This window comes from Zingiber officinale, chromosome 1A, assembly GCF_018446385.1.
Source record: "Zingiber officinale cultivar Zhangliang chromosome 1A, Zo_v1.1, whole genome shotgun sequence".
Classification (NCBI taxonomy): domain Eukaryota; kingdom Viridiplantae; phylum Streptophyta; class Magnoliopsida; order Zingiberales; family Zingiberaceae; genus Zingiber; species Zingiber officinale.
The window spans coordinates 175,109,779-175,181,867 of NC_055987.1; the positions used below are offsets into that span (position 1 = coordinate 175,109,779).

General features: G+C 35.1%; 1 protein-coding gene across 4 annotated transcripts; it reads left to right on the plus strand.

Moving 5' to 3' along the window:
• Positions 1-20,595: 20,595 nt before the first annotated feature.
• Positions 20,596-58,631, plus strand: LOC122038468. 4 transcript variants are annotated; one of them, XM_042598240.1, is made up of 10 exons: positions 20,597-21,063; positions 21,515-21,650; positions 21,761-21,843; positions 25,714-25,776; positions 26,541-26,609; positions 26,919-27,036; positions 53,540-53,631; positions 54,738-54,799; positions 54,904-54,997; positions 58,182-58,631. In XM_042598240.1, exons 4-10 carry the CDS (start codon positions 25,723-25,725, stop codon positions 58,230-58,232), a joined length of 540 nt encoding a protein of 179 aa, XP_042454174.1. In that variant the 5' UTR covers positions 20,597-21,063; positions 21,515-21,650; positions 21,761-21,843; positions 25,714-25,722; the 3' UTR covers positions 58,233-58,631. The 4 variants fall into 4 exon arrangements, with proteins under 4 accessions (XP_042454170.1, XP_042454172.1, XP_042454174.1 ...); XM_042598239.1 differs by having other exon boundaries at positions 20,598-21,063; positions 25,677-25,776; XM_042598236.1 differs by having other exon boundaries at positions 20,596-21,063; positions 21,515-21,843; positions 25,677-25,776.
• The last annotated feature ends 13,458 nt before the right edge of the window (positions 58,632-72,089 follow it).

Here is a 72,089-nt window from a genome sequence, read left to right on the forward strand (position 1 = left end):
ATTGATGGTGAAGAGTAGCATGAAGCTGATATTCCAAGTTGACAAGGAGTTGCTTACAAAGTAAATTGACATTATAGGTAAGAGATATTTTGGGAAAAGATTGTATGAAAAAAATATATAATGTAACCTATGTAAAGAATGATATTTCTGTGAGTAATAGAATATTGTTGGTGAAGAGTAATTGAATAATAAACTTAAATCTAAGATGTGATCTAGTCAAAATCAAGATATTACAGTCGACTGTAGTGAAAATAATACTTGACTAATGGAGTAATCGATTGATAAATCTGAAGTAGCTGGCTAATGGATCCAATTACTTTAAAATTGTGATTTAGTCAAATTTATGGGACTTAGACTAAAATAAATTTGTATAAAAAGTTTTGTAATGGATTATAACAAATTGACTTATGTATAGGTAATTGATTGATGTTGTCAACTGATGTAAAAATAGGAATTTGTTGAGGAGAAGAAATTTAGATAGAGCTTCGACCATGATTAAATTCTTGCTATCCATAGTGGAGCAGTCGACTGATCATCAAATAGTTAACTGGAGGACATTAAATAGTCAATGGATCACCGGATTTAAGTCGCAAACAAAAATCCTATAATAGAGTTTCATGGAGGTTTCAGTGTATATTTTTGAAAACTTTTAGAGATATGTTCAAGAGTGTTCTATGACAAGTTTTGTTGTATTATAGAGCTTTCGAAGAGCAAAACCAAAACCAACAAAAATGATCTAGCATACACATATTTCATGTAATTTTGTTTATTGTAATAGTTCATATTTTTCTTATATCTGTTTTAAGAATAAGGATATTGTAAGAAGTTTCTTTGTTTCAAAAAGAATTTGAAGAGGAGAAGGTTAGTTGTTGAAGATGACTCACATTTGAGCCGACACGGGACACGACCATGCTAAGAAGAACAACCAAGCCATGTTAGGTTCTGAGACCTCTATTAGATGGTGGTGTTCATAGGGCATGGGGTAGGTCGTACCACAAAGCACGACTGTGTTCCTAAACATAACCAGATTGTACCTTTGTTCGAGGGTTCCAACATGCTGTCAACACAAACATGCTGAGAAGCACAACCATGCTTCATTTTGGAGGCGTCGATTAATTCTGGATTTTTTAAATAATATGTGATATTTTGGTCTAAAATATCATATATTCTAGGGTTGTATAAATAGGAACCTTGTAACCCTAAAACAATGTTTTTTAGTGAAGTTTTGTTGGTCGTTTCATGGAGTAGGCATATTGCCAAACCACCTTAAATTCTATGTTCTCTCTTCTCTTGATTTTTCTTGTTTTCTTTTTGATTTCTTCACAATTGTTGTAGCACGATCACAACAACTAGTATGTTGAGAGTGCAGGTTCACCATGTATGGGATCTTGTCTGTGAAATTTGATATGGTAAAGTTCAATGGAACTAGAAATTTTAGATTATGGCAAAGGAGGGTTAAAGATTTGTTGGTACAATAAGGCATGGTAAAGGTATTAGGTGAAAAGAAACTAGATGGTATGGAGATGATAGATTGGGAGGAACTACAAGCAAAGACTATGTCAAGAATCAAGTTTTGTTTAATGGATAACATGATATATCATGTTATCGACGAGGAATCGTCGATGGTAGTTTGGTAGAAATTGGAAAGTTGATACATGTCCAAATCATCAACAAATAAGATCTATCTTAAGCAAAAATTGTTTGAGCTTAAGATGTCAGAGGACACAGATCTGAGCTAGCATATCAATATATTTAATCAGATTGTAAGTGATTTGAAACAGATTGTTATGCAGATTAAAAATGAAGATAAGGCACTGATGTTGTCAAATTCTCTACCATCATCTTCTACATACGAGAATTTAGTTACAACTCTAATATGGAGAAAGGAAACTCTTAAGGTAGAGGAAGTCACAAGTATTCTGTTGGTTTTTCATCAGTGAAAGAAAGCTAGTGATGATAATTTGCAAGTTGGAGGGCTTATGGTGAGAGGTAACTAGGAATGTGGTAGGAGCAAGACTCGATATGAGTCGGGCAACAATAATACAACCCAATCTAAATTGAGAAAGAAGAAGGAGATCGTGCGCTATAAGTACAGAGTAAAGGGTCACATCAAGAGAAATTGTCTAGAGAAAAAAACTAATACAAATTGTAAAGATGGTTCATCGAACTCTACAAAATATAGTGGAACAAGAAAATTCAGAGAACGATGATTGTGATATGCCTTCTATGTTTAGTTTAGAGAAATTGATAGATTGTTAGATCTTGAATTCAGAATGTTCTTATCACATGACGCTTAACAAGGATTGGTTCAACTTCTATAGATTGATTAATTATAATTTTGTTCTGATGGGTAATAATGCATCTTGCGGATAGGGGTGGCAATTTTTGACCCGACACGAAAACACGACCCGAACCGAACACGAAAAAATCAGGTTAGGGTTGGGTAGTTTCGGGTTCGGGTCGAAATCGGGTCGACCCATTTGACCCAATTGATAAACAGGTCGGGTTCGGGTCAACCTGAAATGACCCAATTACAACCCGCGAACCCGTTTATAAATAATTATAAATTTAAACTAAAATTACCAATTTAAAAAAGTTAAAAACCCTAAACATAGAGATATGTTATGCTATTGATTGCAATGTTGCTGTAGCTTATCATTTATGATATGAATTTTCAATTTGTGTAGATAAATGTTATTTTTAATTTTTAATTAAATATACAAATTTTATTTAATGAATTCAAGTCATATTCGGGTCAAACGGGTCAAACAGGTTAAACGGGTCAAACGGGTCGAACGGGTCAAACGGGTTAAACGGGTCAAACGGGTTAAACGGGTTAAACGGGTCAAACGGGTTGGGTTCGGGTCGGGTTCGGGTCAAGTGCAAATAAACAGATCAGGTTCAGGTTGAATATTTTGACCCGAATTAATAATCAGGTCGGGTTCAGGTTGTCATTTGCCAACCCGCCAACCTGCCAACCCGAACCTGTCAACCCGAACCCGAATCGAATTGCCACCCCTACTTGCGGAGTCATTAGAATAATAGATGTCAGAATTAAGATGCTTGATAGTGTGGTTAGAACATTGTATAATGTTAGACATATATTATATTTGAGGAAGAATTGATTTCATTAATTAGGAACACTGGATGATAGTAGTTATTATTACAAATCTACAAGTAGAGTAATTAAAGTCACTAAAGGTGCTCCAATGGTGATGAAATGATAGAAACTAGCAGGGAGCATCTATAAATTGCTAAGTACCATAGTTCTAGGTGGAGCTACTGCTATAGAATCTGAATCAGATAACATAATCTTATGACATATGCGACTGGGTCATATGAGTAAGCATGAGTTGTTGAAACTTCATAAAAGAGTTTATTGATGAAGGGCGTCAAAACATGCAAACTCAACTTCTATAAGTATTGTGTTTTGGGAAAACAAAGTAAAGTATAATTTAAGATAGTCATACCCAAGACGGAGGAAATTTTGGACTATGTTCATACAAATCTCTTGGGACCAATTAGTGCAACATCACGTTGAGAGGTGTATTTTGATTAATCAATCACCGATGACAACACTAGATGGCAAAGTTTTAGAGGAGGTGTGGACAATAAATTTGATTAATTACTCTAGTCTCAGGGTGTTTGGATGCCTAGCATACATATATATTTCTAGTGAAGACAGATCAAGGATGGATGCGAAGTCTAAATAGTATATTTTTCTAGGTTATTCGAAAGGGGCGAACGCTTTCAAGCTTTGGGATGCAAATCAAATAAGATGGTGATCAATATAGATGTAATGTTTGATAAAAAAAGCCATGTTACAATATACTCAAGAGGAAAAGAAATAATCATCAAAAATTACAACAAGAATAAGGAAGTTGTGCAGGTGAAGCTAGAAACTTATAATTTTGATGATACTAGCTCAAAGCATATAGAACAAGACTATAGCCACAGAAACGATAAGATATACTATTAAATCACCTACTAGGTATGATTTGAAGGACTTGATTTCTTATGCAATTATTATTAGTAGCAGAGATATTATAACTTTTTGAGAGGTAATACACAGCTCAAAGAATGACAAATGAATGGTGTTATAGCATAGGAGATATAGTCTTTACATAACAATCAAATATGGGATATGGTAAACTTCCTGAATGGAAAAGGAGTATAGGATGCAAATGAGTATATAAGAAGAAAGAAGTCAAGAAAGTGAAAAAGGAAAAATTCAAGGCTTAACTGATAGCAAAGGGTTACTCACAAAGGAAGAGGATGGACTATAATGAGATATTTTTTTCCTATAGTCAAATATACATCTATCAAGGTATTGAGATCTTGGTAACACATCATGATTTGCAGTTAGAGAAAATTTATATGAAAACATCTTTTCTTTATAGTAATTTGGAAGGACAAATTTATATGTCACAACCAGAAGGATTTAGTCAGTCCAAATAGAAGTACTTAGTCTGTAAACTAAAAAGTTACTTTATGAGTTAAAGCAATCTCCAAGATAGTGGTATAAATGTTTTGACTCCTATATGGTTTAAGATGGGTAAAAAAGATGTGACTATAACTGCTACTTTTATGTGAAAGGCCTTGACGATGATCCACTCATCTTCTCACTAGTAGAATTTTAGCTTTTTACTTCGGCACTCTTTACTTCGGCGATTATGAATTATGAAGTAATATATAACAATCAACTTCGTTAATAATACTAGCGAAGTAAAATATTATTTTTTACTACAGAATTTTAAAAATAAGTGCTTCACTATTAATTTTAATAATATTTTACTTCGGTATATTATTTTTGATAAAGTAAAAAAGTTTCAAATATATATATATAATTTTTGTTGTGAAGTAAAAAAAATAAACCGGATAGGAATTAATTAGACTTCTAATTCCTATCTCAATTCTAATTTTTACTAAGTCTTAGATTCTAATTAGAATCCTGTTAATAAAAAGCCACTGCACGCCAAAAAGTAATTCCAAGCCCTAGCCCTAGAAATTACTCGTGCGTGCCGTCTCCTGCCTTCTACCGCCCCTCGCCGTTTTCCCATTAGAGCTTGCATCTTCTTCCTCCGCATCTCCAACCACAGCTCCGTTTTTTCATCTCTAGCTTGTGTCTACATCCTCCGCGTCTCAAGCCTTGCATCTCCGTTCTCGAATCTGCATCGCCAGCCTGCGTCTCCAGCTTTGGGCTCCTACATCTCCGTTCTTGGATCTGCATCGCCAGCTTTACGTCTCCAGCGTGCGTCTCCGTCCGCCATTTGTGCATCTTCAGGCTTGCATTATATAGGGTTAGTCTTCTACCGCCCTCTCTTGGATCTAGTTTGATGCTTATAGAAATCTGCTTTCTAAGGTATTACTTTGACTGATTTCTAGTTATCGTCTTCTATTCTCAAGAAATCAGTGATCGTTGAAATTTTGAGGGATTATTTAGGAATTTGATTGTTGATATATCTATTCAAGTATCGTTGAAATTTTGAGGGATTATTTAGAAATTCTATTCCTCGTGTCATCTGTCATGGTTTGGTAGCCTTTAGCTGTTGTTGTTTTTACTCAAAACATGTCATTATAGCTTATTCAATTATTCTACATGTTATGATACTTCTTTTATGTAATTGTGTTTTTTAATTTCAATTTTTGGGTAATTTTTTTTATATAATTCGACATGTGTAGGGATTTATAGCCTCAGCTTCAAGTTGGCATCCCTCATGTGTTTGTCACTAGATCCATCCCGAAGAGACTTCTAAAGGATGATACAAGAAAAGAGCTTACGTGAAGATAGTTATATGTGAGATAAAAATTGGGAGAAAATAAACTCAGTTGAGGGTTGGATATATAATTCTCAACTTAGGTGGACAGAGCTATACGATAAGTCGATATGCCAATCAATTAAAATAATCCATGACTGAGGGTTGAGCTAATTTGGCAGTCAACTCAAACTGAGTTGTATACAAATAAATTGGTGCTATTTAGGAGACCAATCAACTAGATAGTCGAGTACTCCAATCAATTGCTGCCTATAAACAATCGGTCGAGAATCCCTTCCAAGAAATTTGTTCCAAGTCATGAATAAAAGCTTTGTGAGGGTTCTCGAACATATATAAAAATTTATGTGTTTTGCTTGTCTTAGGATTACTTTTGCTATATTAATCTTGTGAAGAGTTGCTAAGAATTATACACGTCCAGAGGAAGATGAAGATAATGTGATATGTGCTCCTTCATATTTTAGGTTAAACTGAGCTCTCAACTCATGCTTTTGACATAATATCAAAATCAGATAATTGTGAGGTCAACTATTATAACCACTCTATCCTATAATTTTTTTAAGAAAAATAATGATAATAATAATAATAATTAGTACCTAACTTGTGATTGTGATTGTGATTCTGATCTAGTTTTGATGTTAATTATAATCAGTAATTAGCATCAACCTAATGGCAATGTCATGGTTGAGGTGGGCAGTGGGGTTTTGTGACTCAAAAGCCTCTAGAGTTGCTTTAGTTGTTATGGAATGTGTATTTGGGTTCAAATAAGGTGATTATAAACCTACTCGACTAGCCTAGTACACAATAATTTAAATTGGGGCAATTAATATATATAGTTTGCCTGGTTAAATTTAAATTTTGCATAATGTATTAATTCATGAAATAGAACTAGTGTAAAAGTCTCTTTTGTTGGGATAAATCAAACAATATGTCATCAAGGGATGTTAGAATCTGTTATTCATATCGAATTACTGAGAATTTAAAATGGAGAAACATATCTAAATCTATGGAATGGAGATTCACAAGTTAGATCCTCGGGAGCTATAGATCATCACCTTTTGTTTCAAAATGAGAGAGAAAGGAAAATTATCTTTGTGTCCTAGAATCATAATAATGAACTAATTAGGTCAGGTCAAGATCCTACAGTTCACACCATAATCTTGACTTTCTTAATAATGAACTAAATTGAGGATAAACATAGAGTCCTTCATAAGTGCTAGATGAAAGATAAACCTTCTTGGCATAAAGTTATTTGCAAATTTATGCTAATTGATAAATTTTGCAGTAAATCAATTTCAGTAAAACTAGACAGTGATTTTTTTTTAAAAAAAATGATTCCTTTTGTTGATTACAATTTTGTTCAAATATTAGGTAGTCAATGGCAAAGAGATATGCTTGTTGAAGTTCCTAATATCTTAATTTCATATCATGACAATTCACTTCTATGTCTTCTCATAAGTTTATTATTAGCTTGTATAGGATATTGTTTGTTTTTACTGCATTTGCTGCCAGGTTCTGTCACATGATTCATGGTTTTCTTCCACTAAATATCTACCTTCAATATGCATGGCTTTTCCTATTTATATATATGTCTGTAAATTTTCATTCATTATTGTGTATTGTAATTAACACATGCATGTTATATATATGTACGTAAATTTTCATTCATTATTGTGTATGGGAATTAACACATGCATGTTCTCATTTTGATTGGGCTTCATTTTTGATTTTCTGTGATAATGTAGTTCATTAAAATTCTATAAATTTTTTATTTCATCTTCTTTGAAAGAGTTAGTAAGTTGTATAGTAAAGTAACATCATATACATTCTTGTGAATAATACTTTTGATTTGATTTGATTTGATTGGATGATATGCTTACCTTTATTTTTTTGCGAAAATAAATAATATTGTTCTACCATCAGATAAATACATGATTTAAGCATATTATTGAATTGATTATGTTTTATGATCTCCTAAGTGTTAGATTCTATAGTTTATGCAGTATTTTTTTAGTATAAAAAATTATAAAACTATTGCTTTTTTACTATAATATTTTTTTAGGTTTTGTTCAAGTTCACATTGAAGAAAGATAAAGTCCTTGAAGTAGTTTGAAGAAGACCTTCATTACAATTTTTTGGAATTTTTCTTGTATTGAAATGGATAAATCTTGGATTCAATCGGATAGAAGGTCCAAACAATATGAAGAGAGTGTTGAACAGTTCATTAGCTATTGTTTACAGAATCCTCAGATTGATCCCAATTTAATTCATTGTCCTTGTTGCAATTCATTGTCCTCAGATTGATCCCAGACAAATTTTGATTTACATGGGGTATGTTATGTCTAACTTACAATGTTTGTTTGCATTTTAATATTTTATTTGGAACTTGCCCACACTTTGAAACATTTCTAACCAAGTTATATAATCTTTGAGTGCAGTTACCTCTATAAATATTTGAGTGATGAAGACAGGGTTGATTATGTTTCATTTGTGGATCCCGGCAACATACCTACATGCCCACTTGGTAAAGATGGTCGTGACATATCACAACATATTGCCGATCAGTTGAAAGCAGTGTGTAGAGACAGCATCTGCCTCATCCCATACAACACTGGGTAATATTTTAATTATTTATCGATTCTTATTACATATTAGTCAATGTTATATTTTTATTTTTTGCAGGTACCATTGGATCTTGACTATTGTCAATGAAGATAAAAATATGATATATTTATTGGACTCTATGTCTAATAGAAATCGAGACGATGCATGGAAAACTATGGTGGCCAAGTAAGTAGTAGATTGTGTTGATTTTGAATGCATTCACTTATAAATATGAAAAATATAACTTTTTTACTTTTTAAAATGTAGTGGGGTCAAGATGTATAATGCCTCAAAGGGTATTGCTAAAGCACCAGGTTTTAAGTAATTGACGGTACGTATTATACATATATATTAACACATGAATGGATAGTTCTTATTATTTGGATTGTAATTGTTGCATTACTTTTTTGATTACATTATAGGGTAATCTAAAACAAAGTGGTTCTGTTGAATGTGGATATTGTGTGATGAGGTACATGAAAGATATAGTTGAATGTGAAAATTCACAGTTGGAAAAGATGGTGAGTTTCTTCTTTATGATATATAATATATGAATGTAATGATTTTATAAATCTAATGCATTTTTGTATTTTTTTACATAATAGTTTGCAGGAACAATCAAGAATCAATATTACAACCAATCTCAATATGATGAAGTCAGAAGTGAATGGAGCGAATTCATCTACTCCTATCTAGATGCCTAAATAGGTCGTGTAGGTTAGGATAAATATTTTATTTTACATTATGGATTTTTGGACATACATACCTGTGGATATACTTTTGGTTTGTGGGTGTATTTTTTAGTTATGTTTGTGGAGTAATGGATATATATATACTTGTGGATTGATGGATAAATTTCTAGATTGTTATGGTATTTGTCATTTTGTTATATATATATATTGTTTAATTTTGATGAAGTGAAAAATATATTTTTACTTCGTCACATTAAAATTGTGTCGAAGTCAAAGGTAACATTTACTTCACCACAGTTTAATAATTGCGAAGTCGTATCTTATCAATTACTTCAGTATAATATAAAACAATGAAGTCTTGACAATCAATTACTTTGTTAATAAATATAAACTATGAAGTAACATAATACCAACTACTTCGATTAATAAAAAATATGGTGAAGTTATAGATTATATTTACTTCGCCAATCAGTATAAATCATGACATTATATATCATCTATTACTTCAGCACATTACACAACCGATGAAGTAACATATATTATTTTACTTCGGCAATCCATTTAAATCATGCAGTTGTATATCACTTTTTACTTCAGCACTTTATAAAACGAACGAAGTAAAAGATGTGTTTTTACTTCAGCATTGGTCCAACTTTGAACCGATTTGGCCTCCTTGAACCGGTCAAAGACTTCGCTTTTTTCTTGGATACGACTTCGGTAATAGGATGAAGTAAAATATTACCCTATTACTTCACGTGCGTCTACTTCGGTAATTATCTATCTATGACTTCGGTGAATAAACGAAGTAAAAAGCCAAAATTCTACTAGTGTCTTGTTGCTATATGTGGATGATATATTGATTGCTGTGAAGAGTATGAAAGAAGTCAATAAGTTAAAGAAACTTTTGAGTAAGAAATTTGACATAAAAAATATGAATGAGACCAAGAGGATTCTTGGTATGGAAATACACAATGACAGAGTCTCTGGGATATATATTATGACTATCTTAATACAATTACATTAAGAAGGTATTGGACGGATTTAACATTGGTAATACGAAGTCTATGAGTACACCTCTGACGCATAACTTCAAAGTGTCCATTGCATAATGCTCAAAGATGGATGAGGAGATCCAAAACATGTCAAAAGTTCCTTATGTCGATGTAGTTGTGTAGCGTCTAGGACCCATTTTTTTAAGGAGATTTTTATTTTATTATTATTAATTCAAATTTAATTCAAATTGGTTTAAATAGGTAGTTTTACTTGAATTTAATTAATTCTAAATTTATATAAAATTTCATGATTTAAGTAGGTATCAAATTTATATGACTTGAATAAGTATAAGGTTTATTTTTTCTGTATAAGTATATAAAAAAAATTATATAGATAAAAAAATTTATATACCAAAGGGATATAAATTTTTACATAGCAAAAAAAAAAAAAGGAAAGAGGACTTAGTCAAAAAATTTTAATTTGGAAAGAGAAAGGTGAATAAAATTTATATAAATTTTTATGGAACCGTTCAAAGGGTGAGAGGGATTTATATATAACTTAGAAAGAAAAAAAACCCTTGCTCCTATTTTTGGTTTTGTTCGGCCATCCTCACCCTCCAAGCTCCTAGCCTCCACCTACTTTCCTTATGCTCCACATGATTTGTATAGATAGTAAGTTCCATATTCTATAGCTTCTCCCTATGTTCCTTTCGGTTTTGAAAAGATGGCGCTATGGTTTAATTTCCTTTCTCATCTCTACTTGAAAACTAACAAGCTTTGATGCTCTAGTGATGCTTGGAATTGGTGTAAGTTTTGGATCCTTTAAGAGGGAGTTTAAATTTTATTTTTAGGAGTTAGTTATTCATCATGATGTTGCCCTATAAGTTTTGCTTTTAAATCACTATTTTTAGGAGTTTATTCATCATAATGTTGCCCTATAATTGCTTCATGTTCTTCTATTTATTTACCCTTAGAAACTAGAAAACTATGCATGCTCAAATTATGTTATAGACCTTGTAAGTTTTGGATATGATAGGAGTAGTTTAAATTCTCTTTTAAGGACTTATTCATCATGAGGTTGCCCTACAATGGTTTCATGTTCTTTTATTTGGTTTCCATTAGAAATTAGTGAATTATGCATGCTCAAATTGCGTTATAGACCTTGTAAGTTTCGGATATGATAGGAGTAGTTTTAAATTCTATTTTAAGGGTTTGTTTATCATGATGCTACTCTATAATTGCTTCATGTTCTTCTCATATCATGTTTTATTTTAATTCCTCAAATTCATGTATGTTTAGATACCTTAGATGAGTTCCGATTTTGAGTTTGGTTGAGTTATGTTACCACTTGCTCTCATCATGATGACCATATATGCTATATGCTATATGTAATTTTGGCATTTGCCTTGTATACTTGTGTTTACTCTTGCTTCACATCATGATAGTTTAGTAGTGATAGGTATGTGATGCGGTGATGATGAAGGGCCCCACCCCGCTGCCACAGTGGATGTCAAAGTCAAGGCGGAGATGACATCGGTCGGTCGGGCGAGGCATGCCCTAGGGGTGTAATCGAGCCGAGCCGAACCGAACTCTTGAATGTTTGAGCTTGACTCGTTTATAATTGAGCCGAGCTCGAGCTTTATTTAACGAATATATTCATGGCTCACGAGCTTATTCGAGCTTTTATCGAGCCTAAACGAGCTTAATAAATATAAATCATAAATTTAAATATTCATTAAAAACTAAATTATATATTTAGAGAAAATTATAATAATATTATTAAAATTTATAATTTTATTCTAATAAATAAATTTAATATATTTGTCTATATTTTTCATAAGTAGAGTGTAAAATCTATAAATTCAATATCAAAACTATTATTTTTTTATTTAAAAGTTGCTTAATGAGCTTAATGAACGTATTCACGAGCTAACGAGCCGAATATTACGAAGCTTGAGCTTGGTTTGTTTATCTTAACGAGACTCATTAAACGAGCTCAAACGAGCTTTTATCGAATTGAGCTTCGAATAGCTCGCGAGCGGCCATGCCCCGACCGGGGAGAAGGCTCCGACCCGTTGTCGCCTTCGATGCTGGGAGCAATCAAACAATCGACGCTCAAGGAAGATAATGTGTAGAAGCCGAGTCGAGCGGCTACCCTGCTCAGCCAAATAACAGAGATATGTGAAGAGTTCAACTTCGGCCGAACGGCTACCCCGCTCGACCTGGCAACAAGTTTCGACCAAGCGGTTACCTCGCTGGGTCTGGCACAAGCTTCGACCAAGCGACTTCCCCCCCGCTTGGCCTAACATCAGGCTTCAACAATAGCAGAGTGAATCTTCGGTCGAGACGACACACACCAAGGAACACCAAGGTTTTGCCGACCAGATGGGGCACCAGGGCAGCGAGATTCCGGTCGAGCGGCCAACCCGCTCGGCCTAGAAATACACTCCTGATATCCAATGATATCCTTTTGGGAGTTGGTACTGCCGACACCGGGAATGGGCTGTCAGAAGATCGTACGGTGGAAGCTTTTACTGTCACTTCAGAGATATGCTCGGCCCGTTAAGGTACTGTGTCAAGGACACTTTACTTACAAGTATTTTCAAGGATAGCTTTAGAAGCGTGCTCACCTTGGGAAGCGTGCGCGCACGCTACCAGAGCTCTATTTAAAGGAGGTCTAAGTATCAACGAAGGTATGCAATATTCACTGTTTGTACTACAGTTCTTATTGCTCCGCTTCTTTCCTCATCGCTGGTGACTGACTTAAGCATCGGAGGGCCAACGCCGGGGACCCCTTCCCTAACTCGGCATTGACGTAGTCTGTGTTGCAAGTCCACGCGGAGTCCACAGGAGGTCAGCGTGGAGTCCACAGGAGGTCAACGTGAGTGTCATATTCCCAACTTTCTGTCTCTTCGACTTTTGGACAGGATTAATATGATATGAATTTGCATGCTTATGTTTAGGTTTACGATTATACCATGTTTATGTTGCTAAGCATGCATATGCTAAGATGATGCACAAGTCTATGCTTAAGCTTACGATATGAAATTACATGCTTACATTTATGTTTACAATTATGCCATGTTTATGTTTATGCATGCTCACACTATGTTCATGCATAGGATTATGTTTAAATCTATACTTAAGCTTATGTTATGAATTTACATGCTTGTGTTTAAGTTTATGTTCATGCCCTTTTTATGTTTGATTATGATATCTTAATGCGATAAATGTAAATTACAGAGTTTTAGGTTTAGGTATAAGTTTATGTCCCTTCCTACATCTTATCATGATAACATTTATGGTTTACATGTTAAGTTATTAGTTCCTTAGGATTTAACATGCTATGAAGATAATTATATTTGATGAACCTTATATGTATATATTAGTTTTTGGATCTTTAGTGTTTAACTTGCTAGGAAAATAATCATGTTTGATAACCTTGCAAGTATATATAAAGTTCGGTTCTTTATATTCAACATATTATAACGGTGATGATGTTTGATAACCATATAGTATAGGTAAGTTTCAGATTCATGGGTTTGATATGCTATACCTTAATCATGCTATTGTTAACTTTATACTGCATGATAGTTTTGAATTTAAGGTTTGGATGCTATGAATTAAATAATGGATGTTGATAACCTTGTGGTTCATGCTAGATTCAGATACTAGCGTTAGCATGCTATGACATTAATCATGCTTTTGACAATAATCATGACAGTTTAAGATTTTAGGTTTTAATATGCCATGACAATAATCATGCTTAACAACTTTATAACACATGGTAGCTACGGATTTGAGGATTTAACATGTTATGCACTCAACCATTTCTTGGATTTGATAAGCTATAACCCTAATCATGCTTTTGATAATGAAAATTACTTAATGAGAATATCGTGAGGGGAAATATCCCAGAGGGAACCCGTTTGTGGGAAAAGGTCGCAGAGGGAACCCAATATCGGATAAGTTGATTGTAACAAAGTAATAAGGATAATGATAAAGATTTAATGAGGATGTCGTGAGGGAAAAAGCCCCAGAGGAAGTTCGTTTACGGGAAAAGGCCTTAGAGGGAATCCAATATTGGGTAAGTTTACTGTAACAAAGTAATAAGGGTAATGATAAAGATTTAATAAGGATATTGTGAAGAAAAAAGCCCCAGAGGGAGCTTGTTTATGGAAAAAGACCACAGAAGGAACACAATATTGAGTAAGTTGAAAGTGACAAAATGATAATGATTTGATGGGAATACCATAAGAGAAAAGACCCTAGAGGGATTCCATTTACAAGACAAGGCCCCAGAGGGAGCCCAATATCAATTTTCCATATTAGGCCATGGTCTAGTGATGAAAGTTGTTGACGCCCCGCTACCAGATACCATAATTTTATAGTTGAGATTGATCAATCGACTATATGATGATAGATAGTCACTGTCAACGATCCAACCTTGCTCAAAAAGATTTTACGATATATGATCCATTTCAGAAACATGGCTGTGATAACCATATAAATACGTAACTTGGTATTCATGAATCGGACGGGGGTTATGACCAGTGTCCTTAGCCCGGGAGCTCACTAACCCTACGTAGTTATGTTTATTTTCATGCTTAGCTTATTTACACACTGATGCTTATGATTAAGTCTATTTTTATGTGTATGTTTATGTCATGCAAGTATGCTTATGCCTATGTTTATGTACGTGCTCGTGATTAAGTCTATTCTCAATTGGGATGAATGAGACAAGAGGCATTGACTAGTGAGCCAACTCGGGATAATGACAGTACAACCCGAAGACCTTCCAATTTAATTCTGTATTATTTTATGTTTTAAGAACCATTTATGTAACTTTGTTAAATTGATAACCCACTATGGAAGTATGTTCAAGTGACATCTGCAGTTATATTTATACGAATTATTATGAAAGAAAACGTAAATAAAAAAACTAGGGATGTTTCAAGTTAATTGTCTAATATATGTCATGGTTTGTACAAAACCTAATTTAGCGCATGCTATCAGTATTATGAGTAAGTCTCTTTTAAATCCTAGTCAATAATATTGGAATGCAGTCAAGTGGATTTTCATATACTTAAGAAATATTGTAGATTATGACATTGTGTTCAACAAATAATAGATTGATCCTTTATTTACAGGATATGTGGATGTAGACTATATAGGGGATTTGGATGACTGAATGTCTACTATAAGGCATATTATGTTCACTATACCAGAAGGACCTATTTGTTGAAAGTCCTTGGTACAAACTATACTTGCATTGCCTACTACTAAGTCATAGTACATGGCAATAGCTAAAGAAGTCAAGATGAGTCGTGACTTAGTCAGAGAACTAGGTATTCAATAAAATGGAGTCAAGTTAAATTATGATTACTAGAGTGTTATCTATTTGGCAAAGAATCACGGGTATCATGTAGGGACCGAGCATATTAATGTGAGGTTCACAAGATCAAAGATTGATATCTTTCAAAAAAAAAATACTACTTGAAATGGTTCACAATTGTAAAAACATTGTAGATATGTTGACGAAGCCAGTTATTATAGAGAAGTTCAAGAATTGCTTAAACTTCATCCATTTCTCTAGTTACTAGAGGGGTACAATGATGTATGTGTTTTTACGTGACTTTTAGTATTATTTCACATACATTCTGTGGTATTTCATATGCATATTTTATATTTTTACATTTTCTTTTTGTTTGTTTTATTATTTTAATTTAGAGATCTGTTCTTTGTATATTTTTATTGATACAACACAAATTCAGAGCAAAAATATAATTAAAAACCTTGGAAGATGGACAATAAGCAAGGAGCGTGCTTTAACCATGTCGCATGACACATGCATGTTCTTTCGACCAAAGTTGAATGAAGAATGAAGCAAGAATTGGGAATCCAACACTTAACACCAGTTGGCCATGCCCCAAGCACGACTGTACCCCATCTAGCCACAACCAGGACTCACTAGCTATGACCGTGCCTCTCAAGCATGACTGTGCTTTTCTCCATAGAGCTGGACAACATAACATGTCATGGGCGTGCCTCCCAGGCACGATCGTGTTTTTCTCCATAGAGGTGGATGCATGCAAGTCATGCCTCCTAGCATAATCGTGTCTTTTGTCATTGCACTATACACGCCATGGTCATACATCCTAAGTATGTTCGCGATTTTCACTTTAGAGCCAAATAGTTGGACGTGTCGCGGTCATGCCTAGAAGGTACACCTATGCTTTTCTCCACAGAGCATGGCACAAATAGGTTGTGGCTCCCATGCACGACCATGTTAATTTATCCAGAGGCGACCCAAACAACATACTAAACTTTGAATGAACATAACTTTTAACTCGGGTTGAACCACGAGGCTTATAACCTATTGAATTGAAGACAATTTCAAGATTTACAAGTTTGGTTCATGGTAAATCTCATAAAAACCTAATTTAAGGATCTAAAACTTCATTTTGGTGGTGCCCCAATGATTTAGGAAGGGTTTAACAGATTTGGAAGGCTTGGGGCATCTATAAAAGAACCAATGGAACTCATATAGGGAATCTGGGATTAGGGGCTTCATCCTCTTCCCTAGAGGAGGGTTTTTCCCATGATAAGGAACCCTAGAGTCACCGTCGAGCAATCTGCCTATTGATTAGAGTTTGAAGTCCTTTCCTAAGATTGACAACCATCTCAATAAGCCTTCTCTTCTCCCCTTTCTTGATTTTGGAGTTGTAGACTGCTTTCTTTCATATCTTTCAGTTGTAACTCTATTTCTATGGAGTAGTTCTCAAGATTCTAAGATTAGGGAGTAATATGATAAATTGTTAATATTTGATTCATGTATTTATTTATCTTTTTCTATTGCATGACATGTTTATTCCATAGTCCGTCTTTATTGTGCATATACAGCCCCTAGGGCGTAGCGCGGATGGTGGACGCATGACATCTCTAACATAATGGTTAGGGGTCGATTCTTAGGAACTGATAACCTAGGGTTTACCTCACCATGCACTTATGGTCTGTGTACCTGCATTTATGTCCCTCCATATCCGTGGGACCGACACTAGGGGGCTGCTAAGGTAACATATCTACCTTTTTTTTTATTGTTCATACACATTTATGACACTAATATGCACCTTCGTATCTCATGAAATGCTGAAAAAGATCGAAGGTGAACCCAAATCTCCAACTCATTAATTATCGAGATGTGGGGGAGTCGATCATGAAAGTAGGGCGGAACATCACTAGGGGATGGTGCCCCAACAGGAGCACCATTGGTTATCACAGAGCTTAATCCCAATTTTGTTTCATGAAGTAAATAAGGGAAACTAGGGGACTATGGGGTCATCATGATAGGATCTCCTTGAGAATGCGGCCATACTAACAATGTTGCCTTGAAATTAGGCGTCATATTTGAGTAGGCATACCCATATAATTCCAAAAATCTATATCAATATTTTAGGATAGGACTACCTACATGACAACAAACATAAAGATAGGAAAGTAAACATTACATACGATGCCAATGATTATTGTGGTGAAACTGAAATCCAAGGATCACTTCCCAATTTTGGATCTCTCCCTTAACTTCTTCCTTTCATTGCCATAGATACTCTCTCTCTCTCTCTCTCTCTCACTCACTCACTCTTACAACTTGTGATTCTCTAGATAACTTGTTTCACAAATCAGATTTGTACTTGATCTACAGCCCTCATAGGATTGATACTTTTTATTACTTGATGATAATTGTGCACTTGAGGTTACCACATATCATGCAACCTGAACTCGGCATTTTAGGTGGATGTCTTTGAAGATGCTCATGTTTCTCTTAAGGGTGGATATTCGTCATGAGCCTCCAAGTTTTCTTGTGTAGGATCGATTTCGTCGCTAGAAGGAGATGAATAACAATAACAAATCTTTGTCTTTATCTTTATATTAGAGTTAGTTAGAAATGCAATGGAATAAGAAATAAATAGAAAGACAGGGAATACCATAATTTACTTAGTTCACATCCCCTAGGATGTTACGTCTAAGGCTATGTTTTAATTTGAGTACTAAGGTTTTTCTCTTTTCCGGAAACCTTTTAGAGATGGAGAAACCTCTTACAAGTTTGTAAGGCAATTACAAATACAATTAAAAAATAGATGATAAAATAACAAGCAAATAATTAAAAATAAACTCACGATGATCAATCTGAAGCCCTAAGTGTCGCACTACTCCTCCTGGCACTTCTTAGACTATATGAGCAAGACTTGAGCACTTTTTCAAAGCATAAAATGAAGGATCTTATTTTCAATTGTTCTATGAAGAGGCTGTCTTGACTCCCCTTTTATACATCTCGATCGACACTTCTCTAGTCAACTAGACCTCCCTATGGTCGATTAGACCACAGCTAACTCAACTGTAGATTCGATCCTCTTCGAGCTAAGTCTTGACATCTAGGTCAATCGGAACACCATCTGATTGCTTGGATCTCGGTCAAAACTTATCCATGGACCCACTCTTGTGAACTCAATCAAGTTGATTTCCGGTTGATCGAACTTTTCAGTCAACCGAACTACCTTTCGATCAACTGAACCATGAGTCTAGTGACTTGGACAAGTTCTCAATTGGTCTCACTCGAGCCTTTGCCTAGCTGATGTTTCCTGTAAAATAAACAAGCAAAATATGCAAAACCTAGTACTTGTATCTTATTTATATGCAAAATATGTAAAATAAACTAAGTCTTCTACCACCTAACTCTGCTATGACTTTCATTGTATAGTGACCAAAACTAGATTTTCTACTGTCTAACTCAAGTAGGACTTCTACTACCTGATCCCTAACTAAGACTTTCACTGTCTGATTTCCAATAATGTTTTCCATTTGCCCCAAGTTCCATTAGGACTTTTGTTGCATAGTTTCACTAGGATTTTCCACCAACCTACCAAGTATTTTATTTTATTTTGACTTTTCACTCACTTCTAAATTTAAAATAACATTGACTTTACTTGAATTCTACACTCAACTCGATGATGAAGCTTGATTAAATTATTTAGTCACCCTTTATCAAACTCTCTTAAATATATTATTTAAATAAACACTCAAAATCCTGAAAGTCGATTACACTAACATCTTGGCCATTGAGTACAAACCAAACCAAGTTGACTCTATTAAGTCAACCATTATGAGGTCTGAGGTTCGAATTTTGGCAAAGCTGAGATAAATGCATCCCTTATGTGCTAGTCACTATTCCAAAGACTAGTAGCCGTCCGTGATTTACCTCCTCCGTGTTGGTCTGGGAACGAATTGACGGGGGACGCTAGGGACGAACGTATTCACCTTTTACCATCATTTATATAAACTATTACTTTGTTTTATATATATATAAACTATGCCAAATCCTTACACATTTGAGTTTTGACATGTAAGCTGAAAACATAGGTTAATCATAACTTATATATTTTTTTAAACACATCAAAATAATATAATTGAACCCGACCATTTAAGAGCATTGTTTTAATTCCAACCAAGGAGGTTCCTATTACAACGCCTCACCTCAATATAGAGGAAGACCTAATAACAGCTTTAAAAACTTATATATCTTTACTAGAAGCATTGATTAATAAAATTAAGAAGGTAAACATATTATGGCCATGTTTTTTAATATGATTAATATTATATTTACTCCTATGCTAACAATCAAATACATACTTCAATTGGGATGATCTAAGAATACTGATCATTTGAATAGTTATTTATGGATATTTTTTATTTATTTTGATGATCGATAAAATTTTTTATAGGATCGAATCGATTGTCTTAGGATTAATTGGTTCAAAAGAACGAAAGACTCGGTATCAATTAAAAAAATACATACTTCAATCAATTGTCCAAGGGCAATAGTGTAATTATAAGTTCTTTCAACGAATAATAAAGGGATACAGGATTGGAGTTTTAGTCGCACCGCAATGTAGAAGATTTTTTTCTTCAATGAAAGTCACCCTTAAATTATCTATCTATCTATCTAATAATAATAATAATAATAACAATAATAAACGTTAAATAATGATTAATTCAATTAGTGAGAGAGAGAGGGTTTCACCTATTATTGAAACTTAGTAATTTAAAGCTAATTATCTCTATCTAATTTAAAACTATAAAATTTAAAAAAAGAACATCCGCATCAGATACCCTATTAAAAAATTTTACCTTAAATTTTAGATAGGGTAACTAAAAAATCTTTGCATCAGCTACCCTATCCATTCCCTAAATTATTTCTAAATTTAGGGAATAAATTCCATTCCCTAAACATTATAGAGGAGAGAGAAGAAATAGGGAAGCTGTTATATGATGTTTTCAAAAGTGAATATCCAAATTTAATAAAATAATTTTTTTATCTTAAATTATGTATTTTGGATAAGAAAAGTGGATGCTCTAAATCATGAGTTGTTTGTATTTATTTATTTATTTTTTAATTGAAATCAAATATAAAAAAAAATAAATTCATTCGTCCAAACTACGATTTGCTCAGGTAACGCGTTTGAGTTGTTGATCGGATGACCGAGCAAGAGAGTGAAAAGGTCGAAATCCAGGGCTCAATTTAATTATTTTTTCCCCAAAAGTGTGGGTGCAGTGCGACGCGTGATAAAGTATAGTAGAGTAAACTAGAAGATTCAAAATCGTGCGAGCGCAGTGCGATCGATCGAGAGGGTGATAGAGCTCGAATGGCACGCGATTAGTGAAGGAAGGAGAGAAGTGAAGAGGCTCCTCCTCATTGATTACTATGCACGCATCCAATTCCATGTCCGCTTCAAGACGTCCACTGCCGCTTACTGACCTCTAAGCGTCCCCTTCCGCCTTTTGTTGTGGTCTCTCGCTTGCCATATATTGGAAACCGGATACCTTTGGTTCTTTCCTCCTCTTGCGTTCTCATTGGAGCAAGGGGGAGCACCGCGGAGCTCAAAGCTGAAGGGGCTTGAATCTTTACTCTCCCCTGTTCCAGTTGTGGAGAGTGGAGCGTGATAGGTATGCTCTCCGTCTTTCTGTGTTTTAGGTTTTTATCGGCAGAAAGTTTTTATTTCTGCTCAATAATGTTTGTAAATGCAGGATTTGGATTTGATTGTTTTCTTTGGGTTTCCTTGAATCGGAAAGATCGCTTTTTTAAACACGTTTTCTTTGGGTTTCCTTGGGTTCGAGTGATTGAGTATGAGATTCGTCATATTCTTTTGGTGTTGCCGTTTTGATTCTGTTTTCTAGATTTAAATGTTGATTGAGCTGTTCAGCCATTGTTAACAGATAGATGAATCTTGTATATGAACCGTTTATGAGATTGTGAACTTTTGATGCTTCTGGTCTAAAGTCCGATGCTTCGTGCTCTGGCCTTCAACTTATTTGTTGTTTAGGGATAAGAAGATGTTTAGATTTTGGTGCTCAGCGTATTTATACTAGTCTCTTTCTGATGGATTGCTGTTTCCAGATTTTTTGTGTGATGAGGATGGAAGCGGATCACAGCATAAATTTTCCTTAAGGAGTTTTCCCGCAATCATTTTGCAATCATCACGGAGTTTCCTTTTAACCAGGGGCTATAAACAGCGGTGACGTGGACGTTTCAGGTGCAGTTAATGGAACAACAGGATTGATGACGACAGGGAACTCTAGCATGTTGAACATTATTTCTTCCTTAATGTCGACAAGTAATTCTCCTGGAACTGTCCTTGATCAGATGCAGGGTCTTCAGCTTCGTTCAACATTTTCTGTGAGTTGGTCCTATGAGGAGCTGGAAGTGTTGAAGCAAGGCCTCGTTAGGTGAGGAATAACTTGAGCTTTTCTCTGTATATGCTATTTGAAATTGTCTTGATTGTGTGATTTGAATGTGTAAGGATATAAATATGTTGGTTGACCCTTTCCCTAACTGTCTGAGCTTTAGGTATAATTGGTTGATCAACTTAAACATGGTTTCAAAGAATGAGGTAAGCCAATCAACTTTAACATGGAATTAAAGCAAGGGATTATGTTTTTAATTTTGCCCGTGATAATAATATTATCTCATCAATTTATTGTTGTGTCTGCGCCAGTCATGCATTCTCACCCACACTTAGAGGGGAGTATTAAGCATATAAATATAACGACTGATCCCTTCTTAGCATCCTGAGCTTTTATGATAAATAGTTAGTTAATAAACTTTATTCCTTCTACTTGAAGAAAAGGTGTATCCATGAATTGATACCACGTATGATATTTAATTGCACACATGGTTTCAAAAATTAGTCAATCTCAATCCAAATTGGCTGAGTCATATTTGATTCTTGATTTACCAGCCATATTGTAGCAAACTGAAGAATCAACATAAAATAAAGGGCTGAATTAACTAAATGCGTGGAGAAGAGAACAACTGAAATCAGATAAATTGGAATGAAATACAGCATGAGAAATATGAAACATTCGAGATCTTGTCCAACTCCATTCTAGAAGGTAGAAATCATGTAATAATAAGAACTATGAGAGTAGGGAAAAAAGGAGAAAGAAAGCTGAAATGAGAAGAAAGAGGTGTATCAGGAAGATTAAATCTCCTAGAATAAGAGGAGCTTGTCTTGGTTTCTAGAAGAAGGAACAATAAGAAAAAGGAGCAACAAGGAAGTGGTGGAAGGGTATTTGATGGGTAGCAAAGCTGTCTTCAAGTTACAATAGAGCTTTTGTGATTGTCATGATGTGGTGGGGCTATGTGTGGGAAATGCATGAAGTGATTTGAGTGAAAAGGTTGCAAATTAATTTTTTGAAGTATATAAAATAAAAGTTCAATAGTATTTATTGGTTTTTATATAGTTTATTATGACATTATTTATTAATAAACTATAAATTCGTTTCCATTATTAACATTAGTCGCTATAGTAAAATTTAATTAAATGTCCATAGAAACTAAACTTATTATTAGCAAGGGAAGAGGTATTTTCATCAACATTTTAATGAAGGTTTAGGCGAACAACTTAATTTAGGTAATTTAAGTAAGTCAAATGAATATTGAAATTTAAATTTTTATCATAGAATTCAAACTTCAAAAGTAGAACAAGATTTAAATGGGATATAAAATGAAAAAGTAGTTAGATCAAATGATATTCCAATAGAGGTATGAAAGTGTCTAGGGAAACAATGTATTGAATGACTTACTAAGTTATTCAACCTGATATTGAAAACGAAAAAAATGTTTGATAAGTGGAGGATAAGTAATCTAGTTCCTTTATATAATAACAAAGGAGACACACAAAATTATGTAAACTATAGAGGTAAACTAATGAGTTATACTATGATACTTTGGGAGAGAATAATAGAAAAAAACTAAAGAAGGAGATCACGGTGATTGTAAATCAATTTGGATTTATACTTGGAAGGTCGGCAATAGAAGCTATTTATCTTCTCAAGCAACTAATTGAAAAGGATCAGGAATAGAAACAAGACTTACACATTGTATTCGGCAATCTAAAAAAAACTTATAATAGAGTCCCAAAGGAAATTATATGGAGAATTATAAAAAAGAGATATATTACCATAGCATATATTGAACTAAGGATATATATGAGGATGTAGTGACAAGAATGAAGACTTTCAGCGGATCAACCAAAGCGTTTCTCATAAGGATAGGGTTATATCAAGGATTAGCTTTAAGTCCTTATCTTTTTATACTAATCATGAACGAACTAACACATCATACAATATTATGGTGCATGTTTTTTTGCAGATGATATTGTTTTGTTAGATGAGACATATGAAAAAATAAATGCTAAACTTGATTCTTGACCAAAAATGTTAGAAGTAAAAAGTTTTAGGCTTAGTAGAGTAAAGACAGAATATATGAAATTTAAGTTTAACAATATTAAACGTAATGAGACAGTTGTTACGATAGGAACTGACGAGTTGTAAGTAGGATCATTTTTGTAAAAAAGATGGGGAAATTGAGAGAGATTACTTATATATAATATAAATAAGATGGTTGAAATGGAGGAGAGTGTTAGGTATTCTTTATGATCGTAAAGTACCTAAGACTTAAAGGAAAGTTTTACAAAGCGACGGTTAGACCTGATATATTATATAGAGTTGAATGTTAGTGGGCTATGACTCGAGCACATGAGTAGAAGATAAAAGTTACGGAGATGAGGATATTAAAGTGGATGTGCGGATATATAATGATGGACAAGATAAGAAATGAAAATATTAGAGAGAAAGTCGCGTTGTACCTATTGAGGAAAAACTTCGAGAAACATGTTTAAGATGGTACGGACATATACTTAGATGATCAATACATACTCCAATTAGGCGTTGTAAAACTATAACAAATGTACACATCAAACGAGGAGGACCAAAAAAAGACTTGATTAACAACAATAAAGCAAGATAAAATTTATTTAAATATAAATAATAATATAGTAGGGTATAGATACCAATGACGTAGAAGGATCCATATACCTGACCCACCTAGCAGGATAAGACTTAGTTGTTGTTGTGTTGTCAATAGTAACTAAACATATTTCTAGTAAATTAGTAACTATAGAAGTTAGTATATTCCATGTTGATTAGTCTCATATGGACACTGACCATTATATCTATATGTTATAGGGGTGTTTTCTCATGTGGGTAGTTATTGTGTGATGGAATTGACTTTATCTTAAGTAAACATGTTATTTGATCTAAATCCATATCCTTGAGTCATGATGTGCATGAGAGAGCATGGTGAAGTTAAGGATGATTTCTGTCCATTAGTTCAACATAAACAAACGTGATGGTGTTCTTCTATCGAGTTACCAATTATTTTAGGATGAAATGTACTCTGTCTTTCCTAATGTAACAATGAGTAAAAGTCAAGTAGTAACTTAATCAATTTAGTCAATTAGTAAAATTTGATTAAATGCAATCATGTAGTTACTCTATTAATTATTTGATTAATATAGTTATTAAATTGAAATTTAATAATTTAACATTACTAATATCTTCTAATGAAATTATTTAGCAGTGATTTAACATCATTTTTGTTATGATATTATTTATTAATAATATTATATTATTTTCTTAATATAATTTGCTTAAATTACAATAGTGCGATACCATTGAAAATAGAATCAAAATGTTACAAATTGTGATAATATTTATTATTCAGTTAAATGCGACCAATGATTGGGTTTTCTAGCTGTCCAAAATGGATACCATTACCAACTTCACAAAGGAATGAGCTACGGAAAGGCACTACTCCAAATACTAAATTACCAAGTCTTGTGTTAGTTTATCGCTACTAAAAAAACCGTTTATCACTATTGAACAGACTGTAATTGATTATCATTTCTATTGATTCAATAATTCAGACCTAGATTTTTTTTCTCATTCACTCATTTATTTGCCGCATAACTTACTAATTATCAGAACAATCTTTGTTTGTTGAAATTGAGCTACCATTTAGCTATCACTTATGAGCATCTTCCTTAGACATGATTGGACTACCTATTTTCCATTTATCAAATTTCCAACACTTTTCGAATGTAACTTTCCTATTTAATTGCGATTTTTCTTCTATAAAGCTTATCTTCAATATGAATTCTTGTCTGTAATTACTTGTTTTCATTGTCATATATATTTATTTTCTTTCCTTATTTCAGATATGTTAATGAACCTAATATGTTGAAGTATGTCAAGGTAGCAGCTATGCTCCCTGACAAGACTGTGAGGGATGTTGCAATGAGGTGTCGATGGATGACTGTGAGTTTTTGATCTGAATGCTGAAACTTATATAGGAGAGAGTGCACATGTTTCAATTATTTATCTCATTAAGGTCAGTGTTTGCATTGCCAATGTAGATGGTTTATTAAGTAAATTATCAGGTAAATTTAATTTTTTACTCTGATTCTTTGCTTCTCACCTTGCTATCCTCCAATGAAACTTCAACTTGTGGTAAATGATGATCATGGATGGACACATTTATCTAATTACAAAGCTTTCACAAGCCTCTTCAATCCAATACTAAAAAGTTTTGAGAATCTAAGGTTTATGATTATGGAAGAATTATTACTAGATGAGTTGTTTAGCAAATTAACTTCATGGTAAACATCATAATTAGGAACTGTTTATGCCATCAACTGCTGACATGCTAGAATTATTGTCCATACCCCATCGAAAGAAATCTAGAATTTCCCTCACAAGATACTGCATTGCTGACTACAGTCATATCTCACCCGAAGTGTGAAGTGCAAAATAAGCACATCAACCTTTAAACCTATAGATTATAGGTACATACCTAGACTTTTGTACTTTTTTCATATTATGCTTCTCTTTAAACATGTTTTTGATTCCATTCGTCAAAATACCTAGATGTTAAGCCTCATCTCAACACCTTCCATCTTAATAATATATAGTGCTTTTTCAGTCCCAAAAGGGTATTTGTGTTCTATATTTTCTTTCAATTGTCTAAATTTTCCCTAGGTAGATTTTACTTTGCTAGTATAAACAGAGCATTGAAAATGCAGAAGAAGGAGACCGGTAAACGACGTAAATCTGAGGATTTTTTGATTGGGAAGAAGATGAAAGACAGGAAGGTAACCTTTTAGTTTCTTGATTTATCATTTCTGGATACTCCGTGATCTAGCATAATTTTCCTTGCCCAATGTTGGGACTTTATGGGAAGAACATGCTGTATTCTAAAATGCCTTTTCCCTTTTCTTTTTTGTTTCAATTTTAAGTAAGATAAATAATTGATGGAAGGCATTATTGTATAGTAGTCAAATGAAAAAAAGGGAATCAGGGATCTTGTAGTTGAACATGCCATTTCTCCTCTGGCTTGAAGGGGTAACTTGCAATTAGTTTATTTTGTCATCTGATAATTCATCGTATCTACGTTGTTTCAGGACAAGTTGATAGGTTCGTCCTCAGTGGCTTTTCTTCACCAAAGCCGGTCAAAGGATGAGAGTGCCTATTCTTCCATGAGGCAGAATGGGAACAACAGTAGCTCATTTCTTTGTGGAGGTTGGTTGGTGTTATATTTGTTACCCCAGACTCAACTGATTTTGGTTAATCAATGATTAATTAACTTTTTTGTGGTTCATATAGGACAATAGTTCTTATGGCCAGTGAACATTAGAGTGCTCCAATCCTTCATTTAGTGGATGGAGAAAATTTCAATTCAATCATTAGGATGCTCTCTTTTCATAAAGTTTACTATCAACTTATGCCCTGATGACTTGTCTCAACTTATTCTTTGTGATCTTTCTCCAAAAGAGCTTATACTTCATGATCAGCTGCAAAAAAAAAAAAAAAAAAAGGAAAAAAAATTTCCTAGGACAATGCTTACCTATTCATTCTGTCCTTGGAATCTTAGACTGTGTTCCTATGATATCAACACAATAAGCCTTTAACATAAGTATGGTAATGTCTTGATGGCTTCATCTTTGGTGTCCAAGGATCAAGTTGCATGTAAAGCATCTTCATTTATAGGATAAATTGTCTTTTCCCATGATATGCCTAGCAAAACCTTTGGTCCACTTTTGACTTAGAGATCCGTCTTGATTTCCTTTTTTTCAGCAAAATGGTTTTCCTCTACTGATCACTCAGTTTTACATGAAAATAATATGACGCAAGCAGCTAAAATCTTAGATCTATATTTGATGAATCCATGAAGCTTCTACTTGTTGGCCTGAAAAGCAAGAAACAGAATTGTGTGAAATCTTTGCTTGCTTTCTGTATCTTCGTACTTTATTTGTATATTTTTCACCGAAAAAAAAAGATTACTTTCCATATTATCTATAGTTCTTGGATACCAATGATAAATTTATATAATAAGTTTGGAAGTATCTATAAGTTCCCTGGTTAGTTTTGATGTGATCAACCGAGTTAAGATAGATCTGTGTATTTGATACCTTGTGTCCGAGTGTGCAAGGACTTAGGAACATAAGAAGTCGAGCGGAAGACACAGCAAATGAAAAGGATGACACGGGAAGTGAGTCGACAGGCTCAGTGCATCCGAGGGATGACTAACTGCAGAAGGGTACTAGATGAGAAAGACGAGTGTAGCACATCCGAGGGACGAGAAGCCGAGGAGGAGGCTTGCTAGAGGAGAAGATTGGAGTTGGGTTCGGGTGAGCTCAACTCAGGATGACCGGAGCATCACCCAAGCGAATGGAGAAAGAATGGTTAACAATGAAAGTTAACCATTCTTGGATGAACAGTTCTAGACTCCTCTAATGAGATTGGAGGCAGCTCGGATGAATAGTAGCCGAGACGCCTCAGATCACATTGAAGATGTCTCCAACGTGGCAGAGCTGTTGAAGAATCATTGCTTTATCCATGGAGGCGTCCTGGATGATATTAGAGGTGTCTCTAATGCCACATTAGCAATGGTAACTTTTGGCCAGAGGGCTATAAATAACACCCTAGAGCTAGGAGTTTAATAATACACTAAGGTCCCCGCGGTGTAGCGCAGATGGTGGATGCATAACATCTCTGGCATAATGGCTAGGGGTCGATTCTCAGGAATTGACGACCCGGGGTTTACCCCACCATCCGCCTAACGCCTATGTACATGTATTTACCTCCCTCCATATCCGTGGAGCCCGCACTAGGGGGTTAATGTAGTATATCAACATTTTTTTTAATAATACATTGAGAATCAACTTCTGTACTTTATTACTGAGCTTCTAACTGTTGTAAGGGGCTTCTCCGCTCCAACTGTTGTAAAAAAAGGAGCTTTCTTTTAGTGCTTCCATTGCCTTGGATTAACAACTACGTAAGTTGTAATCAAGTAAATCTTCTGAGTCTCTTCTTTACTTTATGTTATTGTTTTTAATTAATTAATTAGTGTGTCCTTGCTATGTTCGATAGCAAGAGAAGTGTTAATATTTATTTGTAGGGTATTCACTTCCTCTAGCCGGTCCATCTGATCCAACAAGTCGTATTAGAGCCCGCTTTAGAAGGATTAACCGCTAGCTAAAGTAACAAGACAATGGCTGGATCTAACATTCACCCATTGAAGTTCGAGTCTGGAAGTGCCATATGGAGGTATTCTTCAAAACTGATTTTGATATTATTTTAACTATAAAATATGGTTTTGAAACCCTGGGATGAGAACGGAGATGAAAAGGAAGGATATCAATAGAACAAAAAGCAGGCCGCTAACGACAAAGCAGAATTCTATCTACTAACTGTATTACTGCCTCGGAAAGTCAACCGGATTGGCACCTACAACTTCTCAAAAGAACTCTAGGAGAAGTTCCTAGAGCTTTATGAAGGAACATCAGAGACCAAGCTAGTAAGATGGGACATTCTTATAAATCAACTAACGAATTTTCGGATAGAAAAGGGAGAGAAAGTAGTTCAATTGCACGCAAAGATCAAAGAGTTGATTACCGAACTCAACAACTTTGGAGAAACAGTAACAAATCGAGATTATCTAAGGTATGCTCTAAATGCATTTATGAAAACACCAGAATGAACGTTAATAGTAGACTTTTACTACATCTCTAAGGACCTTGAGGTAAGTAGTTTAGAAAATTTGTTTTTGACTTTTGAACTTCACGAATCACGATGTGAGATTTTAAAGATAGATAGGTCAGCAACATCGCCTTAAAAGACAAAAAGATCGAACCGGGTTCAGATTCATCCATCGACGAAAACAAAGAGGCATATATGGTAAGGAAATTTAGAAAGTTTTTTAAATCTAACATTTTTAATAAGTCACAGGCCAAGAAGCTTCTACGGAATAAAAGAAAAGTAAGGTGATACAACTGCCAAGAAGAATGACACATCAAGAACAACTGCTTGAAATTGAAAAACAAAGAAAAAGAGAAAGACAAAGGGCCAAGACGGTTCAAGCAAAAGAACCTAAGAAGAAAGAGACGACACCATCAGAAGCAACTTGGAGCGAGTTGTCATCAGAAGAATCTGAGCGCGAGGAATACATCAGATTAGCACTAATGATAAGTCACTAAGAAGAAAGAAACAACGCCACTTTGGAAGAAAGCATCAGAGAAGGGGAGCATCGACCTACGAGTCCAACACGGTAAGTGAGGTATGATTCCTACCCTTCAATTAATTATACGATGTTATCAAGATGTTAAGTAGATCATTATGCAAAATTAGGACCAAATATATAAAATCAAAGAAAGACCATGCATGCCTATTAGAAGACTTTGATAAAATTAAAATTGAAAATACAAAATTAAATGAAGAAATACAAGCATTGAAATCGAAAAATTTTGCATGCTCTAATTCAAATATTTTTCGAATTTCAAAGTTTAGAAATTATGGTGGCCTTAATTTGTGTTTGAGAAATTATAGAGGTCAAATCACGAAAGTATTAAAAAAATAATATTCCTAGAAAATATTTGATAAATCTAATAGGTAGGAACTTATTTTGGATTCCAAAATCTATTCTAACATGTTAGATTTTTTATTTTGCTAGAAATTTACATTTATTTTGAAAAATTATTTTTAGTAATCCTTATGTTGGATTTTAATTCGGTTTAAATTTTTTTGTGATAGAAAATTATGTTTTCTGTTGCTGGAAAAAAGTTTCATAATTTTTTATCATTATACAATTTTTTATGAAGTTTTACCTGAAAAAAAATTTTAATATTGAAAATTTTTGGCAATATATTTTTGAAAATTTTGATTGGTCCAAAATTAATGGTTAGATGTTGAATGTTCAGAAAAATTAGCAAGAATTTTAGAAGTCAAAATATATTTTTAAGTGTTTAAATTCAAAAATAACTATTTATGTTCAAAAACATTTATCTAGTTACAAAAAAAATATTCTTTTTGTGAAAATTTCTATTATGATTCGAATGCTTCTATTTGACGTTGACAAAAAAATTTTCATGATTTCTCAAAAATTTTAAAAAAATCTTAAATTATTTTTGGCAAAACTGAGGATTAATTGTTAAAAATTATTTTCTTTTTAAAATAATTTCGTTAAAAAGATACATTCTTGAATAATCTGTTTACAACTCCTAGAAAAATTTTCAAATATTTTTCAACTTTTTTTTCTTATTTTCCCTTAGTTTTTTATACTTTGTATTTGAATGTGCAGGGATTTAGGAACACAAGAAGTCGAGCGGAAGACACAACGAGCGAGAAGGATGGCATGGGAAGTGAGTCAACGTGTTCGGTGCATCTGAGGGACAAGGAGTTGCGGGAGAGTACACCGGTGGACGAGAAAGACGAGCACGACACATCTGAGGGACAAGAAGTTAGGGAGGAAGCCTACTTAAGGAGAAGGTCAAAGTTGAGCTCGGGTAAGCTCAAACTCCAGACGACCGGAGCATCATCCAAGCGAACGGAGCAAAGAATGGTTAACAATAGAAGTTAATCATTCTTGAATGAAGAGTACTCGAGGCGTCTCTAATGGGACTGGAGGCGCCTTGCAGTGCCCGAGGCGCCTCAGATCAAAATGGAGGCGCCTCCAATGCGGTAAAGACGTTGAAGAACCGTTGCCTGCATGGATAAAACTTTATCCATTGAGGGCGCCCTGGATGACATTGGAGGCGCCTCCAATGCTATGTCCGCAACGATAATTTTTGCCCAGAGGGCTATAAATAACATCCTAGAGTTAGGAGTTCAATAATACACTGACAATCAACTTCTATACTTTTTTACTGAGCTTCTAATTGCTGTAAGGGATTTCTCCGCCTTATTGTCGAAGGAGCTTTCTTTTAGTGCTTCTATTGCCTTGGATTAACAACCACGTAGGTTATAACCAAGTAAATTTTCGGAGTCCCTTCTTTACTTTTATATTATTGTTTTAATTAATTAATTAATTAGTGTGCCCTTGCTAAGTTCGATAGTAAGAGAAATGTTAATATTTATTTGCAAGATAGTCACCCTCTTTAGCCAATCCACCCGATCCAACAGTATCATCATTAAAAAATTTCTTGTATTTGATTTGTATAAAAATAGATGATGATATAGGAGATATGAGCGGAGTCAGCACAGATCTAGTGTGGGTAGCTGCCCACACTGAGCCAGGACCTATAAAAAAAATATTTTTAACACAACCTAGGAAAAAAACAGTAGATGACGATGACACAAAAAATAGAAAGTGCGCTTGTTCATTTTGGCTTGTTACAACAATATTTGATGCATACATGTTACTAATTGACACTTTTTTTTTGCAATCCCAAATTCTTTACAAAATTTCATTGCACTTCAAATACATTATTGAACAAAAACTTTAATGTTGTACATTTTGATTCTTTTTCTGTCGCTGGACCTAGCTATGGTTACTCTACTGTCCTTGAGCACTGAATCCACCTTTAATTTTATGATTCTCTCCTCTAGTATTTGCTTTTTCATAACTGAATAACATAATAAGTATATGCAGTATGCCGAAAGCAAGATACATTTTGATACACTTGTTTTCTTGTTGTGTTTTCCATACAAGTATATGAAAAAAATTAGACAAATGATGCAAAAAAAAAAAAAAGGTAGATGACGCAAAAAATATACACAATGACACGACTTGTGAAGCGGAGAGCTTCAGTTGTGTCACTATGGTCGGGCCTACTGTTGAAACTAGACCGAGGGAGGAGATAGAGCCCGCTATCAAAACTGAATGTGTGTAGCTGCATTTTGTTTACACTGAACCAATATCCTAGCTTCCCCCTGGTAGGAGATAAAGCCCGATGGCGTAGAAAGATCCATAAAGCCAATCTCATCAAGTGAGATAAGGCTTTATTATTTCTCTCCTAGAAGACATTAGTATTGGAACTCTATTTTTTATTTGTTTGTTTACCATGTGCTTAATGCACAATTCCTTTGGATTGTGATAGGGAACCTGTAAATAATACGTGTTGAACTATTTTGAATTAGTTTTTTTTAATATATGTATGAAACCATGATTTTTAGTGTGACTAGTATTGGCATAGTTGAAGGGTATCACTCCATTTTCCAACTGATAACAATGTTTTGTCGGAACTAGTAAATGTTATTGGTGTCACGCCCCGAGGGTAAGGTTGTTCGACGAAAATCGGGCAGCACCTCCCTGTAGCAGTGACAAATGAAACATGTATACAAGGCCACACAAGTAATAATCCACAACCCACACAGCTGGAACATACACAATCATGTAGTTATATACATAGCCCACACGGCTAGAACACAAGGAACATAACCACACAGTTGTATAATAAACAACCCTTACAGCTGGAAATAAACACAAACCACACAAAATAGATACACTGACTGCATGCCAGCATGACTTACACAACCACAACACAACCAAAATAAGGTAGCCACAAGGTTAAAATCCAAAAGCAAATCAAATCACTACACACCAAGTCTGAAAAACAAAGTAAGAATAGCACGGTGCGAAATAACTGAAAAATGGATCTCGGATGTGACGTGGGACTGACAGCCAGGATCTTCCAAGCAACTCGTCCAACATCTACTTGTTACTTGGCGAAAGAAAAACCAGTACAAGGGGTGGTGAGTGCGGATCACTCAGCGAATAATAAGAATATGGTAGTGCATAAATAAAAGTGTAAGGCGATCAAAGATATACAGTCTCAGTAGGGAAATAAGAGCATGATCATATATGACGTGATAAACATACATATCCATACCAGTCTAACACAAACAGTATAATAATCAGTAACTCACTAGGGATCAGTAACAGACCTGCTCATAACTCCCGGGCAATATATGTAACATATATACGTGTATGAATCATGGCAAAATCACAAATATATATAACATGCGTCTACACCATAAGCAACATGGGTACCACAAAGCTTAAGCATGTGTTAATACATATAACAATAATAGATCATCAAATGTGAGAGCAACACTCTATCACAAAAATACATCATATGTGGGAACAACACTTCACAAGTAAACCATCATAAGTGGGAGCAACGCTCTACCACAAGCAATACAACATATGTGGGAGCAACGCTCTACCACAAGCAATACAAATGACCAAGACATCTAGCTATCTAGTTAAGGACTGCGCGAGATCACTCTACTACAAATCACTATGGGCAGTCCGAAATGTCAGGTCCCTGCCTGCGCGAGATCACTCTACCACAGATCACTGTGGGTAGACAGGAAGTAGCTATCTAGCTACAGACAACAAGCATATCACCACCACTGTCAACTCTCTCAACATCGTAGTGGATCGCTCACTAGTAGAAGGCTTAGTTGACAAGTCAATGTCAACTCTCTCAACATCATAGTCGGTCACCCACTCGTAGGAGATTTAATTGACAGGGTATATATATCACAATCACTGTCAATTCTCTCAATATCGAAGTGGATCATTCACTAGTAGGAGATTTAGTGGTCAAGTCAATGTCAACTCTCTGAACATCATAGTGGGACACCCACTCGTAGGAGACTTGGTTGACAGGATATACAAATAACGACATAATGTAGTGTTACATAGTAACCAACTACATCAACAGGAGTATATGAATATGAAATGATATCCTATCATACCTAGCGTGTGATAGATCTAGGTATACCCAGAAGCATGATCTATCAATCACATATATCTACATGTATGATAAGATCTACCAAGTGTCTACCAAACAACATATACAGTAGGTAATAACACCTGTAGTACACTCCCGATACGTATGCACACACAATATAGTTATAATCATCATGATACTACCAATAATACATTAGACACACGTGTACACACAACAGACACGTGAGCACACATAACATAGGTATAATTGATGTGATACCTCTATAGCACACATCGGACACATGCACACACGACAGACACATGAGCATTTACAACATAAATATAATCATCAATATTCTTTCAACTAAACATACTGGACGTGTGTGTACACAACAACATGGGTATAATGGACAAGATACCTCTAATAATACACACCAAACACACATGCACACACGACAGACACATGTGCATTTACAACATAAATATAATTATCAAGATTTTTCCAACTAAACATACTGGACATGTGTGTACACAACAACATAGGTATAATCGACAAGATACCTCCAATAATACACACCAAATACATGTGCACACACACCACACAATAGATCCAGAAACATGATCCATCAATCACATATACTTATATGCATGAAAAGATCCAACATATGTTTATCAACTACATCTATAATACGTAGCAACACCTATACACGTGTGAACACTAATATATGCATAATCAACATGATAACTCCTATAGCATATACCAACCTCGTGTGTGCACTACTGCATATAAACAATCTTAATGCAAATTCCTATTATACACATCATACACGTGCGTACCCTACAGAATAGGAATATCAAACAGTGAGACTGTATAGACAATAAAGAGATCATCTCAAAGATCAAGCATACAAGTATCAAACATGGATACAATACGAGTGAAGTCAAGATAAAACAACCTAATCCATTAGATAATCCATGAACTAAGTTCAAAGAACTATAGAGGTCAAGGAAGAAGTACCTGCCTTAAATGTAAGTTGCGTTGAATATCTTCAAGTCCAATAGTTTGCTGCAAATCGAATCAAAACTCATAGAATACAAATCAATCCAATTTACTATAATTCAAAAAACCAAACTCAATCCCAATTAGGGTTTCCTCCCAATTAGGGTTAGGAAACCCTAATTGAATTAACCTATTCATTCCACATACTCACCAAATCCGTGATGGCTAATGGTGGCTCACGACCGGAGAGGTTCACAGCCGACAAGGGTGGATGGAGCTGTGAATCACCCACAAACAGTGATGGCCGAAGTTGTGGATCTGCTTCTTCCAAAGCAAATACACCAAATCAGCACTGAGTATAGATCGAACACTTAGCTCGTGTGCTAGGGTTAACTGGTTACCTCAAGTGTGGTGGTAAGGCACACCAATGATCAGTAGAGAGAGCTCGAGAGTGTGAGGATGTGCAGAGGTCATGGTTAGCTGCTTACAATGTTGGTTACGGCTAAGTGCTAGCGCCTATGGCTGCGATACAACTCAAACGAATGAGACAGTGCAATGGTGAAAAAAAGCTAGGGATTCGCTGTTGATGTTCCCTCAGATGGTGGCAACCCCTCCTCTCTGATGTCGACCCCAGCAACTAACCACAATCCCCTCTCGAAATCGCAAAAAGGGCAGCTCAACAATGGTGGCGGTGGTTGTGCACACGATCCGACATCAAGTACCCTCCGATGATGGTGTTGCTGTAGATGTCGGACTAAGGGATGAATCCCTCTCTGCTATCGATGCTAAGGGAATCGACGTGCGTTCGATGATGGAGAGAAAAGAGTGAGGGTAGAGAGATGGAGATCAACAACTGGCAACCAGGCGTGCTCCGGATGACCGACGTTTGCTTTGGTGCATGGCGGCGTCGTTGTCACCCAATGTCACGGCTTCGGGTCGATCAGTGATGGCCGACCAACGTCGAGCTTCTTAGAGAGGAGAGGCTCGAAAGGGGCGGGCCGATGTGTGAGGGAGAAGAGAAGGGGCGGTGTCGGGCAATCGGGCGATGCTAGGCAGTCGACGATCTGACGATGGGCAACGGTGGATGAGAATCGAGAGAGGAAGAGGGGTAATCGGCGGATAATGAATAAAGAAATAGAAACCTAGGTTTTAATGAAAAACTTAGGTTTATTAATCCAATCAACTCCCAGCTTAATTTGGTAATCCAAACAGGCTTTTTCAAAGTCTAATAAATCTACCCCTTAAAACGTGTCATACGGACTTCGTTTAAATCCCGAAAAATTTTAAAAAATTCTCAGAAAATTTTATAAGATTATTCCTCCAATAACGCTTATTATTTATTTGCCGTATCTTACAATTATGGTGCTCATGCCAAAATAATTTCAATGGTATCGACTAAGATAGGATATGCTTCAATTGGTGTTGATTGTGAGTGTCAAATTTAAATAATGGCTGAATGCTTTCCTCTTGAGTATCCTTTCCATTAAATAGGAATTGCTATACAAACTATTTTGAGTAAGAAAATATATATAGCTAATATGCTAATTATAGATAATCTATTTTAAGTATAATATATACACAACTAATATCATAATTATGGTAAAATAAATTTCATAATTGATAGTCCATAATCTTTGCCATTGATATCCACCCTCAATTTGATGTTAGTTGATAATAAACATCAATTTACCAACAAGAAAGTGATGGTAGTGTCAAGAGAGACCTGTAGTAAACACATCAGCAGTTTGGAGTGAGTGGTGATATGTGGAAGAGTGATGACGTGGGTGTTGGTGCGGGAAGCATCCGACGATCGAACCTGAGTTTTGATAATGGCAAAGGATTCAAAGTTAAGGTTTGTGGTGATCTAACGTGTTGAATAAGTGTTTCAGGAAAAGTTAGTTGGAGGAAAATCCTAAGGGTGGTAACCTTAGGTCTAGGGGGGTAACCCTAGGTGAGGAAAACCTAGGGTGGTAACAGGTCCTAGGGGGGTAACCCTAGGAAAACCCTAAGGCGGCAACCTTAGGTCCTAGGGGCGGTAACCTAGGTGGAGGAAAATCTAAGGGGGGTGACCTTAGGTCCCAGGGGTGGTAACCCTAGGTGGAGAAAAACCCTAGGGCGGTAACCCCAGGGGGTGGTAACCTAGGCGAAATTCGGTCGATCGGAGGACCTGGCGACATCGTAATCTCTCCCGAGGGGTAGGTGAGGGCGCGTTCCCGTAGAGGAGCGTGTAGCGGGTCGACCTAGGGTTTCGGGTTGGAAATCAGTCGACTCGGACGATCCAAGACTGTCAGTTCTTCTTTACTATGTTTTATCAGATTCTAACACTGTCTTGCAGGTATTTGCTCGGACTAACCTTGTTTGCAGGAGAGGAACCTGCTGGAAAAAGGACGTGGAGCATCCTGGTTGGTTGGCCACGTCACACTCCAGGCGCCCGGAAGGTCATATAAAAAAAGGGTCGAGGGAGCAGCTGAAAGAACAAGACATTCTAAACTTTCTTATGTGAAGTGCTGCCAACGAGACGACCTTGAAGTGCTACGACTTGACGTCGACAACCCGAAGCTCAGACTCTTCGATCTTTTGTTGTCGGTATTAGTTTACTTATTGCATTAATTGTAATTCAAATTGTAATCTTTCCGATATTATAGTTGTTGCCCACCGAAAGCGGTCAAGGACCGCGGGCCTTCGAGTAGGAGTCGCCATAGGCTCCGAACGAAGTAAAAACATCTGCGTCTGTTGTGTTTGCTTTTACTTTCCGCTGCGTTTCTACTCTGTGTTTTAAAATTGTTAAAATAGCCACGAGCGCTATTCACCCCCCCTCTATGCCTTTCGTTTTTCCCTCCAAAACTGTTTTTGAAAAATTAATTTTCATCTTTTCACCATTGGTTGGAATTAACAAAATATTACATTTTCAAAAATCTGTAGTAATATTTTATTTTAATATTATTTTAATATTATTTTAATAATATTTTATTATTTTTTCTCAAAATTCCTGAATTACTTTTTTTATTTCTCTCCCGCACTACTAATCCAAGACTAAGTCTTGGAACAAGTTTTATTGTGTTTATTTTGCGAGATTGTCTTTCTAAGACGATGACCCATGAGAAGGCTACCTTGCTTCGCCACCGCTCTTCTCAGGAGATAATTTGGAGATGGAAGGGTCGGATGGAGGCGTATCTCCGGACTCACTTCAAGTCGGATGATCGCCAAAATCGGGCTTCAATCGCCAACTACTAGCGTGACAAGCCACTACACATGAAGTGGACGGCCGAACCTTATCAGGTAGGAAGCAACAAAGCAACGTATACACTTGGTTTAACAAATAAGAGGCGAATCAATGGCCCTTCTTCGAGTGCCGTGGGAGAATCGATTGAGTTACACGAAGGTATTCACGATCTAAAAACAGGTAACCATGTTTTAATAAATAAATTATTTGAGCACTAATACTAGTCGTAGGAAGGTGTTGTTATTTGCGGGCAAGCAAGGCGAAGAAAGCGCATCAAGGCAGCGGTCCGAGTCGTCGATGAATCCGAATCGGACGAAGAAAAGCGAGCCTTTTCGCCTGCTGTACTATGCTAAGCACGTATTCTTTGGCAGAGTCAGGGGTTGACAGAGTTGAGAGATTCGAAGAGCCCGAACAGGAGTCCCGAGTCCGAGCCAGCCCGGATCCGTATCCGTTTCGAAGGACCCAAACCAACTGTAAGTGCTCTAATTTCAAGTATTAGCTTAGATGATTTCGGAAAATTTAATTCCTTATTAAAGAAGTTCTAAATAAGCGTCAGGTTAAGTCGCTCCAAAGGAGGTACTTCTTAAGGAGCGGTCGACTTGAAGTCTTTGAGGCAATTGAAATTTTCAAGTCCAACAACTTGAGGAAGAAAATTCTAATTTGAAAACTCAAATTAAAGAACTCAAAGACACGTTGGAACGGTTCACCTTGGGTTTCAAGAATTTGGATCTAATTCTTGGAAAACAACGAGCCATTTACAACAAATCCGGACTTGGATTTAAGACCAAAACAAAATATAAATCATATGTCTCTAGTTAATAGAAATAATAGAAACATAATTCAAGCATGGGTCCCCAAGTCCAAATTGATTAATCAAGTTGGACTTGGTCAATATTGGATCCCGAAGGATCAAATACATTACCTCACCTTATCGAGGCTATGATCCAGGGGGAGCTAAAACAATTCAAATTCGAAATTAATTATTAAAATTCAAAATTCAAATTCGAAATTAATTATTAAAATTCAAAATTCAAAATTCAAATTCGAAATTAATTATTAAAATTCAAAATTCAAAATTAATTATTAAAATTCAAAATTCAAATTCGAAATTAATTATTAAAATTCAAAATTCAAAATTCGAAATTAATCATTCAAAATTCAACATTCGAAATCAATTATTAAAATTCAATTTCAAAAATTCAAAATTAATTCAAAAATCCAAAAATCAAAATAGAAGGAGGGTCCAGAACAGCTGGCAACTCCGAAATCTATTTACCCGACTGGGTAACCGAACTTAATCTACCCGAAATGGGCAAACAAGAGTAGATTACCCGACAGGGTAAGTAAGGATAGATTAAAAGGGTTAGATTTAACTTGAAACACAGTACTGGTGAAGTTTTTGGATGATAGTAAGTTAGGAAAGCTGGTCGATGTCTAGGAAGATGGCTTCGACACGGTATATTCGGCAGTGGAACCGGCAAGCTACCCCTTAAATGGATCCTACAACTAGTTACAAGGTTTAGTATTAAGTTGATGGAGGACTATTTGGAAAACCTCAAGGCATGGTTACTTTGACTCACCATAGCCCAGAAGTTTATCCAAAGAATGTTTACTTGTTGAACCCAAAGCTAAACCTGAATCTAACGCAAAGTTAAACCAGACCCTTAAATTGAACCTCAATTCATCTCACAAAAATTATAGGATTCCTTGATTGAAAATTCAGATTGAGTGAGATGACTAAGTAATTAAAAACAAACTGATAATTAATTCAAATTCAAAATAATTTCAAAATTACTTCAAAACTTAATTTTAAAATTCTTTTAAAAAGTCCTTTAAAAATATTATTCAATTAATTTCAGAATGTTATTCAATTAATTTAAAAGGGTTTAAAAATCTTTAATTCTCAAAATTATGATTGCAAATGTTAACTCCATCTCACGCTCACTCATATGCTAAACATGCTTGTTTATCTAGAATGAGTGAGATGGAAAGATAGAAAATTTTTTTTAACCTCTAATGCTTGGACTCCCGAACTTAAAGAATTTATTAAGGCATTAATTAAGGGGAAGTGATTTTAAATTGGTTTTAAAATTAGTTTTTCGTTAAAATAAAATTTTAACTTGACCTCAAAATTAAAAACTATTTTTTACTTATCTTCAAAAATTCAGGTTATTCTTAACTTAACTTTAAAATTTAAATTATTTATGACCTGGCTTTCAAATTATAACTCTTCTAGAATGTTTTCAAAGCTAAGCTTTTATGTAAAACCTCTTTAAGCTAAATACTTAATCAAGTCTTCTTTAACTAAGCTTAGTTAGATTATACTCTAAACTTAGCTATTTGGCAAGAAGTTTTCTCAAGGCAATCAGTTTTAAGCTGAATATATAGCTAAGTATTTTCAAATTTAGCTAAGTATTTTTTTTAAAGTAAAAAAAAAAAAAAAAAAAAAATTAGCTAAGTGTCTCTCAAAGCAATTGTTTTCAAATGCTAAGTTTTGCTGAAAATGCTAAGTATTTTTCAAAGCATTCTCAAAATTTCATCAAAACAATTTTTTTAAAAACTAAGTCTTTTTAAGGTTAAATACTTAACAAAACTATTATCTTCATAAATTTAGCTAAGTATTTGATAAAAGTATTTTGAATTTAAAAATCTTAGCTAAACTGAGTCTTGATCAAATTTCTTTTGCTAAACTCCCTCTTTAAAAACTAAGAATTTAAAGTGTTGTGATATCACAAACATTTGCTTAGTTACTTGTTAAAGACAAAAATAACCTTATGTTAGCTAAAAGTATCTCTCAAACTAAAGCTTAAGCATACTTGTACTTTAGGGCTCTGATACCTGATCAACACCAATTAGATAATTTAATTGTTGCTTGCACTTAAGGGATCTGATACCTGATCAAAACAAATCTTAACTCATGCTTGGACCTTAGGGCTCTGATACCTTACTAAAACAAAATTTGTAAACTATTAAACACTAAGGTTAACGCTTCTCCTTTACCTTAAGTATCTTTGAAATTCATTTATCTTAAACAGCTTTTCGAAAACTTTTTCAAATTTAAGACTTTCAAGTCTCTTCTATTTAAAAATTTTTTTTCTCTCTGTTAGAAAATTCACTAAGTTAAAAAGAGCTGAATATATCACAAAAAAAAATCTCCTCTAGCAAACTCAATGGTTTAAAGTTCTTTTTTGCACTTAAACTATTTTCCTTAGATAAATTCTCTTTCAAAAATGTTGCTATTAAAACCAACTCTAAGATGTTGCTTTTCACTTACCTTTATTTGCCCCTTGCCTAAGTTAAGATTTTTAAACAAATTCTGCTAAGTTTTGTCTTGAAAAGTTAAGTTTTTCAAAACTAGCTTATTTTTGATATATGGCAAAGGGGAGAGTAGAAAATTCAAAGAGAACAAAAATCCAAAGGGAGGTTATATTAAGGGGAGTTTGTAATGCCATTTTTTTCTCGTACTTATACCTTACTTAACTTTGAATTTTGATTGCCATAATCAAGGGGAGATTGTTGGTGCGGGAAGCATCAAGCGATCGAACACGAGTTTTGATAATGGATCAAAGTTAAGGTTCGGGTGATCGTGTTGAATAAGTGTTTGTGAAAGTCCTAGCTGCGTTAGGCAAGGGAAAATCTAATGGGAATGGTCCTGGTGGGCGGTAACCCTAGGTGAGGAAAACCCTAAGGGTGGTAATCTTAGGTCTAGGGGGCGGTAACCTAGGTGGAGGAAAACCCTAGAGGCGGAAAAGTCCTAGGGGGCGGTAACCCCAGGTGAAGGAAAATCCTAAGGCGCGTCTTAGGGGGTGGTAACCTAGGTGGAGAAAAACCAGGCGGTAACCCTAGGTTCAGGGTGGTAACCCTAGCGGAAATTCCGTCAGAGGACCGACCGGCATCGTGTAATCTCTCGAGGGAGTAGTGAGGTGCCCGTAAGGGAACAAGCGTCGGGTCGACCTAGGGTTTGTTGAATCGGAATCCGGAAGACTCGAGAAGATCCGATCTTTTTACTATGTTTTATCAGATTAACATTGTCTTCGCGTGGGTATCTCTGACTAACCTTGTTTCTTGAGAGGAACTGCTGAAAAATGGTCCAGGACCAAACTTTATCCGACTTGCTTCGCCACGCCACGTGAGCGTCTGGTCCGTCATTGTGCGGGGATCCAGCGCCGAAGGTCATATAAAAAGAGGATCGAGGGAGCAGCTGAAAGAACAAGACATTCTAAATTTTCTTATGTGAAGTGCTGCCAACGAGACGACCTTGAAGTGCTTGACAACCCGAAGCTCAGACTCTTCGATCTTTTGTTGTCGGTATTAGTTTACTTATTGCATTAATTGTAATTCAAATTGTAATCTTTCCGATATTATAGTTGTTGCCCACCGAAAGCGGTCAAGGACCGCGGGCCTTCGAGTAGGAGTCGTCATAGGCTCCGAACGAAGTAAAAACATCTGCGTCTGTTGTGTTTGCTTTTACTTTCCGCTGCGTTTCTACTCTGTGTTTTAAAATTGTTAAAATAGCCACGAGCGCTATTCACCTCCCCTCTAGCGCTTTCGATCCATCAGTGGGTATCATATGCTTCACGAATAGAGTGACAATCACTTCAATGTGCTTGGTGCGCTCGAGAAATACGATTAACAGCAATTTGACTAGCACTAGTGTTATTCGCATGCAGCAGAGTGAGCTCAATTTGGGGAAACCCAAGCTCACCCAACTGTCTTCGAAGCCAAACTATTTCAGAACATGCAGAGGACATAACATGATACTCCAACTATATGGAAGACTTAGACACCCGATCTTGCTTCTTACTTTTCCAAGCAATGAGAGAGGTACCAAGAATCATGCACCAACCTATAACTGAATGTCAAGTATCAGAACTAGCTCAATTAACATCACTATATGCAATCAAACAAATAGGAGAACCCACGTAAAAGAAAAGACCTCGGGCAAAAGTGCCTTGCAAATAGCAAACAATGCGTCAAACAATGGCCATGTGGAGGTGCCTAGGCACCAATATAAATTGACTAACTTGTTAAACAATAAAGGAAATATCAAGCTGAGTGATAGTCAGATAGTTCAAGCTCTCCACCAGTTGTCTATATAAAAAGGATCAGAGAGAAAATCACCCTCATCACAACGATATTTAACATTCGCTTCTAAAGGGGCATTAACAGAATGACCATCTTGCAAACCAACCAAAGCAACTATCTCTTGGAGGTATTTATACTGGTGTTAGAAAATTCCAGCTGAGTTAGAATATACCTCAAGGCCTAAAAAATAGTGTAAAAGACCCAAGTCCTTCATATGAAAAGAACTTGAAGATGCTCGTGTAATAATAATAATATCAACATATATCAAAAGCAAGACGATTCCATTAGTAGTTTTGCAAATAAACAAAGAGGAATCATATTGGCTTTAGACAAAGGAGAAACTAATAAGCGTAGAGAGGAACTTATCAAACCAAGTACGTGGAGCCTGCTTTAAATCATAGAGTGAACGTTTCAACTTACAAACATCATAAGAGGGTGTAGAAAATAACCCTCGTAGTGGAGTTATATAAATCTCTTAAGATCTCCGTGCAAAAAAGCATTTTTAACATCCATTTGTCGTAATGACCAACCCTTGGAAGTAGCAATAGCTAGAACAAGTTGCATTATCATCATCTTGGCTACATGAGCAAATGTCTCCTCATAATCTACTCCATACTCCTATCGATTACCAAGTGCCACCAACCTTGTGTTATATCTGTCAAGTGAGTCATCAGACTGCAGCTTAATAAAATATACTCATTTACAACCAATGGGCTTAACACTAGTAGGACAAGCAACAATATCCCAAGTGTGATTCTCTTGAAGATCTTAAAGTTCTTCTTGTATACCTTTTACCCAATATGCATGTTTAGTTGCTTGAGAATAAGAGGTAGGAACTATAGTCAGCTAAAGTGGCAGAGAAACCATATATATCAGGAGAATGACGGATGCGAGAGGATTTTCAAAGAGTCACTGGAGATCAGGGCCGGGAAGAATTTGTGACGATAGGGGTTGTCATCGTTGATAGACAATTCTAGGTTTAAAATGCTCAATTGGTGAAGTGATATTATCAAAGCTAGGAAGAATATTTCTGGAAGGAGAAACATGTTGTGGAAAATAGTACTCATGTTTAAAGAAAATCACATTTCTGAAATATGCAAATGATTAGCAATGGCATCATAACACAAAAACCCCTTTTGAGCATTGTTGTAACCCATAAAAGCACACTGTATGAATAAAGTTGTAAAGCTTGTGATGCTCATGAGAAGGCAAGTGAACAAAGCAAACACATCCAAATGTGTATAGCATGTGAGAATTATGATGCATACCGAAAAGATGATAGTAAGGAGAATCAAAATTCAATTCTTGAGAAGGTAGACTATTAATCAAATAAACAGCGGTGGACAAAGCTTCCACCTAAAATTTAGGCAGAACTGAAGACTCTAAGAGTAATGTGCGAACCATATTCAACAAGTAACAGTGTTTATGTTCAGGCACCTCATTTAAATTTGGAGTATAAGGACATGATCGTTGAGATATAATACCTTTCTGTTACAAAAGGGCTTGAAAGTCATGTGATAAATATTCATCACCATTATCAGACCGTACAGCTTAATACAAGTGGAGAATTGTGTCTCAATATCAGTATTGTAAAAGGCAGTAGGCGGTGGTGGAGTGGTCAGTGACCGCCTACCGCCTAGTTGGTTGAATTTTTTTTAGGATTCCTACAATAAAAAAGATAATCTAACAAGATAATTAGTAAAAAATCATCACCATATTGATAATAAAAAAGTAATATCACTACTTATACCAAAAATCTAAGTTAAACATTTAATGTTTCAATTCAACATGACAATAAGTCAACAAGGACTAGACTAAACATAATTAATCTTCTAAATCATCTACATATGCACCTTCAACTACATCCATAATCCTCTCATCATTAGATTCAAAATCAGCATCTTCTTCAATCTCCTCCTCCGATGCATCTAAAGCCTCATTAAGTTCTCTAATGGGGATGTTCCTTGCGCTCCTCCTTGGTTGTAGCATTTCATCCGCGCCCGAGGCCTCCGCCATCATTCTCCAAGTAAGTCCCGAACCCCGCTCGACCTCATCTTCATCACCACCATCAACAAGCCAATCTTTAGCTTCACTAGCTTGAGAGGATAAAAGCAAATCTCCACCCATTTCTCTTTCTCTTTTTCTTCATAAGATTGGCGTTGAATTTGACATATACAAGCTCATTCAATCTTAATGTCTCGAGCCTTTTCCTCTTCTTAGTATGTATCTAAACAATTAGAACATTATTAAAAATAATAAAAAGAAAGAATAAATAACATAATTTATGAATTACTACTTAGAGAAAGTCGGAGTTGCATCTATTGAGGGAAAACTCTGAGAGACGTTTAAGATGGTACGGACATGTGTTTTGACGACCAATAAATGCTCCAATTAGGCGATGTGAAACTATGACAAACACACATATCAAACGAGAAAGAGAAAGACCAAAAAAGATTTGGTTAGCAAAAATAGAACAAGATAAAATTTATTTAAATATATATGATAATATTGTAGGAGATAGAGCTCAATAACTTAAAAGGATCTATATAGCCGATTCCAACTAGTGGGATAATGCTTAGTTGTTGTATGAATTACTACTTACCCTTTTAAATTGGCTCCAATTTCTTTCACACCCCGATGAACTATTTGTTAAAGAGAGAAATTGCATTGTCATTTTTTGTAAGTTTGGAGTGTCACCATTATAATTGGACCACTATCCAACTTAAAAAAAGTAAAGAAGCAAATAAATAAATAATAAATCCAAAAATAAGTAAAAGAGACATGTATGCTAGTGAATAGAAATAAAGGAAAGATATGTACCCAAATTAAAGTCATTTTGTATTCAACAAGTAAGCGGCATAATGCAAAGGATTATCAAGTCTACCTTTAGACTTCTCATCAATAATCTTCAAAATAGGGATGATATTTTCTTCTTTTTTGAAAGTCTTTCTAAGCTTTTCTTTAGCTTATTTAAGTGCACCCAATAAAAAGGTCATTAAGGGTTTTTTGTCACCATCAACAACGCGTAAAACTTTCACTAAAGGGTTGAAAACATTCAAAGCCAAAGAAACAAGATTCCAAAAAGAGATACTTATTACCATTGCCTCCGTCGCTTTCCCCTTCACACTACTCCTTAATTTTGTGTAGCTCCACTTCTCAGATGTAAACATAAGTCTTAATTGGTCTTTCTTGCCTTTAAGACTTTCCAATGCAAAAAATGAAGTAGCAAATCTAGTCACCCCGGGTCTCACAATATCCCTCTTCTTGGTATATTTCCTCATAATAGCCAAAGTTCTATGATGTGCATAGATGAATATTGTTAGAGCCTTTGCTTTTTCATGTATTCCGCTAAACTTGAGTAGCTTTCCAATTGCTTCAAGTATGAGGTTGATTGTATGAGTCGCACAAGAGGTCCAAAACATTTGAGGTTGTGTAACCTTCAACACTCTGTAGTTGCCATATTGTTTGTCGTATTATCTGTCACTACTTGAACCACATTTTGAGAGCCAATTTTATTGATGTATTTTTCCACAAACTTAAAGATGTAAGTCCTAGTGTGTGCCTCCATGGTTTCTCCAATAGAAACAAAGAATAAAGTACCTAGTTTGCAATTAACACAAACTCATAATGCTTCTCCTCTTGCGATTTATCCATACATTAGTTATAATTGAATATCCATTTTTCATTCACTCTTCTTCGTGCTTTTTAGAGATAATTTGGTTCTCTCAACTTCATGTTTCAATAGTGGCTCTCTTAGGAGATGACTTGGAGGTTTGTAGCTCGAACTGAATTGACCAACCTCCTCTACAAATTGTCTGAAACCTTGATTGTCGATTGCATGAACAGGAATCCCCATCTCATAAATCCATCTTGTAAGGTATTCATGCATATCATTTGTAAACTTTAACTTTAATGCATCATTTATGTTTGGTTGTCTTGCCTTTGTTGGATCGATTACAGATGTCCATTTATTAATAGGCCCGAGGTGCTTTGACTTTTTTTTACAAGAATCTCCCTCACAATTTTCATCCTTTACATTAACACCTATATTTACTTCCACCCTTTCTCGCTTCTTATTCTTGTTATTTTCAAGATAAGCTCTTCCTCTTTTTTGGTCTTCATTAGATGCTTTAGGACATGCTTCAACTTGTCTTACAATACCTCCAATATGATGTTTCATTTGATAAACTCCTCCCTTGATAAGCCCCTTACATAATTTGCATGTCATCCAATCTCTTTTTTATTTACAATACTGTACCCATAATCCCCCATAATCCTAAACAATATCATTAGACTTCCGCTTCAATTCCACCTTTGGTTATTTCTCATATTCCGCCATTAATCTTCAATAGTAAAAAAAAAGATTAAAAATTAAAAGTTGGCACTCCAATTTAATCTAAATATTAAAAAAATTAAATATATAATAGACTAATAGTTATGCATATGCCACCTGATTAATGCATTTGAGATTTTTGATTTTTTTTTTTAGTTTACGGGTATGCCATTTAGGGTTTTGCCTTTAGAGTTTAGAGGTTGGATTATGACATTAAGCATAAAAACATTTTAAACTAAAAAAATATTTTAGGTGTGGATGGGGTATGCGGTGTAAGTTAGGCTTTAATTAGGTCTATTTAAATTATCTCACTAATAGCTAGACGTTGATTAAAATTATTAATATAAAGTATTTGATTAAATTTGATTAAATCCTAGGTTTAAAAACAAAACAAAACAAAAAAAAAACCCTAGATCACGTTTCTGCCTTGTAAGAGCTTGCGTGATGGACGCTTGTCAGACCAGTCGTGTGTGCACGGACACCTCGCCGGGTTCGGGCGACGTGTCTGGACATGTTGTCGGGCCCGGCAATGCGTCTGAGCCAGTCACCTGGCTTGGGCGATGTGTTCGTGCCCTCGCGATGCTTCCAGCAAGGCGTTCTTTGCGCGAGCTTATAAAGGAAGCACGAAAGCATGGAGAAACTTCAAAATCTAGGCTTTTAAAAACCTTAACTTGATGACGACAGCGACTGGCGACAACTATAAAGTGGCTGCAGGCGGAAGGAGGTGGAGGTGGAAGGCAACGAAGGTTTTTTTTTTAACGTACTTGTTTTACCTTGCCCTTTGAGGCCGCCTTCGACAAAAGTGGGGTGGATGACCTCCGCCTCTAGCCTAGCGCCCGCCTGCAACACCATTTAGAACACTGCTCAATATAAGTCAGAAAATTTTGAAATATAGTGACCACCTTGGCTTTACTGCGTAGAAAATATATCTATGTGAAACAACTATAGTCGTCAATGAACGTCACAAAATATTTATACTGTGTATGGGAAATAACAGGAGTAATGCCCCAAATATCACTATGTATTATCTCAAAGCATGTATTAGCACAATAACCATAAGTAGGAAAAAAGGTAAAACTTTACTTTTCCCCGTTTACAAGTAGTGCAAGCAAGAGGTGATTAGAAGACTGATCGTTCTTACTAAGGAAACCACACTTCATTAAATTAGATAATATCACATTGTTTGGATGGACCAATCATTTATGCCAAACATCAGCCTTATGTGCAACAACAATTGAAGAGGAAAAATTTCTCGGAACAATAAATTGCAACGGAAATAATCTTCCCACTTTATGCCCCCTTGCGATCACCTTCCTCGACACCTGATCTTGTACAAAACAATCACCCTAAGAGAAATGTACATTATAGATGTTATCCACCATTTAACCAACAAAAATTAAACTTGTAGAGAACCCAAGAGAGAGAAATACATTGCAAAAAGAAGATCTTATATCACCAATGGTTGTAATTGGAAGATTACTACCATTGGCAATCTGAATATTTTGTGTGCTAGTACACTGTCGTAGATTATGCAACAAATCAAGTGACCCAATCATATGATTGGATGCTCTAGAGTCAACGAACCATTAAGAAGAAGTAGTCTTACCTTGGCCCTGAAGGATAAGAGTGGAAAAAGCTATGAGAATCATCTGTTGGACTATTTTTGGAGTAAGAACAGACTTAGGGTTGTAAATGAACCAAGTGTTCGTGAACAAGCTTGGTGTTCAACTTGGTAAGAGCTTGTTTATGCGTTCAATATACACAAAATTAATTAAACAAACAAGTTTGAATAGTTCGTTAAACTAAACAAACAAGCTTGAACACATATGTGTTCAGCTCGTTAATGTTCGTGAACAATGTTAATGAACCATATTCATTAATAAAACTTTTTTCAATATGCTAAATAATAAAATAAAATAAATAAATAAGTTTGAATTATCAAACTCAATCACCAATCAAATAACTAAAAGTTTCAAATAATCAAACAAGCTTGAATTGAGAGCTCGATAATATCTAAATGAACCAAGCTCGAACCAAGCTCAAGTCAAGCTTAAATTGAGAACTCGATAACATCTAAACGAACCAAGGTCAAGCTTCAAACAAGCTCAAGCTCATAAAAAATAAACCAAGCTAAGCTTGAACAATTATTTCAAAAGCTTAGTTCATTTTAAGCTCGGCTCGGCTCGGTTAACTTATCAAACAAGCTTGAACACCCCAAAACTTGGCTCGGCTCGTTTACAACCCTAAACAGACTGATTGGTGCTAGTGGTTATGGCTGTAGGAACAACAACTTGAAAGCTTGGGCTTGTCGATTTTCTGGATGTGTAGAACACTCCTTGATAATGTGTCCATGTTGCTTACAATAATTGCAGAATTTCTTACCACAGTTGCGAGCAATATGCCCAAACTCCTTGCAGTTGTAGCACTACACCCTTGAGCAACATAAGCAACATTAATAACTGTAGATTTCTCCTATAATGCACCTATAATAGCTTGTGTAGCCAGTCTTTGTTCGTCATGCAACAATTCACCAAGACATACATCCAAAGAAGGAATCGAATTTCTCTTCAGCAATCCAGCCCGATCAAACTTCAAAATCGGGTCTCAGTTTCATCAAAAAATGATCATGCCTACATCTTTATGAACCACTTGAATACTGGCTAAGGTCTCTTTTGATACCTTTGAATAAATAATAACATAATATTCACTCTAAAGATTAAGAAATCCAGAATAATATTGCTCAATAGAGAGATCGTCTTGATTGAAGTTACTAATCTCCAGCTTTAGTTGAAATTGTCTTGCAGTATTATCTTGATGGTATATTCACTTCAAATAATCGCACATCTCCTTAGCTATACCAAAGGGGTGTAAATTGTTCACCATATGAGCTTCAATTGATCCTAAAAGCTAAGAGATAATTCTAGCACCCTTTGTCTCCCATTGGCTGAGTTCCTTAGCATCTTTAGGAGCCCTAGAAGACGCATCAATGTGACTCCAAAGCTCTTTTCCCTTTAGAAACATTTTGAACTGAAATTCCCATGCTGCATAATTTTTTCCTTTAAATTTGATAGCCATGATCTCGGTATTCTTCTTGAAAAATTCTCATAGTCATTTGAAAAAAAAGTCTGAACAGAAATCTCAATGCAATACTTTCAATCACAAGTTGATTAACTAAAAAACCCCAGAAAGAAGTTGTTGATAAGAAATTAATCAACCGAAAAAAAAAAATAACAAGACAAACTAGAAAACTTTGAAGGACAGAAGCAAACTAACAAAAATCCAAAGATTTAGCTATGAATTTGAGAGGTAGTCCCTAATACCATGCCAAATTTGAGTAAATGGCTGAATGCCTTCCTCTTGAAGATCCTTTCCAATAAATAGGAATTGCTGAACAAACTATTTTGAGCAAGAAAATATATACCGCTAATATACTAATTACAGATAATCTATTTTAGGTATAATATATACACAACAAATAGCATAATTATGGTAAAATAAATTTCATAATTGATAGTTCATAATCTTTGTCATTCTTAATGACAAGATGATTCTCTTTCCATGATTTATTTTTTATTTCGTTTATTAGCTATTGGAGATGAAACATTAAAAAGAGAGGGAAGGAAAGAGGAGAGACACCAATGGACAATAGCGGAAGTTGATGGAGTCAAAGATGGAAAACAAGTTGCGGCCCGACAAGCTAAGAATGGGGATCAAGCTAAGTCCTTAGAATGAAAGGAGCATCCCACTCTAGATTGTCTTGATGATCCGTTAGACATCAATGGAGATCCAGTTAGAAGGGCTGAGGCTAAAAAGATGAAGGAAGCATTTAATGGGCTAATTGAAGGTGTTAAAGCCAAAGTTATAATTGAAGCGGATTTGAAAAAGAGCAAGTCATGTGGCTTAATCTCAAGTCTTAAGTGGGACTCATTTTTTTTTTTTTGTAATGGGGACAATTTTGATATATAGGCCCAATTTCTACCTTTAATTGGGTTGTAATGACTTAAGCCTAAACTAGCTATGTAGTCTACCTAAGCCTTTTCTAAATGGGTTACTTTTTGCCCTTTTAGGGTTTTTAGATCACCCTATAGTTATAAATAAAGGGGGTGACGGTCACGCATGTAACTTTTGCTTACTTTTCAATCAAAAGCATGGTGAGAGTCTCACTTGTTGATTCTCTTTAATTTTGAACTTATCAAGACATTCTCTTATGGCATTCTTAGATTTATCAACCTAAATCCCAAGGTTGTAGTGTCTTCTACCTCCTATACCTCAAATTTGTGCTTCATTAAGCATTGGGTCAAGATTTTTTATCATTCATTAGATTGATTTAGATTTTCTTTGTTTCTTCCTTCAATTTGTTATGGGTTCATAAAGACATTCTTCTCATTGGGCTCACATCAGAAGTGATAAGAAGATTCTATCTCATGGCTTATCCTTCCATTTTGTCTATTCGATTTTGTCTATTGGTTGCTGAGAGGAGATGAAATACTAAAAAGAGAGGAAGGGGAAGAGGCTTGTTGCCAACTTGAGTACTAATAGTTGTAAAGAGGAATAAAGCTCGAAGTCAAAGAAATTGAGATATATCCATTATTCTGTAGCCATTAGTCTTTTAGTTTCAATTTTGGGAATTTAAGTTCAACTCCCAATCATTAAAGAGTGATATTAACTGATATGTGGAGAATCAATTTCAATATTTAGATGTCTTGGGAGTTGAGGGCAGTATTTAATATGAATCTTTGAAACATATAAGATTAATTTTTGTCAGATGTTAGAAAATTAGTATTTTATTACATGCACAATATCTTTTTGTGGTTAGGAATGTATAATCATTATTAAAGATGTTTGTTATATATTTTTTAACTTGTTCTAAATTTAAATATAATTGACTTCGAAATTGCCTACCCCACCTAGTGCGATAAGACTTAGTTGTTGTTATTGACTTCGAAATTGCTATAGGATTATATTCAGAGCGAAATAATTTAAGTGGAAGGGGATACTAGTATAAAACTTATGAGTTGTTCTTAAAATGCTTTATGCTTGAAGTATTCTAAGTGTTGACATGACATAGTATCGAAATTATGCCATTCTAGTTGTAGGCTGAAAGTCAAGCATGAAACAATACTTCTAAACTAATGCCATTCTAGTTGTAGGCTGAAAGTCAAGCATGAAACAATACTTCTAAACTTTGTATGAAACAATCACCCCTCAAATGATACTCGAATTATCATCACTCTAATGATACTAATATTATGGTGCTTCGTGTTATGTACGTGCCACACACAGATACCTTATCTAGTATTTTTGACTTAATTTTTTTTTTTTTTTTTAACTTTTTCCTATCATTTGCACAATCATGACCAGTTGATCTTCAAGGATGCATGCATAATCTTATATATTTTACTTTCTTGTATTGTGTATTTTTTTCAGCCACCAGTTTGATTGATAGCAGAACTCGGAAGCTTCTAGATGATAATATAAAAATTCTTCAACAGATTGCTGCTAATCTTAATTATAATGAGGTACATATGATATATCTCTTTTGCCACGTCTGTTATATCCAAAAATTTCCATAATACAACAGACAAAAATATACGGTACGAATTCATTCCCAAAAGAATGAGGTACAGATAGATGTGTTTTCTAAATCTTGTTTTTTCTTAATGAAGAGATCTGACAATATGTATAATTTCCCCTCTAAAGAGTCCTTATTACTTGTTATCACCATTGTGCCCAATTTGAATGTTAGAATGTTAGTTGAGAAGTACACATGTTAATTAAAATTTGTGGAATCCCAATTAACTAGGGATAGTAAACTCTGATATCTATATAATATATTCAATTCAATTCCCATGCCATGAGATTTGTTATACTAATGGCTAGGTTATGCTATTTGTGAGTTCTGCATGAAAGAATTGTAATTAGTCTAATGGCTAGGTTATGCGATGCGCTAATTGGAATTAGTGATATAACTTATCCTTTCAGTTAATATGGAGCAGTTCCTAACAAACTAGTTGTATTTGTTTATCTTTGGGCCCTGTCTCTATTTATGTTGGACCTGTGACAAGTATTGGACATAAATATGAATTTAGGTGTCTAACAATAACGTTTCTAAAATGTTTTTAAAGATTTCTAAATTTCTCAGTATTACTTTGGTATTGCCTTAGAGTTGGGTGATTAGCCAATCCCTATTTGTTGAGACTTGGAACTCAGTCTTTGTTGCAATTCTAGACCAAAGAGGTATAGATTTAATTGTGAGAGTACATCATTTCATACATATATCTTGTTACCCCCAAAAAAGAAAATATCAGCATAATATTTTTTTATGTGAAATTTAATTTTTTTCATGCATTCTGCATCTTATATTGCACATGAAGAATGCACTAAAAAAGAAACCATATAACATACATCACCTGTTGTTAATGCGATGTTGTAAAGAACATCCAACTATTCGCAATAGGATTGTATCATTTGTCTAGAATTAGATGCATTATTGTCAAATTATGTAGATACTTCAAAAGATAGCTAGCTTGATATTATTTTTCTCTCTAGGCTTTATGCTCTGTCATGTTTGTGCAAAATTATAGATGACTCTGTGTTTTTACCTGCCTTTGCTTTTTGTCTGCAGATGCATAATAACAATGATCTTTTTTGTCGCTCTAAACAGAACTTAGCTGCTATCTTGAATAGGTATTTTACAGTTGAAGAGTTCATAGAATTGCCCATCTAATAGTAATTTATAAATGAGAGTTTTTTTCCTATCTTAATCCAGATGAATACTTTTTTTTCCACAGAATGAATGGAATGGCTGGTATTATGAGTCAGATGCCTCCGCTACCTGTGAATATCGATGACAATCTTATGTCGTTATTACCTTGTATTACTCATGTAAGTGTTCTATTATTCTCTTTTTCATCTCCGGTCTCTATTTTGTTGCTGATATTGTATAATACTTTATTAGATATGCATTGGCCCGGAGTTTTCTTGTTATTTTTTGCTTTTTAGGCTCAACATTTACTGCATATTTTTGGTCTATTGAGGTAGTTGTGGGAATATAATAAAGGGCAGTCCAATACATGAAGCTCTCGCCAATGCAGGGTTCGAGGAAAGATCTATTGTACGTAACCTTCCCTTGCATTGCATTACAAGAGGTCCAGGGTTTGAAGTGCCGAGCCGTGCCGCTCGAAACCGCCGGAATTTATCGCTCCGATGACTAAGCGAAATCGGCACAACAGGCGAACAAATTTCACCCTCGTCATCTGCCCGCGATCGACGCCGGAAGCATCGCATGACGCCTCTGTCGCCAGTAGAAGTGTTGCGCGAGCACTGATCGCGAGATTGCGGTGTAGCATACTGTTGCAAAAGAAAAAAGATTTAATTAATTAAACAATTCCTATTTTGAATAGACTTTTATAAACCCTAATTAAATTATCCTTATAAAATATATAAAAATATATTAAATTTAAAAAATTAAAAAATTATTAATTGATATTATAAAAAATTCTTTTTTTTACCGTTTTAAATTTATTTAAAAATACTATTTTTTTAAAAAAAAATCTAATAAATCATATTTATATTCTAATAATTTATTATTATTATTTTATATTTTTTTGTTGTTTAATTGATATTTTGATTTTTTTTACTATTTTAAATATATAAGATTTAAACTAATAATTAATTAAATGAATAAACAATTAATTTATATAATTATGATGTATCAATTTTAATTCGAGTAATTAATACATCTTTAAAGAAAATTATATTTAATTATTTTTTCTAACCATATTAAGTTGTTTAAACTTATATAAAATCAATATACAATTTATTTTAAAATTATACACAATAAATATATTTATCTAATAATTACTATATATAAATAAAAAAAATACCGAAACTGTATTGGCACGACACGATAATACTGAAACCGTATCATTCCGGTCTAGGACCGAAACCTCGGCACTAATCGAAATTTTAAATTTTACCAGAGGTTATTTCCATGACTCAAACCCATGACCTCCACATCAGCAACTTTACCAGGTGAGCTATCTTGAGCCTACTCATGGCTTGATCTATCAAGTTTTGGTCAAGTACCTATACCACCTAATGGCTTAAACCATTGTTCCCATTTCCTTGACAACATAGTTTGTGACACTATTTCTTATTCAGCTACCTCCCCTACTCAAGAAGGCACATCAACAGAAAATATTGCCAGCTAAGTGGGATAGGAGTCCACTCTAGTCCATCACCTCAAAAGGATCACTTACATGAGTGCTGCACTTCTTAGAGTCCATGTCAGAGCGATCACTAGAGTGATTCCATGATAGCAATCCATCAAATTGTTTGGAAACTTTGTTTTCTTTGCTGATTCATTTCAATGAAAATTTACATGTTTAAGCTAAGTTACTTACAGGAACACATTGAAGGAACAACCAAATAAAGGTTAAGAGTAGATGCTAAATCTAGAATTTTTGGCAATGGAAATTAGTATTTGGTGAGCTGAGTTTTATCATTATAGGTCATAAGACAACTGGCTATACTAGGATTGTGTGTGGCATCTACGGAGACACATTGCCCTTACCTACTGGAGTCACTTTAAGTAGGTTTGCTTCTCTCTGCTGGGCTATGTATAACAATGGTGGCCTCTGCCCTTCAATGAGCCCAGACATATATTAAACTTGGTGAGCAGGTTATGAATGGCATGTCTAAGGGTAAGTTGAATTTCAGGTGATTGGCTGCTTCAAAAGAGTTGTAATCCTAATGGCTGATTAGGCTGAAGTTGACAACTTGGAAGTCCCATGTGAATCATATTGAAGCATGACTAGGAATGTTAAGATGAATTTAATAAACTGGGTTGATAATATTCTTATCTACTTGGCATAGCCTTTACATCCTAAAAGATATAAACTGTAGATCTCAAAATTTAATAGCATGTTTAATACTCATGGAGCATGTTGATCATGATCCATTACAAAATGAAGGTTCATGTTGCATCTTGACAAACAAATACAAAACAGTGTTATATTTTTTTATCATTTGGAATTGAAATAAAATATGCGGAATGCTTCTGATAATAATATAGTTTTTCCTTTGTAATATAGTTTCACCTTTTATAAGTAATTTGATTAAATTTAATTAATGGAGTTTAGTTGCAATGTCTGATTTTACTTTAGACGGACTTCAATTCAACTCCATTCATATGGAATCGATAGAATTGCCATGTCTCTTTAAGTTGCATACATTATAAGTTGTCTTTCACCCGAAGCATAGCACTATGCAATTGACATTGTACCTTGTAAGGTTCTGATAACTATTGATTGGACCTTAGACTGTGGGTCACAATACAATATTTTGGATGAAGGACAGTGTCACAATTTGGCTCACTTTTCAGTCCATGCTAATAAGAAGGATTGGAGGACACCCTCACATAAGTGGTATATTTGGTTTCATTTACCCCTTGCCACATGACAAAGACGCCACTCCTACTAACCAATTATTGCAACTGGTGCATGAAATGGAACTTGCTATTTACATGACCTTTAACTAATTGGGGTTTCTTTTATTTGGATGATTTGCCCTCTACAATAAATGGCTTGGGCAGTTAGGTAAAACAAGTTTGGTCGGTAATTGAGATCGACTTATTTTTGCAATGTCCATGCTGAGAGTTATGTGACAGATTCTCCCTTTCATATAGAGATAGAGAGAGTTTAATTGCTGCCAAGATAATTTTGGAATGATTGCAATAGAATCAAGTTTCTACAACTGACTTTGAAACTGGATTTGGTATTTGTAGCTACACAAAATGTCAACAAGACTGGTAATAATAAAGTTATATACAACTATTCATCATTCTTTTTCTTTCTTGTCTGTTGTCTGTAACTGTTTGCTACTTCAGAATCTCAAAAATTGGAACTTTACAACCTACCAAGTTTCATGAATCTTTGTGGTTTGTCTTGGTCAGCCATCTAGAGTTGCTTTAGGCTACTAACACTAGGAATGTAGATTTGTTTTGTCCCTATTTTCCATCTCGACTGCACTCGGTGCTTATTTCTTCCCTTATTTTTGGTATTGTTAGGAACAGAGAACTATCAACAGCCACTTTAAGGAAGAGGCAATAAGATGGTAACCTGGTGCCACTTTTTGATCCATCATGTTTCTTCGAGCGCACAATTTTCTTACATCAAATGCAAGATAGATGTTTCAGTAGTCTGCTTTTCAAGTGTACATGCATTGACGTCGACAAGAGAAAAATGATTGCATGGCAGAATCAGAGGTTTCTTAGGAGCTTGGCAATAAGTTCACGTACTAATAGCCTGCCTCGTGCAAACAAGAGCTTCTCATAGTAGAGCTCGTATGTATAAATGATGAACCAGATTATTTTGCTTCACTACCTTGTTCATTTATATTTTGTAACAAGTATAATTATTTCTGGAGAACACATCAGCTATTTGTATTGATCAAGCGTATAGAAATGCTATTTATCTCCAGAGAATAAAGCCAGTTTGTCATGTTTGCACTTGGAATACACAATTTCAAGGAAGTTTTTTTTTTTTTTTTTTTTGTATAACTTCATTTTTATTTTTATTTTATTTTAAGTGGATTTGAGTCGGCATTGGAGACTGGAGGCTTTGGTCCTGATTAGTGGTGGGTTCGGCGCTTGTAGTGCCTTGTGGGGAATGATGAGGGTAGAGTGTTGGAGTGGGCAGGGCAGTGAAGAGGGATGATAGAGACAATGGCAGGCTTCGGCAATAAGTGCAGCAGGGTGGTAGAGCGAAACACATGAAGAAGAGAGGTTGTAGAAAAGGGGCAAGGAAAGGAATTTAACTTGTAGTTCACGAAGGGAAATAGAAAATGTTTTTTTTTTCCTTATGTTTTTTCTTTTTACTTTTTCAATCCAGATAATATCTTCTGTCCAGAAATCAAATAGTGCGATGCAACCTTTTTCACATGATTTCTCAATAGTATGAAACCAATAATTGTTTTTTGTTTTTTGTCTGTAATGTTTATTTATATTTTCAAAGATATATGAGATAGTTTTTGGCACATGTATTCTCATGAGAAAAATATTTCTTGCATATGTTAGGTATTTGAAAATATTTTCAAGTTAAAATAATATGGTGATTCAATGCAAAAATATTTTATTGCTATGGTTGGCAAGGGGAATGGAATGATTAATTACTCGTATGTTATCTTGTTTCGATTGTTCATATGATTTTAAAGTGGCCACATGAAGAATTTTACGTAGAAATATTCTATTGTAATCTAGGTGATTCTCATGATGCAATTCACTTGCAATTCTTTCTCAATAACACTATACTATCTTCGGCAAATTACCTAATCGTGTAGAAAAATTTTAAAATACTTAAATTATGCACGTTAGTTTTAAAATTACTAAATCAAGTACTCAATACTCATTTTACCTTCCGCTCATTTGCCAATGGAAATTTTTTTAACAATTAAAAAATGATCAAAAATTTATTGTTCTTAGTATAATGTGACAAATTGATATTTGAGAATATGCATATAACATGTCATTCTGAGTTCTTTAGGTTCATTAGTCAATTTTGATTAAAATTTACTTATAGACCTAAAGAACTTGAAATAATATGAAATTAAGTCTTATGTGTTCGTCTAATTTCCATGATTATATTTATGCTATCAAACATAAATTTAAATTTAGCCAATCATATTAAGAGTAATAAATTTTTCAACACAAATTTAATTTTTTAATAAAAAATAAAATTTTTATTTGATTGCTACAATTCGACCTATTTCTATGATGATAGATAGTAACTTTAATCGATTGATACACTATAGCAATCAATTAAAATTTTATTTTTTTACGATTAAAAAAACTGATTTGTATTTAAAAAATCTTATTTATATTTAACAAATTACTGCCCTTAATATAGTGTATCAAATTGATGTTTGAGGTCATGAATATAATTACAAAAACTAGACGAACAAATAAGACTTAATTCTATATCATTCCAAGCTCCCCTAGGTCCATCAACTACTTTTGGTTAAAATCGACTGAATATGTGTTCGTTCAGTTCTCTTGATTATATCCATACTATCAAACATCAATTTAGCACACACTATTAAGGTTGTGTTTAGTGAGGGATAATCCGCTTTGTATGTAATCACGATTATATAGCAAGATTTACTTTATTTGGTACAATTTTAAACCTGTAATTTAATGTAATCTAGATTATAAAAAATAATAAACTTTTGTAATATGAATTACAAAGCTAATAGTATGCAATCTGTATTACATTCCAATCCTAAGATTTAATATGCCAAATATACCCTTAGTTCATTTCCTACACCAATCGATCGCTGACTTTGTCGTTGGTCGCCATCGGTCGCCGCCCTCGGCCGCCGTCGCCGCCACCCTAGCTAGCAAAGGTCACATGGTATTTTTATTATTTTATAATAATATAAATTTCATTCCTTATAAAAAAAATAAACATCAAACAAAAAAATATAATCATCCTTAATCAAATATTACACCTAGTATGCAACTCTTTCACCAAACATAGTAATGTAATATTAATTACATTACATTACAAATTTGATTACATTACAAGTTAGATTATATTATGCCTAACCAAATGCAGTCTAAGAGTGGTGATTTTATTAACATGAATCAAACTTTTTTAATTATAAAAAATAAAGTTTTTAATCGATTACTGCAATCGATTAAAGTTACTATTCATCATCACAAAAATAGGTCGAATTGATTGTCATACCGTAGCAATCAATTAAAAACTTTATTTTTATTAAAAAATTAGATTCATGTTTTTAAAAAAATCACCGCTCTCAATATAGTGTGTCAAATTGATATTTGAGAGCATGAATATAATCAGGAGAACTGGACAAACGCATAGAACTTGATCTCATATCATTCTAAGCTTTCTAGATCTATCAGCTGATTCTGTATTCGTCTAGTTCTCCTATTTATATTCATGTCTTCAAACATCAATTTGACATAGTATATTAAGAGCAGTAATTTTTTGAACGTGAATCAAATTTTTTAATCATAAAAAATAATTTTTTTAATCGATTGTAGCAATTGATTAACGCTATTGTTCGTCATCACAAAACAACCGAATCGACTACTATACTATAGCAATCGACTAAATATTTTATTTTTTTGATTAAAAAGTCAAATTCATATTCAAAAAAATCAATACTTTAAATATATTATGCCAAATTGATATTTGAGAGTATGGATATAATCAGAAGAACTAGACGAACACATAAAACTTGGTTCCATAACATTTCGAGCTTTTTACGTCCATCAACTGATTTTGGTCAAAATCGACTTATGATCTCGAAAACTCAGAATGATATGGAATCAAGTTTTATGTATTCGTATAGTTTTCCTAATTATATTTATGTCCTCAAACATTAATTTGGCACATCATATTGAGAGTAGTGATTTTTTAAACACAAATTTATTTTTTTAATCATAAAAAAAAGTTTTTAATCGATTGCTACAGTGTAGCAATTGATTAAAGTCATCGTAGAAACAGGCCGAATCAATTGCTACACTCGATTAAAAACTTTATTTTTTATTAAAAAATTAAATTAGTGTTGAAAAAAAATCACTACTCTTCTTAATATGATATGCCAAATTGATGTTTAAAGACATGAATATAATCAGGAGAACTAGATAAACATATAGTACTTGGGTTCATATCATTTCGAGCTATTTAGGTACATCAACCAATTTTGACCATGAATCGAATTTTGGAATGATAAGAAACCTAGAGAGCAATGATTTTCTGAACACAAATCAAATTTTTTAATAGCAAAAAAATAAATTTTTTAATCGATTACTATAGTGTGGCAATCGATTAAAGATACTCTTCATTATCACATTAACAGGTTGAATCGATTGATACACTATAACAATCAGGGTCGTCTCAAAGTTCCACGAGGCCCTAGGCAAAAAAAAAATTAGGCCTTTAATAATGTTTTTTTAAAAATTAATTTTTTCTTTATCTTTTTTATTCAGATTTGGGACCAACTGATAGCGCAGTGGGGCCGACAAGAGGGGAGGGGTGAATTGTCTGCAATAAGAAAATACCCTCCTCTCTCTTTCAACTCTAAAATTTCAATAATAATAAAATAAAATAACACAAATAAAGAACAGATAAGAAATTAACTTGGTTACAACGTAGGTGGTTGTTAATTCAAGTCAGTTGAAAAGCTCCACTAGAAATGTCTCCTTCACTGTAGGTGGAGAAGTCTTTTACATACGAAGAAAACTCAAACGTTGCTAGGAATTGAATATTGAGTTGAATTCCTAATTCCTAGCTCCAGGGGCCTTTATATAGCTCCTGGAAATCCTATCTCGAGTCTTGAGGGCACCTCCAAGGGGATGAACGGATAAAACTTTATCCGCTCATCAACGACCAAGTTGGCCAGGTCGAGGGCGCCCTCAAGGCCATTGAGGGTGCATCCAAGGCTGTTGAGGGCGCCCTCAATGCCATTGAGGGCGCCTTCAGCGTGCTGAAGTTGGAGGCGCCTCCAACGACTATTGAGGGCGCCTCCAGCTGTTTTTCCAGCACTTCTTCCTCTCCTTTTCAGCTTCTGAAGTTTCGTTTGATTGGGTGATTGCGGCCAACCGAAATAGGGCTCACCCAAACCCCATTTCCAGCCTTCTCCTCGAGTAGGCTTCTGCCCTGGCTTCTCGTCCCTCGAACATCGCGTATGTTCTTCTCGTCCACCGGTGTACTCTTCCACAGCTCTGTCGTCCTTCGGACGCACCGAGCCTGTCGGCTCCCTTTCCGTGTCGTCCTTCTTGCTACCTGCATCTTCCGCTCGACTTCTTGTACTCCTAAGCTCCTGCACACTTAGACACAGGGATCAAAACCAAACAGGACCTAACCTAACTTAGTTGATCACATCAAAACAACCATGGGGTCCAACTCCAACAACGGTGGATTTAACTTTTTTTTTAAATAAATCAAATTTAAAAATTCATGTCGTGTAATTTTAATTTGATGATATTTCAAAGTTTGACTATTATCGACATAAATATATAAGAAAATTCTCATACAGTTGCTAATAATGTAGGTTTGGGTTCATAGTTCATTCCTTCTATAATTTATCATTTATACAAGATAATAAAAAATATTTTGAGGAAAAGAAAAGAGCAAAAAAAATTATTACCGAGTGAGATAGGAGAATGTTGTCTTCTTCGAGAACCAATGATGAAGGAGGAAAAAATACATGGAGCACTAATGAGAGAATGATCAACTAATTACAAAATGAGATGAAAAAAAAGACATTAGGTTTAAGGTCTTATATAGTTATATTGTAGCTCTAGATATGATTTTAGGACTAGAGAATATGATAATTATAATTAATATGTAATTAAATGTAGCTGCCATTGGAATTAATTGAAGAGCACTATAGAAATTGAAAGGAGCAAAATCTGAAGCAAAATAGTTGCATCGGAAGCCAGCAAAATCTAAAGATCACTAGAACGAAAATCGAAGCAAGCCAAATCTAGAGCAAAATTTGCATGCATGCCTAATACAGCCCGAGAAGTATAATTGTTAAATGTAAATATTAGATATTAAATCTATTTATTTTTTTAAATAATAATGGGCCCTAATAAAATTGGGGCCCTAGGCATAGGCCTTAAAGGCTTATGCCTTGAGCCGGGCTTGGTAGCAATCAATTAAAAATTTTAATTTTTTTAATTAAAAAATTAGATTCATATTTAAAAAATCACTGCTCTCAATACAATCTGCCAAATTGATGTTTGAAAGTATAGATATAATTAGGAGAACTAGGTAAATACATAGGACTTGATTTCGTGTCATTCCAAACTCTTTAGGTCCATTAGTTGATTTTGGCCTAAACTAGCTGATAGATCTAGAGAGCTCGAAATGACATGGAACCAAATTATATGTATTTGTCTAATTCTCTTGATTGTTTCATGCCCTCAAACATTAATTTGGTACACTATATGAGAGTAGTAAATTTATATATATATGTGTGTGTGTGTGTGTGTGTGTGTGTGTGTGTGTGTGTGTGTGTGCGCGTGTGTGTATAGAAATCGATTCAGAGAATGGGTGGAGGAAAAAATGGGTATTGGGTACATAATTTGATAATTTTAAAACTAAGGTATGTGATTTAGGTATTTCATAAACTTTACTATGTTGTTTGGTAATTTATCGTACTATCTTTATTGGACTCCGTGGTTGTTTTGATATGATCAACCAAGTTAGGTTATGTCATGTTTGGTTTTGATCCCTGTGTCTAAGTGTGCAGGAGCTTAGGAGCACAAGAAGTCGAGCGGAAGACACAGCTAGCTAGAAGAACGGCACGGGAAGGGAGTCGATGGGCTTGGTGCGTCTGAAGGACGAAAGAGTTAGGGAAGAGTACACCGGTGGACGAGAAGAACGTACACGACATTCGAAGGACGAGAAGCTGGGACGGAAGCCTGTTCGAGGAGAAGGCCGAAAATTGGGTTCGGGTGAGCCCTATTTCGGTTGGCCGCAATCACCCAAGCGAATGGAGCTTCAAGCTTAAAAAGAGAGGAAGAGAAGTTGGAAAAACTGTCACACCCCAGGGGAGTCCCTGCCAGAAGAAATTTCGGCAGCATCTCCCCTGTACGGGTGACAAATTGAAACTTTCTACAACATATCCATACACGGCCAACACGGCCAGAAACATACAATAAAATAAAAGTGACAACCACGTAGTGTAATAGTAAACAAACCAAACTAAAACAACGATAATGAAATCATCTCAAATATCCTACTCAACTACACCCATAAAACTCAAATCTTATATCCTACTCAACTACACCCATAAAACTCAAATCACAACGACGCAAATAAAATCAACTCACCTCTTTTGTCGTCCAGGTAGACATGTAGCAGAACATATCCAAATAAAACCCCATCGACAAATAAAGGAAAAACTAAACAATATCCACAGAGCAAATCTAGAACAAGTCTAAAACATAGTCTAGATAGTATAATAAGAAAACCAAAAGACCAAACAACATCCTTGCAATCTACAGGGGGGACTAGCTGTTGGGTTTTTCGGACCGCGAAAATCGCTTTTCGTGTCGCGGAAACCCCGAAACCCCCAGCCACGGATCCGTGCGAAGTAAAAAACTTTCGAAAGCATACGAGTACGAGTTTACAAAAACCTAGATCTACTCTAGATCTACAAAGAAGAAGAGCTTATACCTTCGATGCGTGCCCTTTTCGTATCCCGCTCGTCCAAGGAGATGTCGGATCTCAAGTTGTCAAGGTAGACAACTCTCTATGCGTATCCACACGAACAACTTGATGGAGGGAGAACCTTTGAGTGTGCTAGCACTCCAAGAAGGTCTCGGCAATGGAGAGGAGAGGGAGAGAAGAAATGGAGCAAGGAAGAAGATGAGAGTTACACTTGCAAAATGAAACTTATTTCATCCAATAAAGTGGCCGGCCACTTATGTGGTTTATAACCTCCATGGGATACCAAGAGTCACAACTCTTGGTAACTCCCATGAGGTGGCACTTCACTTAAGTAACCATGATGATGTGGAGCATCATCATTGGTCCACTTAATGCCAACTCACCAATGAGGTAGCATAAAGTCAAGTCAAACTTGACTCTTCATCTTCCTCTCAAGTCAAGTCAAACTTGACTTAATCTCTCTCATGGTTGATCTAATCCAACCATTTAATTCAAGCCAATTTAATATAATGAATCTTATTCATTTAATTAAATTGATTCAATGAGTCATAATCTAAATTAGACTCATTGAACATATGAATCAACTTGAGTCCAACTCAATTAGCCCAATTAGGATTACTCTTAATCCAATTTGATTCATCAAATGAATCTAATCCTCTTTGTTCATCATATGAACCTAATCTCTATCTAATTGTCCTTAGTGTGCGACCCTATATGTTCTTGTAACGTTGACAATGCCCCTAAACCCATTTAGGAGCATAAGTAATGAGCGGTATCTAGCAACACATCATTACTACCTAAGTTACAAGAATGTTGAAATCCAACATCACCTTGTGACTACTAATTGTGACTCCTCACAATATATGACAAGTGTCCTTCTATCCTAGACATCTAGATTGATCAATATGAGGCATAGACCATGTCATCCTCTAATCAATCTAAATCTTGAACTCCAAGTAGACTCACTAAATCAAATGAGCTCAATATCTCATATTGACTCATTTGGGCATGGCCATGCACTTCGTGGTCTCACTCTATCAAGAATATCGATGTTGGTCTCGTCATATAGGAGGGATATATCCCATCTACATCACTCACATCTCTCTGCATAATTCGTTACATACCCAGTAATCGTCTTTATAGTCCACCCAGTTACGGGTGACGTTTGACCAAACCAAAGTACATAACTCCTTATGTAGGGATCCATGGTGACTTCAGGTCTAAGGACTAGTAGTCATACTAATAGCCACATGAGAAAGTATATGACACTCATATAACGATCCATGATACTTTCTCATGGCGGGTCATTCAGTATACATTCTCCAATGCATACCCATGTGTCAACTTGATATCTCTATATCCATGACTTGTGAGATCAAGTCATCGAGTTGACCTACATGCTAGTCTTATTGCATTAACATTGTCCCTGAATGTTAATACTCGACTAGGAATGATTAAGAGTAGTGTTCCCTATATCATCTCACTATCGGTTCAACTAACCGATTGATATAGGTGAGAACCGTCTACTCAAGGACGTTATTATACTTAGTTTATTTGACATCAATACAAGTAAGTATAATAGCCAAAACACATGCCTTTATTTATATAAGAATATGATACAACAAGTCCATAATACAATCATCAAATGATTGGCTCTAGGGCTCTAACTAACACTAGCGACTGAAGATCTCCGGACAGCCTCAACATGAAATAGTAATATCAACGGGGTGAGTCAACTCCTCAGCGGGTAACTACTGACATACATAGTAAAAATTAAATAACAAATAACACTAATTATGCGTACAGTCTCCTGATGTAAGAATGATAAATGTAGGGATGGCAATGGGGCGGGTCTGGGGTGGGTCTGGGGCGGGTTTGACCAATCCCAAGACCCGCCCCTCCAACCAAAATTTAGACCCGGACCCACCCCGCCTATTTTTTAGACCCGCCCCGCCCCGACCCACCCCCAAAACCCGACGGGTCTAACCTGTTGGACCCGCCAACCCACCATACATCACACAAAAAAATAATAATACATATTTAAAGGAAGAACAATTAGAAACCAAAACAAACAAACAAAAATATTCATTACAATCCTCAAGTTTGCAACCAAAAATAATAAAAATCTATTGGGCAATGTCTGAGTGGTCAGCAATATGCTCCTCATGGTCATCTTCTTCTTCCTCGTCAAGCATGGTTGGACAATTTGATAAATTACTGGCAGTTGAAGTACCTACAAGAATAAATAAAAAAATTGTATAAATTTTGTTATACATAATATTATAAAATATAATAAAAATAGTACTTTTCATATCATTCCACTACTAACGACGAGCACACACCAATGCCTCCAAAGTATCTGGATGAAGCCTACTACGATGAGGACTGACCAATCTTCCACTATCACTAAAAGCAGACTCAGATGCAACTGTTGATACATGGATGGCTAAAATATCTCTTGCCATTTTTAGTAAGTTAGGATATTTAACTCCATTTGTCTTCCACCAACTTAGGATGTCAAAATTTTCAGCTCTTGGCAAAACACTTTCTCCTAAATATGTATCCAACTCCGAAGTTTTGGAAATCAAAGTAATAGGATCTGAACTAGCCACAAATTGGTCATACTTATGTAAAGTGACACTCACACGACCAGAAGCACAAGATGATGATATATTTCCCACAGCCACTGAACTTCTAGCACTCAAGCTATTTTCCCTAGTTTCAGTCCTTGATTGGTAATCCAATAATAAATCATAAAAATTTTGACGAATTTCATCTACCTTAAATTGTGATCTTTCACCATAGATCTGTGAAAAGTAAAATTCAACCAGTTTCATTTTGTACCTAGGATCTAGAACAACAGCAACCCCCATCATAATATGGCAAGAATCCCAATATTTTTCATACTTTCCTAACATTTTTTCTGTCATACATTGGATCGTGATCTTTGGACTATTCATCTACTCATCTAATTGTAATTTGATATCACATATATTTGGAAAATAGAAATTAGACATGGGGTAAAGTGTACCAGAGAACATCTCAGTCACCTCATAAAATATTTTCAACTTATCACAAATTTCAATTGCATGCTCCCAATCTTCATTGGTTGGAACATTCTTATACTGTTTCTCTCGACATTTAAGTCGTGGAAACACATCTTGATAAATTATTGCAGTTTCTAACATCAAAAAAGTAGAATTCCATCGAGTTTTGCAATCGAGAGATAATTTTTTAGCACAATCAATTTGCAATTGACGCACAGTATCTTTAAACTTTTCTACTCTTGAAGGTGAAGCAGTCCAAAATATGATACTATCCCGTATTTTCTCAATTCCATCACTTATAATTTCCAATCCATCTTTGGGAATCAAGTTCAAGATATGAGCACAACAACGCATATGAAGTACCTTTCCATTTAGTGTCAAATCTTTCCTTGGGAGCTTCTCTAAGAGAAGACGAAGCATGACATCATTGGTCGTACAATTATCAACTGTGATTGTTGACACTTTGCGATCAATATTCCAATCCAAAAAGCACTCAACAAGCTTATCAGCTAGAATCTCATCTGTATGTGGCGTCGGAATATATATAAACCTGTAAAAAATTAAATACCATAAATTATTTTCTTATTTCATATATAAATTCTTAAATATAATTACCTAGAAATAAAATTGAACATACCTCAAGATAACACTTTGTAGTGTCCATGAATCATCAATAAAGTGCCCAGTAACTGCCATGAAACCTTTTTTAGTATTGTTTGATGTCCACATGTTAGTTGTGATTGCAATTCGACACTTAATCTTGCCTAACAATTTGTAGCACTTAGACTTCTCTTCATTGTAAATCTTTAAAATATCACTTTTCAAGGTATTTCTTGAGATCATCTTAAAACAAGGTTGGAGGCTAGTAATAAAATCTCGGAACCTCTCATGATCAACAATACCAAGTGCATAATCATGCAAAATGACCATCACAACAAGCTTATATCTTGAATCCTCTTGGCTGAAAATATATGTAGTCAAGTCCTGACTTCCACAAGTTTTCTTGCTTGCCATGAGACTTTGTCAGATATCCATTTTTCTGGGGCGTTTTTTACAAGTCTTCTCATAATGTTTTAACAAATGTGTAGTTCCATGGCTTACTGGAGCTTTGAGACGGGCTTTGCAATGGTTACACTCTGCGAATTGAATATTTTCGACCATCACTCTCTCAAAGTGGTTCCAAGCCTCTGAAGTGTACTTCCTCTTGCCACTACATTTAGAAATACCATCAACTCTCAAATCATTACCACCACCATCATTCTCAGAAGTGATTTCCAATACATTATTATTTTCTTGAAGATTTATAGATGCTTCTTCAGATTCCATCTACAAATAAATAAACAAAGAATTATAAAAAAACTCCCTAAACAGATGATTAAAGAAAGAAAAAACAAATAAACAAAGAATTATAAAAAAAACTCCCTAAACAGCTGATTAAAGAATGAAAAAAAGTAAGTACACGAGAAACGTTTAAAAAACTCAACCCTTTAATTAAATTTGTCCCTTGTTCTTGAAAAATAATATATTAAAACACCATAAATAAGAAAGTGAAACACTTACTTCTGCGGTTTGCCCCAATAGTTTTTAAAACAAATCCCTAAAATTGCCCCTCAAAGTTCCAACTCCAGTTTCATCGCAAGATCTTCCCCTACCAATTGCAAACACTCGACTTTACCATGTCGATTCCCTCATTTCCTTGTCAAAGACTCAAAGATGTATATTTGTGTGTGAGAGGAGTAGGGAACGACCAAGAAACTCCAAGACAAAGAGATGAGGTGGATGTGGCTTGTGGGAATGGACGAATGGGAAAGGTTGGAACAAATAAAAAATTAGGGTAGTTAAGATATTACAATTATTATATATTTTACATAATATAAAAAGGAAACTGTCCCGTTATATGTGTTGTAGAAGGATGGGAAACTATTTATAAATAGTTCATTATATTTAAATGTAATGATTAAACTTTTTGGGGCTCGTATCGTCTCCATCGATATTTGTATGTGTAATTTCTTCGTGTAAATGACTCTATGTACTAAAAAATTATATTAAAAATAATAAGTATTAATATACGGGGCGGGTTCGGGGCGGGTTTGATCAATCCCAGGACTCGCCCCGAACCCGTCCCTAGACCCGTTGACCGGGTCCTAACCCGCCCCGTAACCCATTTGACCGAGTTTAGACCCGACCCAAACAGGACGGGTTTAACACGGGGTCGGGTTTGAACCCGACCCATTACCATTCCTAGATAAATGCAAACAGAAAGGAATCGGGAGTATCTGTACTAACTAAGACCTGGTGTATGGATAATAAACCGAGAGGTATAGAAATCCTGTATGCATGTCAAGCATAGACATCCATCCAATATGTAGCAAGCAAAGTGCAGCAAACATAAGCAATAAATGCATCAATGTGTATGATGCCAATGACATATCCTGGTCACCCCTGACGCTAGTCATCCATCTCACACACGATGGTGAGACCGAGTGGATAGGGTTGTGACAACCATGCACTCTGCCATCACTGCTCCTGAGTGACCGAGTGGACGGGATGTTGTCGGAGTACACCTATCCTCCTTAACCCAAATCATAAGTGGGGGAGCTCAATGCTCTCATCTCCCTGAGCAGTCTAGAGGAGGGATCGCTGTCCTGCTACAACGCTGCGTCACACTACCCATGAGTGGACCAATGGAGCCCTTGACAGAGCAACCTGCTGTAACACACCCTACCTGATAAAAACCACTAACCCATGAGTGATTGTGTGTGCAAATCCATGTAACTGACGATGTATTTAACAATAATGGAGCCGACTATCGCACAGCATGCAATCATGTGAGATGATGCATGACACTAAGCATGACAATATCCATATATAAAATGTGTACCCTAGCATCGATGGGTCAAATCCGAAGATCTAAGGTACACAGGTCATGTATGGTATAAACATCTAGGTCCTGAACATAAATAAGGCATAGTATGTCACTACCTCCATGAGCATATATAATCAAGTGGGTACTAACATAAAATGCATAACAAGTAAGCAAAAATAAGCATGTAACAGGTATCGGGTAGTGACCAACCGATATAGATATGAAAACATAATCATTACTACTTGTTAAAAAAATTACTATGCATATCAAATGACATATCTAAAAAGATAAGACAAAGTACTCGCCTCCAATAAGAGGATCGTATCCGAAATAGATCCCTCGTCGAGACACCGTCTTGAATCAAAATCCTGTACCAATCAATGTGTATATTTTATTTAGCTAAATTCAAATAAATTAAACAGCTAAACAAAATACTCAAACCTAATTAGGGAGAACCCTAATCGACATAAACATCAATCTACCTAATCAAATCTAACGGTTAATTAGGGTTAGTTACCTAATCTCTAATCATCCATTAGACTAAAAATCCAAACCTAAATCCAACGTCACATGAACAACTAATCATGTAATCCAAATTACACTATGATCTACCGCAAAGATCCATTACCTACTCCTTACCTCAATTCACAGCCGAAAAGGTTGCTGCCGGAAAGGAGACGCTGCAGCAAGGTGGAGCCGCTTAACTCCACTCGAGTACCCTTAATCTAAATCTGCAAATTACTCTCAGATGAAATCCAAGGGTCACTGTGGTGGTGTGCCACGGTAGAGAAGATCAGTAACGTCACTTGGGCATAAACTCAAAGGAAATAAAGAGGGAAAGTATGATCAGTGGT

Excerpts from the sequence above, each read along its gene's own strand:
- LOC122038468 (XM_042598236.1), top strand. The coding sequence starts at position 21,677 with ATGACGACAGGGAACTCTAGCATGTTGAACATTATTTCTTCCTTAATG. Across the intron at positions 21,844-25,676 it reads TTGAAGCAAGGCCTCGTTAG|ATATGTTAATGAACCTAATA; the intron begins GTGAGGAATAAC and ends TCCTTATTTCAG. Across the intron at positions 25,777-26,540 it reads TGAGGTGTCGATGGATGACT|AAGAAGGAGACCGGTAAACG; the intron begins GTGAGTTTTTGA and ends TTGAAAATGCAG.